General features: G+C 46.4%; 2 protein-coding genes across 2 annotated transcripts; one reads left to right on the top strand and one right to left on the bottom strand.

Annotated features, from left to right (window-relative positions):
* Window positions 1-33112: 33112 nt before the first annotated feature.
* On the top strand, window positions 33113-42698 carry LOC119311291 (lon protease homolog 2, peroxisomal). The gene is made up of 17 exons (XM_037586933.1): window positions 33113-33327; window positions 34043-34152; window positions 34251-34362; window positions 35184-35353; window positions 35675-35766; window positions 36084-36263; window positions 36400-36483; window positions 36707-36834; window positions 36917-37118; window positions 37203-37409; window positions 37834-37964; window positions 38516-38729; window positions 40638-40931; window positions 41027-41221; window positions 41465-41710; window positions 41834-41935; window positions 42202-42698. The coding sequence occupies exons 1-17, from the start codon at window positions 33218-33220 to the stop codon at window positions 42283-42285; spliced, it is 2661 nt and encodes an 886-aa protein (XP_037442830.1). The 5' UTR covers window positions 33113-33217; the 3' UTR covers window positions 42286-42698.
* A 421-nt stretch (window positions 42699-43119) lies between these two features.
* LOC119311289 (probable serine/threonine-protein kinase WNK9) lies at window positions 43120-45850 on the bottom strand. Its single transcript, XM_037586932.1, has 7 exons — window positions 45689-45850; window positions 45539-45576; window positions 44872-45102; window positions 44468-44688; window positions 44139-44296; window positions 43753-44050; window positions 43120-43676 (listed from the first exon to the last, which is right to left on the bottom strand). The coding sequence occupies exons 1-7, from the start codon at window positions 45776-45778 to the stop codon at window positions 43402-43404; spliced, it is 1311 nt and encodes a 436-aa protein (XP_037442829.1). The 5' UTR covers window positions 45779-45850; the 3' UTR covers window positions 43120-43401.
* Between the last annotated feature and the right edge of the window lie 26239 nt (window positions 45851-72089).

Here is a 72089-nt window from a genome sequence, read left to right as displayed (position 1 = left end):
CATAAGGTGGCTGGCGGGTGTCTGTCTCTCCCACCTTAGTTGGAGCGAAATCGATGAACAGGGCCCTTATGAAGGGTAAATAGAAGTTGACAAAATCACGTTGTGGTGATTCGTAGGTAAGAAAACGTTCTTGCTAGAACCCAATTGCAGCCACGTAAAAGATGCAACAACAATTAGAGGAAGTCTAACTTGTTTTTGCAGCGATTGATCATGTGATGTGATATGGCCAGAAGTTGTGATGAATGATGAATTGTGATGTATGAGATCATGTTCTTTGTAATAGGGTTCACGACTTGCATGTCGATGAGTATGACAACCGGCAGGAGCCATAGGAGTTGTCATTATTTTTTGTATGACCTGCGTGTCATTGAATAACGCCATGTAAACTACTTTACTTTATTGCTAAACGTTAGTCATAGAAGTAGAAGTAGTCGTTGGCGTGACAACTTCATGAAGACACGATGATGGAGATCATGATGATGGAGATCATGGTGTCAAGCCAGTGACAAGATGATCATGGAGCCCCGAAGATGAAGATCAATGGAGCTATATGATATTGGCCATATCATGTCACAACTATATAATTGCATGTGATGTTTATTATGTATTATGCATCTTGTTTACTTAGGACGACGGTAGTAAATAAGATGATCCCTTATAAAAATTTCAAGAAGTGTTCCCCCCTAACTGTGCACCGTTGCTACAGTTCGTCGTTTCTAAGCACCACGTGATGATCGGGTGTGATGGATTCTTATGTTCACATACAACGGGTGTAAGACAGTTTTACACAGCGAAAACACTTAGGGTTAACTTGACGAGCCTAGCATGTGCAGACATGGCCTCGGAACACGGAGACCGAAAGGTCGAACACGAGTCGTATGGAAGATACGATCAACATGAAAATGTTCACCGACGATGACTAGTCCATCTCACGTGATGATCGGACACGGACTAGTCGACTCGGATCGTGTAACACTTAGATGACTAAAGGGATGTCTAATCTAAGTGGGAGTTCATAATTTGATTAGAACTTTATTATCATGAACTTAGTCTAAAACCTTTGCAAATATGTCTTGTAGATCAATGGCCAACGCTAATGTCAACATGAACTTCAACGCGTTCCTAGAGAAAACCAAGCTGAAAGATGATGGCAGCAACTATACGGACTGGGTCCGGAACCTGAGGATCATCCTCATAGCTGCCAGGAAACAATATGTCCTAGAAGGACCACTAGGTGACGCTCCCGTCCCAGAGAACCAAGACATTATGAATGCTTGGCAGTCTCGCGCTGATGATTACTCCCTCGTTCAGTGCGGCATGCTTTACAGCTTAGAACCGGGGCTCCAAAAGTGTTTTGAGCATCACGGAGCATATGAGATGTTCGAAGAGCTGAAACTAGTTTTTCAAGCTCATGCCCGGGTCGAGAGATATGATGTCTCCGACAAGTTCTACAGTTGTAAGATGGAGGAGAACAGTTCTGTCAGTGAGCACATCCTGAAGATGTCTGGGTTGCACAACCGTATGACCCAGCTGAACATTAACCTCCCAGATGAGGCGGTCATTGACAGAATCCTCCAGTCGCTCCCACCAAGCTACAAGAGCTTTGTGATGAACTACAACATGCAGGGGATGGAAAAGACCATTCCTGAAGTGTTCTCGATGCTGAAGTCAGCAGAGGCTGAAATCAAGAAAGAACATCAAGTGTTGATGGTCAATAAGACCACTAAGTTCAAGAAGGGCAAGGGTAAGAAGAACTTCAAGAAGGACGGCAAAGATGTTGCCGCGCCTGGTAAGCCAGTTACCGGGAAGAAGTCAAAGAATGGACCCAAGCCTGAGACTGAGTGCTTTTATTGCAAGGGGAAGGGTCACTGGAAGCGGAACTGCCCCAAATACTTAGCGGATAAGAAGGCCGGCAACACCAAAGCAGGAGCTGCGGAATAAACGGAGACTGGCAAAGGACGAGGTGACGATGCGCGTCGGGAATGGTTCCAGAGTCGATGTGATCGCCGTCGGCACGCTGCCTCTACATTTACCTACGGGATTAGTTTTGAACCTCAATAATTGTTATTTAGTGCCAAGTTTGAGCATGAACATTGTATCTGGATCTCGTTTAATACGAGATGGCTACTCATTTAAGTCTGAGAATAATGGTTGTTCGATTTATATGAGAGATATGTTTTATGGTCATGCTCCGATGGTCAATGGTTTATTCTTAATGAATCTCGAGCGTAATATTACACATGTTCATAGTGTAGATGCCAAAAGATTTAAAGTTGATAACGATAGTCCCACATACTTGTGGCACTGCCGCCTTGGTCACATTGGTGTCAAGCGCATGAAGAAGCTCCATGCCGATGGACTTTTAGAGTCTCTTGATTATGAATCGTTTGACACGTGCGAACCATGCCTCTTAGGTAAAATGACCAAGACTCCGTTCTCCGGAACAATGGAGCGAGCAACCAACTTGTTGGAAATCATACATATCGATGTGTGCGGTCCAATGAGCGTTGAGGCTCGCGGAGGATATCGTTATGTTCTCACTCTCACAGATGACTTGAGTAGATATGGGTATGTCTACTTAATGAAACACAAATTTGAGACCTTTGAAAAGTTCAAGGAATTTCAGAATGAGGTGGAGAATCAACATGACCGAAAGATAAAATTCTTACGATCAGATCGTGGAGGAGAATACTTAAGTCACGAATTTGGTACACACTTAAAGAAATGTGGAATCGTTTCACAGCTCACGCCGCCTGGAACATCTCAGCGAAACGGTGTGTCCGAACGTCGTAATCGCACTCTATTGGATATGGTGCGGTCTATGATGTCTCTTACCGATTTACCGCTATCATTTTGGGGATACGCTCTAGAGACAGCTACATTCACTTTAAATAGGGCACCGTCTAAATCCGTTGAGACGACACCGTATGAATTATGGTTTGGAAAGAAACCTAAGCTGTCGTTTCTAAAAGTTTGGGGATGCGATGCTTATGTCAAGAAACTTCAACCTGAAAAGCTCGAACCCAAGTCGGAAAAATGCGTATTCATAGGATACCCTAAGGAAACTATAGGGTATACCTTCTACTTAAGATCCGAAGGCAAGATCTTTGTTGCCAAGAACGGATGCTTTCTGGAAAAAGAGTTTCTCTCGAAAGAAGTAAGTGGGAGGAAAGTAGAACTCGATGAAGTACTACCTCTTGAGCGGGATAGTGACGCAGCACAGGAAACCGTTCCTGTGATGCCCACACCAACTGAAGAGGAAAACCATGATAATGATCAAAGTACTTCGGATCAAGTTACTGCTGAAATTCGTAGGTCCACAAGGACACGTTCCGCACCAGAATGGTACGGCAACCCTGTCCTGGAAATCATGTTGTTAGACAACAATGAACCTTCGAACTATGAAGAAGTAATGGCGGGCCCGGATTCCAACAAATGGCTTGAAGCCATGAAATCCGAGATAGAATCCATGTATGAAAACAAAGTATGGACTTTGACAGACTTGCCCGATGATCGGCGAGCGATAGAAAACAAATGGATCTTTAAGAAGAAGACGGACGCGGATGGTAATGTTACCATCTATAAAGCTCGACTTGTCGCTAAGGGTTATCGACAGGTTCAAGGGATTGACTACGACGAGACATTCTCTCCCGTAGCAAAGCTAAAGTCCGTCCGAATCATGTTAGCAATTGCCGCATACTATGATTATGAGATATGGCAGATGGACGTCAAAACAGCATTCCTTAACGGGAATCTTAAGGAAGAACTGTATATGATGCAGCCGGAAGGTTTTGTCGATCCTCGGAACGCTAACAAAGTATGCAAGCTCCAGCGATCCATTTATGGACTGGTGCAAGCATCTCGGAGTTGGAACATTCGCTTTGATGAGATGATCAAAGCGTTTGGGTTTATGCAGACTTATGGAGAAGCCTGCGTTTACAAGAAAGTGAGTGGGAGCTCTGTAGCATTTCTCATATTATATGTAGATGACATACTCCTGATGGGAAATGATATAGAATTTCTGGACAGCATTAAGGCCTACTTGAATAAGTGTTTTTCAATGAAGGACCTTGGAGAAGCTGCTTATATATTAGGCATCAAGATCTATAGAGATAGATCGAGACGCCTCATAGGTCTTTCACAAAGCACATACCTTGATAAGATTTTGAAGAGATTCAGAATGGATCAGTCCAAGAAGGGGTTCTTGCATGTATTACAAGGTATGAGACTGAGCTCAGCTCAGTCACCGACCACGGCAAAAGATAAAGAAGAGATGAGTGTCATCCCCTATGCTTCAGCCATAGGATCTATTATGTATGCCATGTTGTGCACCAGACCCGATGTAAACCTTGCCGTAAGTTTGGTAGCAAGATACCAAAGTAATCCCGGCAAGGAACACTGGACAGCGGTCAAGAATATCCTGAAGTACCTGAAAAGGACAAAGGACATGTTTCTCGTTTATGGAGGAGACGAAGAGATCGTCGTAAAGGGTTACGTCGACGCTAGCTTCGACTCAGATCTGGATGACTCTAAGTCACAAACCGGATACGTGTATATGTTGAATGGTGGAGCAGTAAGCTGGTGCAGCTGCAAGCAGAGCGTTGTGGCGGGATCTACGTGTGAAGCGGAGTACATGGCAGCCTCGGAGGCAGCACATGAAGCGATTTGGGTGAAGGAGTTCATCACCGACCTAGGAGTCATACCCAATGCGTCGGGGCCGATCAAACTCTTCTGTGACAACACTGGAGCTATTGCCCTCGCAAAGGAGCCCAGGTTTCACAAGAAGACCAGGCACATCAAGCATCGTTTCAACTCCATCCGTGAAAATGTTCAAGATGGAGACATAGAGATTTGCAAAGTACACACGGATCTGAATGTCGCAGATCCGCTGACTAAACCTCTCTCGCGTGCAAAACATGATCAACACCAGAACTCTATGGGTGTTCGATTCATCACAATGTAACTAGATTAATGACTCTAGTGCAAGTGGGAGACTGTTGGAAATATGCCCTAGAGGCAATAATAAAAGTATTATTATATTTCATTGTTCATGATAATTGTCTTGTATTCATGCTATAACTGTATTATCCGGAAATCGTAATACACGTGTGAATACTTAGACCACACTATGTCCCTGGTAAGCCTCTAGTTGACCAGCTCGTTGTGATCAACAGATAGTCATGGTTTCCTGACTATGGACATTGGATGTCGTTGATAACGGGATCACATCATTAGGAGAATGATGTGATGGACAAGACCCAATCCTAAGTATAGCATAAAAGATCGTGTAGTTCGTTTTGCTAGAGCTTTGCAAGTGTCAAGTATCTCTTCCTTCGACCATGAGATCGTGTAACTCCCGGATACCGTAAGAGTGCCTTGGGTGTACCAAACGTCACAACGTAACTGGGTGACTATAAAGGTGCATTACAGGTATCTCCGAAAGTAGCTGTTGGGTTGACACGGATCGAGACTGGGATTTGTCACTCCGTATGACGGAGAGGTATCTCTGGGCCCACTCGGTAATGCATCATCATAATGAGCTCAAAGTGACCAAGGTGTTGGACACGGGATCATGCATTACGGTACGAGTAAAGTGACTTGCCGGTAACGAGACTGAACAAGGTATTGGGATACCGACGATCGAGTCTCGGGCAAGTAACGTACCGATTGACAAAGGGAATTGCATACAGGGTTTGATCGAATCCTCGACATAGTGGTTCATCCGATGACAACATCGAGGAGCATGTGGGAGCCATCATGGGTATCCAGATCCCGCTGATGGTTATTGACTAAGAGAGTCTCGGTCATGTCTGCATGTCTCCCGAACCCGTAGGGTCTACACACTTAAGGTTCAGTTACGCTAGGGTTATAGGGATATGTATATGCAGTAACCCGAATGTTGTTCGGAGTCCCGGATGAGATCCCGGACGTCACGAGGAGTTCCGGAATGGTCCGGAGGTAAAGATTTATATATGGGAAGTCCTGTTTCGGGCATCGGGACAAGTTTCGGGGTTATCGGTATTGTACCGGGACCACCGGAAGGGTCCCGGGGGTCCACCGGGTGGGTCCACCTGTCTCGGGGGGCCACATGGGCTGTGTGGGGGTGCGCCTTGGCCTAATGGGCCAAGGGCACCAGCCCCACATAGGCCCATGCGCCTAGGGTTCAAGGGGGCAAGAGTCCTAGGAGGGTAAGGCACCCCCTAGGAGATTGGATCTCCTAGGGCCGGCCACCCCCCCTTGGCACCCCTATATATAGTGGGGGAGAGGAGGGACTTCATACCTGAACGCCCTGGCCTTTGGTTGCCTCCTTCTCCCTCCCCAACACCTCCTCCACCTCCATGGTGCTTAGCGAAGCTCTGCCGGAGTACTGCAGCTCCATCAACACCACGCCGCCGTGCTGCTGCTGGTGCCATCTCCCTCAACCTCTCCTCCCTTCCTTGCTGGATCAAGAAGGAGGAGATGTGGTTGTTCCGTACGTGTGTTGAACGCGGAGGTGTCGTCCGTTTGGCGCTGGTCATCGGTGATTTGGATCACGTCGAGTACGACTACATCATCACCTTGCAAGCTTCCGCACGCGATCTACAAGTGGTATGTAGATGCAAACTCTCTCCCTAGACTCGTTGCTTAGATGAACTCATAGATGGATCTTGGTGAAACCGTAGGAAAAATTTTAATTTTCTGCAACGTTCCCCAACAGAAGGAGCATCAAGTGTTGATGGTTAACAAGACCACTAGTTTCAAGAAAAAGGGTGTCGGTGTCAAAACCGGCGGATCTCGGGTAGGGGGTCCCGAACTGTGCGTCTAGGCGGATGGTAACAGGAGACAAGGGACACGATGTTTTTACCCAGGTTCGGGCCCTCTCGATGCAGGTAAAACCCTACTCCTGCTTGCTTAATATTGATGATATGGGTAGTACAAGAGTAGATCTACCACGAGATCGGAGTGGCTAAACCCTAGAAGCTAGCCTATGGTATGATTGTTGTTTGTCCTATGGACTAAAAACTCTCCGGTTTATATAGACAACTGAGAGGGCTAAGGTAACACAGAGTCGGTTACAATGGGAGGAGATCTTCATATCGTATCGCCAAGCTTGCCTTCCACGCCAAGGAAAGTCCCACCCAGACACGGGACGGAGTCTTCAATCTTGTATCTTCATAGTCCGGGAGTCCGGCCAAAGGTCTTAGTCCGGCCATCCGGACACCCCCTAATCCAGGACTCCCTCAGTAGCCCCTGAACCAGGCTTCAATGACGACGAGTCCGGCGCGCAAGTTGTCTTCGGCATTGCAAGGTGGGTTCCTCCTCCGAATATCCCATAGAAGATGTTGAACACTAGGGTAGTGTCTGACTCTGCAAAATAAGTTCCACATCCCACCGTAGAGAGAATAATATTTGCATCAATCAGATCTGCTGACGTATTCCACGACGTGACATCATGCCACGGCCAGGCTTTTATTCATTCTACTGTTCCACCTCAGCGCGTTTAGCGAGGCAGTTTCCTTGGCACGTCTTGTCAAAGCAGAGATCGTGTCCCCTTATTCCGGGATTCTCATCAATACGGGTGTGGGTAACCCAACCGTGACTTAGGTATGACTCCCTAATTGAAAATGAGTCTCAAACGGTCATGGGGAGGGCTCTTGGTATTCGCCTCCTTTATAAAGGAACCAAGGCTCGGCTCCCTTCTTCTCAAACCAATCAAATCCGCCCCTCGCTTCAAGTTCCAACACCCAAAGCTCTAGTTTTAGGCACTTCAGACCTTCGAAGATGTCCGGCTCCGACCTTCAAGGCCGGTGGATGCCTTCCTCCATTACAGAAGAAGATGTGTGAAAGCTAAGAGATGCCAGGTATCTAACCGGCGAAATCTCGCATAGACTGCCTACTCAAGGGCAAGCTGTTCCCGCTCCCCAGCCCGGTGAAAGCATGGTGTTCGCATCTCACTTCCTTCGGGGGCTAGGCTTCCCGATCAACCCCTTTGTGAGGGGGCTTATGTTTTACTACGGGCTAGAGTTCCACGACCTGGCTCCGGAGTCCATCCTCCAGATCTCATCATTCATTGTCGTGTGCGAGGCCTTCCTCCATATCACCCCTCACTTCAGATTGTGGCTAAAAACTTTCAAAGTGGAACCGAAAATGATCGAGGGGCAGCATGCTGAGTGCGGAGGGGCTATAATAAGCAAGATGGACGACGCTCCATGGCCCGAAGGCTCTTTTCAAGAGGAGCTCGGCTTATGGCAACGAGACTGGTTTTACATCACAGCCCCTAGGGGCACCACATGGGTGGCACCACCTACTTTTTGCTCGGGTCCCCCACCACGGCTGGCATCATGGGTTAATGAAGGACTTATCTGGGGGCCGCCCAAAGACGTGCCCTTGCTGCAGGGCCGTATTCGAGATCTTCTATAAAGAGATATCAATTTGACCGTAGTGGCGCAAGTCATGGTGATTCGCCGCACACTGCCCTGCAAACGTCGACCTCTCCGCCTGTGGGAGTTCAATCCGGAGGGACCACGAGTCCTACAACATTTCATGGGAATGACACCCATGGAGATGTACAAATTGTTCTTCAGATCACAAGCAAGGTGTCCGGATTTGTCCGAGGACGCAGGTCTGAGCTGCAATCGCCCGGATGCTAAAGTAAGTAGCCCCGTATTTGGATACACCATCCATATTTTTATCAAATATACCCTTTAGCAGAGTTGTCCCTTGAACAGGAGTGGATGGCGAAGGCAAAGCTTATCAGGTGTCCAGCCCCTCTGCTTGAGACCGTGTCGAATCCCATGCTGACCAGGATGCTGGAGGTCACGCCGTTGGCGGAAGGCGAAGGGGGGACCCAAGGAGCTACCGCCTCCACGAAGGAGGCCGTTAGGAAGGGAAGAATCGAAAATTCTCCCGACCAGGGAAAGAAAAGGACTGCCTCTGAAGACCCAGAGGTGATAACCTCAAAACGGGGAAAGAAATCTTTGTCAGAGGGTTCGGCACCGGAGAACGCCCCAGCCGAATCGCCCCCTAAAGGGGACCCGCTCTCCCCCGAGACGTAAGTGAAGGGAGGGGTCCATAATGAATCACACTCATGTTTTATTCCTGAGGGAAATAACCGAAACATTATCTTGCAGTTCGGATCTCAACCCTTCTCAGCAGAGCTCATCTTCAGGGGATCTTCGTCCAGAGATGATAGAGAGCGAAACGCCTCCCCTTGTTCCACCGTCTCACGAGGCTGGCGACCCCGAGGTATCGTCCCGGAGGGTTTTTTCAAGTCCGGACCCTGGAAAAGGTCGTCAGACTAGTCCGGCACCCTCTTGCGCACCGGCGGAGGGGCTGAAGGATCTGCTTGGTAGGGCGTCCATCTCAGAAGAACACCGTATGTTGATAGATACGGTGATTGGAAGGATTTCATCCGCGGAAAGCGGATTGTACGAAGCTGCCGGGAGTTTACTAACAGGCTTTGAGGTACGTAAAAAGGTGTACCTTTTGGTAGAGCCGCATATTAAATGTGCCATGTATGAATAGTAGCCCCTGAGACTCTGTGTGTCGTCACGAGTGACGGCGCACAGAGGATCATAACCCCAGGTATAATATGTCGCCTATTCCATGAAGGTGGCGAGGCGTTCGGTGGCTAGCCGGACTGATGAATCTGCCGAACTAAAGCGGCAACTTGACGTAGCAGATGCTGACATCACGCTTGTAAATAAGCGGCTAGACAAGGCTCAAGGTATGTTCAAAAGACACCCAGTAATAGGAGCTTGATGCTCGGGCCTTATATATATATATATATATATATATATATATATATATACTCTATGTAGATGGTGCTGCTGCCATGGAGAACCTTCGGGCGGAACTTGCCCGAGCCAAGGAGCAAGCAAGGAAAAGTGATGCGGTTGTCGTTAAAGCGGCTGAAGAGCTAAAAGCCGAACAGGCTGCTCACTGCCAGAGCAGGAAGGAAATAGCCGAGATGGCCATAAAATTGAAGGATGCTACCGACCGCTGTAAATTTCTTGAACAAGAAGATAGGGCGGCTCAGAAGGACCTTGAAAAGATCACTGCCGAAGCCAAGGATACTCGCTCTGCCATGAGAGCGATGAAGGAGGAGCTGCATCAGGCCGGAGATATCACGGCTAGAAAGCCTTATATGCTGCGGATGAAGTTTGGAGACCCCAAGTATGTTCCATTAGACTGGCAGTGGAGTGCGGAAAACGCTTATCTGGATTTGGTAGCAAGTACGGCGGACGCGACCGAACACTTCCGCAGCCGAGGTGACCATGAATTGGAAGAGCTTTTTTGGTCGCGGTACCACAATCCAGAACGCCCACTGTCAGTATCCGACCGTTTAGCCGCCTGGGCGGAGCTGAACAGGTTATCCGGACTCGCCATGAGGTATGTTGCGAGTCGTCTGTGGCCGGAGAAGCCGGAGCCGAAGAGTTATTTTGGCTTGGTGCAGCAGTTCCTTGGTTCGGTGCCGCATGCAGATGCAATGAAGAGGTCGGCGTGTATAGAGGGCGCACAGATGGCTCTTGCCCGTGTCAAAACATATTGGGCAGATATGAAGGCCAGTATTGTTGCATCCCAGGATTCGGACGAAAGCCGAGTACCTGCCAAGCACTATTTTGAGGAGGTTCTTCCTGGCGCTCGTATAATAGAGTCGAAGTGCTCGAAGGATGTTGTGTTCGAATAGCTTATACTATTTGTAAAACGAATGTTTATGAAAAAAGCTTTTTATACTTGTGCTTGCAAGAATCATGATGCCTCCTGTGCGGCCGTTTAATGTATATATTTGTATATAACCTGAAAGATGGCAGTCGTTGGCTTCAGCCCCCACACATAGAATGTGGGGGTGTTCGCAAAAAGGCACCTTTTCACACTTAATCCAACGTCTTGGTCCTACAAAGGAGGTGGTGGCGCGGTGAACTAGGCAACCGGACTATGATGCTTTATTACTTTCACTTAGCCATAGGAGTTTGACAGTGGGGCTACTGAATAGCCCCTAGGGGCACCGCGCTCGCCCGAATTCGGGGCGCGAGTGTGCCTGACCGGGAAGCGGCCCTTTGTTGATGCGGAGGAATCCTAAAGATTCCGAAAGTCATCGAGTGGTTGACCAGTCTCTCGCTATATCATGATAGTCAGTTTTCGGCTTTCTCTACTAAGGTGCTCACCTGGCCAAACCGGGGCACAATCGCAGTAGATCTCCGGGTGCCGCGTTAGCCGATATAACGGAACGTAAGGCAGCAAAACGCAGGAGCCGGGCAAACCCAACATTTGACCAAAGACATGATTCGGAGCTGATGCATACAGGGCCAAACTCGCGATGCCGAACACTCCCTAAGGTATTCGGTCTTTATGAAGACGGGCTGAAATAGGGCCCTTGGTAAAAAAGCCCCTAGTGTCCAGGTACGTGCAAAAATTCTGGCGTGGCCACATGCCAAGACGCCAGCCTCCTCCTCGGCTATAGAGAAAACCGGAGGATGTTATCAACAAGAGACAGTAAAAAAGGTTTACCCAGGGTCTTAGTCTGAAAAGAATCCTTGAAACGGGTCCCTGCTGCACGTCTGCGCCTGTGTCTCTGTTGTGCCGTATCCTAGACGGGCGTAGCACGATGTTCGTCTGCGAAAGAGAGGAACTTAGTAAAAGATAAGCGTGCGAGAAATCTATATCGAAATAAATAAAATATAGTTGGAGCAAGAGTTGGGCCGTATTGTCTCCGGGCGTGAGCACACGGAGCCCCTTACATGGGGGTATGCGGCTATTAAGCATGTTGACGCCGGACTCGTCGAGCCGTGTCCGGGATAGTAGGGCTGGATTTGTGGGTGGCTGTCTAGGCAGCCGCACCCTTGCCCGTACTTTGGGGGTCAATTTATGTTCCCCTGTAATGAAATGATGCCCTTTGGCCGGGCATTTTGAGTGTAAGGGATGCGTAATGCGGTATTGCGTTAAAGCGGGCGAAAGCTTCACATCCCAGTAGCGCTTGATAGCGACTTACGAATGGGGCGATGTGGAATGTTAGCTTTTCGCTTCGGAAGTTGTCGGGTGATCCGAACGTGACTTCTAACGTAAGGGAACCCATACTTGGGGTATCCGAGCCTGGCGTCACTCCTTGAAAGGAAGTGTTGCCGAGGTGGATTATAACTGGGTTTACCCCGAGTTTGCGGACTGTGTCCTATAACAGGTTCAAGTCGCTGCCGCCGTCCATAAGGGCGTTTGTAAATTGGAGTCCGTTAATAATTGGATTTACGACCAAGGCAGTCCAGCCTGCGTTCTGGTCTCCTCTGGAGTAATCCTGATGATCGAAGGTGATTGGTTGTAACAACCAGTGGGGTTGCTCCTCCAGGGCTGGTTGTACGGCGCGTGTCTTCGTAGGTGCCATTCTGCTCTTCCCTTTTGTCACATGAAGTAGATTTACTGTCTTAACTTCTTGTGGGAACTTCTTTTGTTCTCCGGTGTTCTGCTTGTGGGGTGTATCGTCGTCTTCGCTTGGTGTGTTGAGCCCCTTGTGTTCGGCGTTGAGCTTGCCGGATTGCTTAAAGACCCAACAATCTCTGTGCGTATGGTTTGCAGGTCTCCCCGGAGTGCTGTGGATTTGACATATTTTGTCCAAAATTTTGTTGAGGTTGGATAGCTCGTCCCTACCGTCTTTGGGGGACGGCTTTTTCTGATTTTGCCGAGAGCTTTGGAATCTGGCGTTTACTGCCGTGCTCATCGGGCTGTTGTCCTTTATCCGGCGCGGTTCTTTGTTACGACGCGGCTTCCCGTTCCCATCTCTGGGTTCGGACGTATTCGGGTCGCTGGTGCTGCTTCTTGCCAACCAGCTATCCTCCCCTGCACAAAAGCGGGTCATGAGGCTTATTAACGCGGCCATTGTTCGCGGCTTTTCTTGGCCGAGGTGTCTGGCGAGCCATTCGTCTCGGACGCTATGTTTGAAAGCTGCTAGGGCCTCTGCGTCCGGACAGTCGACTATCTGATTCTTTTTGATAAGGAATCTGTTCCAGAGCTTCCGGCCTGACTCTCCAGGCTGCTGAGTTATATGACTCAGATCATCTGCATCTGGGGATCGGACATAGGTCCCTTGAAAATTTTCCCAGAAAGCATCCTCAAGCACTTCCCAAATTCCCATGGTGTTTTTGGGAAGGCTTTTAAGCCAATGCCGGGCTGGCCCTTTGAGCTTAAGGGGTAAGTATTTTATGGCGTGGAGGTCGTCTCCTCTGGCCATGTGTATGTGGAGGATGTAGTCCTCGATCTAGACTCCAGGGTCTGTTGTTCCGTCGTATGCTTCTATGTTCACTGGCTTGAATCCGGCTGGGAATTCATGGTCCAGCACCTCATCGGTAAAACATAGGGGGTGTGGCGCCCCTGTATTTAGGCGTGCCGCGATGTTCGGGTATTTTTTTCATTGCATCACTCACTGGAGCTTGCTTTTTTGGCCTATAGATGGATCTGGTTGGGCCAGTTTTCTGATGCAAATTCTTGGACGGATCGCGCGCCATATTGAGTCCAGCGTCCTTTGATGCGTGAGATTGATCATAGGGTCGTCTATCCGACCTTGTGGCTTCCTTATTTTTTGACTGTGGGGGCTTTATGGCCTCTTCATCAAATTCCGGTAGTAGTTTCCGCTTCGGATAGCTCTTTGTGTGGCGGCTACTGCCGTACTTGTGTGCGGTATTGAGTACTTTGCCCCATCTGATCCTGAGTGCATCTTCCGCTGTTTGAGCCTCCGCTTCTGCTTTCTCAGGCTACGTGCAGTGGCGACGAGCCTTTGGTGGAGGTTCTAATGTTCCAGCAATTTGTCTGGTGTGAGGTCGTCTGGGATATTATCTTTCCCGGGGATTGGTTGTTCGGATTGTCCGCCCTGTTTGGACGGATGCTCAACGGCATGTTCGTCGTCCGTTGATTCACCCTGCTCTATGGCTGGGTCTTTGTCGAGGTGGGGCTTGGCCTTGCGATTACGCCGCCGCTTTGATTGTTTTTCGGGGGAGCGATCCCTGGCCGCATCCTTTTGGTCCTCGTTGTTGTTTCTGTTATATGTGTCCACCATGCATACATCGTATGATGAGGTGGCTTTCCGGCGCCCTATAGGTGCTGGTTCCTGATCGTCCCCCTGCTCTGCGTCCATATCGTCGATATCTTCGGAGTCGAAATCGAGCATGTCGGTTAGATCGTCGACAGTGGCTATCAAGTGGGTGGTGGGTTGGGTTCGAACTTCGTCGTCCGCATCCCAACCACCCCGACCGTAGTCCGGCCGGGGTTCTTTCGACAAAGAGAGAGACTTCAGCGAATTTAGGATATCACCAAAGGGCGAGTGCTGAAAGACGTCCGCGGCGGTGAACTCCATGATCGGAGCCCAATCGGGTTCGATCGGACGGGGTACGGAATATTCAGAGTCCGGAATGGAGTCCAGCACCTTGGAGTCACGGGCCTTGTAAAGGACTAGGCTGGTATTCGGCTCTATCGCCGCAGAGATTGCGGCTCCTGGGGCGGCGTCCAACCGTCCGTCCCTGGCTAGCGCAGTCGGCTCCGAGCTAATGGTCGGAGTGAACACCTGAGCGGCACTCTGGGCACTGTCCGGCGGCAGAGCTAGATCATGCCCGTCGAGACAGTGCGGCGCGCCCGGTCGTGGCTCGAGTCCGTCGAAGATCAAGTCCCCGTGGATGTCGACCGTGTAGTTTAAGCTTCCAAATCTGACCTGATGGTCAGGGGCGTAGCTTTCGATCTGCTCCAGACGGCCAAACGAGTTGGCCCGCAGCGCGAAGCCGCTGAATACGAAGATCTGTCCGGGGAGAAAAGTCTCGTCCCGGACCGCATCGCCATTGACGAGCGAAGAAGCCATCGGGTCTAAAGGTGACGACACATAGGAACTCTCAATGAAAGCACCAATGTCGGTGTCAAAACCGGCGGATCTCGGGTAGGGGGTCCCGAACTGTGCGTCTAGGCAGATGGTAACAGGAGACAAGGGACACGATGTTTTTATCCAGGTTCGGGCCCTCTCGATGGAGGTAAACCCTACTCCTGCTTGATTAATATTGATGATATGGGTAGTACAAGAGTAGATCTACCACGAGATCGGAGTGGCTAAACCCTAGAAGCTAGCCTATGGTATGATTGTTGTTCGTCCTATGGACTAAAAACTCTCCGGTTTATATAGACACCGGAGAGGGCTAGGGTTACACAGAGTCGGTTACAATGGGAGGAGATCTTCATATCGTATCGCCAAGCTTGCCTTCCACGCCAAGGGAAGTCCCACACAGACACGGGACGGAGTCTTCAATCTTGTATCTTCATAGTCCGAGAGTCTGGCCAAAGGTCTTAGTCCGGCCATCCGGACACCCCCTAATCCAGGACTCCCTCAAAGGGCAAAGGGAAGAAGAAGGGAAACTTCAAGAAGAACAGCAAACAAGTTGCTGCTCAGGAGAAGAAACCCAAGTCTGGACCTAAGCCTGAAACTGAGTGCTTCTACTGCAAACAGACAGGTCACTGGAAGAGGAACTGCCCCAAGTATTTGGCGGATAAGAAGGATGGCAAGGTGAACAAAGGTATATGTGATATACATGTTATTGATGTGTACCTTACTAATGCTCGCAGTAGCACGTGGGTATTTGATACTGGTTCTGTTGCTAATATTTGCAACTCAAAACAGGGACTACGGATTAAGCGAAGATTAGCTAAGGACGAGGTGACGATGCGCGTGGGAAATGGTTCCAAAGTCGATGTGATCGCGGTCGGCACGATACCTCTACATCTACCTTCGGGATTAGTTTTAGACCTAAATAATTGTTATTTGGTGCCAGCGTTGAGCATGAACATTATATCTGGATCTTGTTTGATGCGAGACGGTTATTCATTTAAATCAGAGAATAATGGTTGTTATATTTATATGAGTAATATCTTTTATGGTCATGCACCCTTGAAGAGTGGTCTATTTTTATTGAATCTCGATAGTAGTGATACACATATTCATAATGTTGAAGCCAAAAGATGCAGAGTTGATAATGATAGTGCAACTTATTTGTGGCACTACCATTTAGGTCATATCGGTGTAAAACGCATGAAGAAACTCCATACTGATGGACTTGTGGAACCACTTGATTATGAATCACTTGGTACTTGCGAACCGTGCCTCATGGGCAAGATGACTAAAACACCGTTCTCCGGTACTATGGAGAGACCAACTGATTTATTGGAGATCATACATACAGATGTATGTGGTCCGATGAATGTTGAGGCTTGTGGCGGATATCGTTATTTTCTCACCTTCACAGATGATTTGAGCAGATATGGTTATATCTACTTAATGAAGCATAAGTCTGAAACATTTGAAAAGTTCAAGGAATTTTAGAGTGAAGTTGAAAATCATCGTAACAAGAAAATAAAGTTTCTACGATCAGATCGTGGAGGAGAATATTTGAGTTACGAGTTTGGTCTACATTTGAAACAATGCGGAATAGTTTCGCAACTAATGCCACCCGGAACACATAGCGTAATGGTGTGTCCGAACGTCGTAATCGTACTTTACTAGATATGGTGCGATCTATGATGTCTCTTACAGATTTACCGCTATCATTTTGGGGTTATGCTTTAGAGACGGCCGCATTCACGTTAAATAGGGCACCATAAAAATCCGTTGAGACGACGCCTTATGAACTGTGGTTTAGCAAGAAACCAAAGTTGTCGTTTCTGAAAGTTTGGGGCTGCGATGCTTATGTGAAAAAGCTTCAACCTGATAAGCTCAAACCCAAATCAGAGAAATGTGTCTTCATAGGATACCCAAAGGAGACCGTTGGGTACACCTTCTATCACAGATCCGAAGGCAAAACATTTGTAGCTAAGTTCGGAAACTTTCTGGAGAAGGAGTTTCTCTCGAAAGAAGTGAGTGGGAGGAAAGTAGAACTTGATGAGGTAACTGTACCTGCTCCCTTATTGGAAAGTAGCTCATCACAGAAATCTGTTCCTGTGACACCTACACCAATTAGTGAGGAAGTTAATGATGATGATCATGGAACTTCAGATCAAGTTGTTACTGAACCTCGTAGATCAACCAGAATAAAATCCGCACCAGAGTGGTACGGTAATCATGTTCTGGAAGTCATGTTACTAGACCATGATGAACCTACGAACTATGAAGAAGCGATGGTGAGCCCAGATTCCGAAAAATGGCTTGAGGCCATGAAATCTGAGATGGGATCCATGTATGAGAACAAAGTGTGGACTTTGGTTGACTTGCCCAATGATCGGCAAGCAATTGAAAATAAATGGATCTTCAAGAAGAAGACTGACGCTGACGATAATGTTACTGTCTACAAAGCTCGACTTGTAGCGAAAGGTTTTCGACAAGTTCAAGGGGTTGACTATGATGAGACCTTCTCACCCGTAGCGATGCTTAAGTCTATCCGAATCATGTTAGCAGTTGCCGCATTTTATGATTATGAAATATGGCAGATGGATGTCAAAACTGCATTCCTGAATGGTTTTCTGGAAGAAGAGTTGTATATGATGCTGCCGGAAGGTTTTGTCGATCCAAAGGGAGCTAACAAAATATGCAAGCTCCAGCGATCCATTTATGGACTGGTGCAAGCCTCTCGGAGTTGGAAAAAACGCTTTGATAGTGTGATCAAAGCATTTGGTTTTATACAGACTTTTGGAGAAGCCTGTATTTACAAGAAAGTGAGTGGGAGCTCTGTAGCATTTCTGATACTATATGTATATGACATATTGCTGATCGGAAATGATATAGAATTTCTGGATAGCATAAAAGGATACTTGAATAAGAGTTTTTCAATGAAAGACCTAGGTGAAGCTGCTTACATATTGGGCATTAAGATCTATAGAGATAGATCAAGACGCTTAATTGGACTTTCACAAAGCACATACCTTGACAAAGTTTTGAAGAAGTTCAAAATGGATCAAGCAAAGAAAGGGTTCTTGCCTGTGTTACAAGGTGTGAAGTTGAGTAAGAATCAAAGCCCGACCACTGCAGAAGATAGAGAGAAGATGAAAGATGTTCCCTATGCTTCAGCCATAGGCTCTATCATGTATGCAATGCTGTGTACCAGACCTGATGTGTGCCTTGCTATAAGTCTAGCAGGGAGGTACCAAAGTAGTCCAGGAGTGGATCACTGGACAGCGGTCAAGAACATCCTGAAATACCTGAAAAGGACTAAGGATATGTTTCTCGTATATGGAGGTGACAAAGAGCTCATCGTAAATGGTTACGTTGATGCAAGCTTTGACACTGATCCGGACGATTCTAAATCACAAACCGGATACGTGTTTACATTGAACGGTGGAGCTGTCAGTTGGTGCAGTTCTAAACAAAGCGTCGTGGCGGGATCTATGTGTGAAGCGGAGTACATAGCTGCTTCGGAAGCAGCAAATGAAGGAGTCTGGATGAAGGAGTTCATATCCGATCTGGTGTCATACCTAGTGCATCAGGTCCAATGAAAATCTTTTGTGACAATACTGGAGCTATTGCCTTCGCGAAGGAATCCAGATTTCACAAGAGAACCAAGCACATCAAGAGACGCTTAAATTCCATCCGGGATCTAGTCCAGGTGGGAGACATAGAAATTTGCAAGATACATACGGATCTAAATGTTGCAGACCCGTTGACTAAGTCTCTTCCACGAGCAAAGCATGATCAACACCAAGACTCCATGGGTGTTAGAATCATTACCGTGTAATCTAGATTATTGACTCTAGTGCAAGTGGGAGACTGAAGGAAATATGCCTAGAGGCAATAATAAAGTTATTATTTATTTCCTTATCTCATGATAAATGTTTATTATTCATGCTAGAATTGTATTAACCGGAAACATAATACTTGTATGAATACATAGACAAACAGAGTGTCACTAGTATGCCTCTACTTGACTAGCTCGTTGATCAAATATGGTTATGTTTCCTGACCATAGACATGTGTTGTCATTTGATTAACGGGATCACATCATTAGGAGAATGATGTGATTGACTTGACCCATTCCGTTAGCTTAGCACTTGATCGTTTAGTATGTTGCTATTGCTTTCTTCATGACTTATACATGTTCCTATGACTATGAGATTATGCAACTCCCGTTTACCGGAGGAACACTTTGTGTGCTACCAAACTTCACAACATAACTGGCTGATTATAAAGGTGCTCTACAGGTGTCTCCGAAGGTACTTGTTGGGTTGGCGTATTTCGAGATTAGGATTTGTCACTTCGATTGTCAGAGAGGTATCTCTGGGCCCTCCCGGTAATGCACATCACTTAAGCCTTGCAAGCGTTGCAACTAATGAGTTAGTTGTGAGATGATGTATTACGGAACGAGTAAAGAGACTTGCCGGTAACGAGATTGAACTAGGTATTGAGATACCGACGATCGAATCTCGGGCAAGTAACATACCGATGACAAAGGGAACAACGTATGTTGTTATGCGGTCTGACCGATAAAGATCTTCGTAGAATATGTGGGAGCCAATATGAGCATCCAGGTTCCGCTATTGGTTATTGACCGGAAACAGTTCTAGGTCATGTCTACATAGTTCTCGAACCCGTAGGGTCCGCACGCTTAAAGTTACGATGACAGTTTCATTATGAGTTTATATGTTTTGATGTACCGAAAGTTGTTCGGAGTCCCAGATGTGATCACGGACATGACGAGGAGTCTCGAAATGGTCGAGACATAAAGATTGATATATTGGAAGCCTATATTTAGATATCGGAATCGTTCCGGGTAAAATCGGGATTTTACCGGAGTACCGGGGGGTTACCAGAACCCCCCGGGGGGTTAATGGGCCTACATGGGCCCTAAGCGAGAAGAGGAGGGCCGGCTAGGACAGGCCGCGCGCCCCTCCCCCCTAGTCCGAATAGGACAAGGAAGGGGAGGGGGCGGTCCCCCCTTTCCTCTTTCCCCTTCCTCCTTTCCTTCTCCTACAAGGCAAGACGGTGGGAGTAGGACTCCTCCAGGCGCACCCCTAGGGGCCGGCCGCACCTCCCCCCTCCCTCCTTTATATACGGGGCAAGGGGGCACCCCATAACACACAAGTTGATCTTCGTGATCGTTTCTTAGCCGTGTGCGGTGCCCCCCTCCACCATATTCCACCTCGGTCATATCGTTGCGGTGCTTAGGCGAAGCCCTGCATCGGTAGAACATCATCATCGTCACCACGCCATCGTGATGACGGAACTCATCCCCGACACCCTGCTGGATCGGAGTCCGGGGATCGTCATCGAGCTGAACGTGTGCTGAACTCGGAGGTGCCGTACGTTCGGTACTTGGATCGGTCGGATCGTGAAGACGTACGACTACATCAACCGCGTTGTCATAACGCTTCCGCTTTCGGTCTACGAGGGTACGTGGACAATACTCTCCCCTCTCGTTGCTATGCATCACCATAATCTTGCGTGTGCGTATGAATTTTTTTGAAATTACTACGTTCCCCAACAATTCTGTGCTAGGATCCGAGCAGTGTCTTCCGCATTGGGTGTTCGCAAGTACTGCGGTCCAAACACTGCCACCACTGCCCTGCAGAACTTGTAGAAACACTCAATGGTGGTGGACTTGGCCATGCGCCCATAGTCGTCGAGTGAATCACCGGGAGCTCCGTATGCAAGCATCCTCATAGCTGTCGTGCACTTATGGATCGAGGTGAATCCAAGTGTGCTAGTGCAATCGTTCTTGCACTTGAAGTAGCTGTCGAACTCCTGGATGGAATTCACAATCCGGAGGAAAAGCTTTCGGCTCATCCGATAACGGTGCCGAAATGTTTTCTCATCGTGCAATGGAGCGTCGGCGAAGTAGTCCGAGTAGAGCATGCAGTAGCCTTCCAGACGACGTCGGTTCTTTGCTTTCACCCGCCCAAGCGCTGAGCCACCACGCCGCGGCTTTTCACTACTCGCGAGCAGGCCGACGAGGGTGGCGACCACCATGAGATGCTCCTGCTCTTGGACGTCGGCTTCGGCTTCCTCCTCCAGCAACGTCGCGAGCGCCTCCTCATCTTCGAAGTCCATCGCCGGGCTGGGCAATTCACCGAACACCTTGTGGGCGAGGTGGGCGCAAGCCCACCGGTGTATAGGCCCTACACTGCCGGGACGCCGGAAAAGGTGCCCGGACAGCGGCGAAGAGGCTGCCTCGGCGAAACCCCTTCTTTTTCCCGGCGGGAGATGGTCTACCTAGCTGCGGTGGGCGATGGACGGCACCGGGATCGGCAAGGTGGCGGCCGAGCGCGGGGGGTAGGAGGCGAATCTGGGCGGGTGGCTTGACTTTTCGCCTGCCAATGTGGCCCCAGGAACGCTTTTCCCTTGCGCCGGTGCCCCCGAGCGCCCCCAGTGCGCTGGGTTCGGCATGTGAACGCCGGGCGCAAAAACGGGCCGAGCCGGCGAAATTCGGCGTCCTGAGGGCGTGACTGGACCGTTTTTTCGGCGCCGGCGCAAAAAAATCGCCTGGGAAGGCCGTTATGAGGGTGTGGCTGGAATTGCTCTTAGAGATGGGCGAGATGTGAATGGGAGCATCGAAGAGAGTATTGAAGCAAAAGAGCGTTGTGGGCGCCAATAAGGAGTGCTTCATCCGGACTGCTAATACGCAAGTCAGTAGATGATGCCGCGTGACGGTCATCCGACGGGCCGCCACTAGAATCCAAGGACGCAGGTGTGGCATTCATGTTCGGATGTCTGTTGCCGTTGGTGCGCGAGAGGTCGCGCAGCTTCAAGGTCCGACCGTGACCCGATGAGGAAGAAGCCGAAACTTTCCTCCCACGCTGGCGACTGAACTCCATACTAAACGTTCCGGCCTTCACATATGAGGTCGCTTATGAAGTGGGTTCCATAATTCATGGCACAGGCATCCATACGATGACTCGAATATGATTTTGATCTAGAATCAGCTTAACAGTTCTTTTGTGGGGACCATATCAACAGTTATTATGGGACTTGATCTAAAAATACCCATTATTATGGGGCGATTGAGCCATACAACGGCTCCTCCAAACTCTTATAGAAAAAAAATACATGTACTCTCTCAGTAAAGAAATATAAAAGCGTTTAGATAACTAATGTAGTGATCTAAACACTCTTATATTTCTTTATATATATATAGGGAATACCAATATTTCCAAACGAGCCCCGGCATTTGGGCCACGAGATACACAGCGAGTACGCTTAGTTGCGATCATTGCCGTGAACAGGCCGTGCTTGCTTTGCGGCCGTGGATAAGCAAGCAAGCGGGAAAGTGGTTAGTTACTTGATCGGGGCAACGTTCCCACTGAGACTGAGCCCGTAGACTTGCCCAGGTCTTCGCCGTGCCCGTGCGGCCATGGGCATCGCCGACGTGCCGGGGTCGACGGTTACCTAATCCATATATCGTGGATTCTAAAAGGCTTCCCACGTCTGAATCGGCCGATTTGGCGCCAAATAAAACTTAATCCTCGTGCCGATTTGCTTAATTAGGTAGGGGGTGTGCGTACGTATGAACACTGTGCACGCGGCAGCCACGAGTATATCCACGAGGGGCCGGGGTGATGGAGCAACGACTTTGGGATTTGTCTGTGCGATTAGTCGGTGTCAGAGAGATTGTGCGATGAGCCTGGCGTTCGTAGGAGATGCATGTATGTACGTGACGCCACTGGTTTTGGTCCCCGATGAGGTAAGGGTGCTATCATTCTCTACTACGTAGCTACCAAACTGATCTCTCACACTAGGCACATGTATGTACAATAGTCTACACTCTACAGACTACAGACACATGTATCTTTGTACTACTACACTACTGAAACCTATTCATAAAACACTATGTAGATGACCCACAAATTAGATAGTACCTATGAAAAGTTTTATAAGACGTTTTAGGTCACTATCTTTTGGAATTGTTTGGATTGCTTACCACATGTGTCACGTGGTGTTTTAGGTCACTACCTACTGAAACCAATTCATAAACACTATATAGATGACCTACAAAATAGATAGTACTGCCTCTGTAAAGTTTAATAAGACGTTTTATGTCACTAACAAAGGGAGTATATGGAGCTGTTTGAATTGGATCCCCACACACCCAGCCAATATTGAGCGGAGCATTGCAGCTTGTTTGGATGGGATCCAAAGTTTTGGCTCGCCAACCCACTCTCTCTTTTCCTTTGTACTTCTGCACCAATTCATTGGCGAAACTTGGAGCAGCCAAATCGGCCGTCACCTTTTTGGTGCGTCGGCGACGCCCACGATTTTGGCGTGGCCCTCCTAGGCAACAACCAAACAACCCATACGTAACTAGCCACTTTTAGCAACCACGGTTTTCTAAGCATAAATTACAGACAATAACTATTACAACAACAACAAAAACACTAGGTCAATTTACGAAGCGTTCGTTTTGCCTAGTGATGGCTAGGGTTTACAACTCCCCTCCAAGCACTACCAGAGAGCCCCGTGGATTCGCCCCCTCCCCCCGCTCTGGCTGCCGCTTCGGTGGCCAGTGGCGGCGAGGAGAGTCCTTATGCCTAGTAGATTAGGTTTAGGGTTTTTAGTCCTCGCAGGGCGGCGTTTGGGCCAATGTCGGCGGTTCTTCATCGAGTAGGTGTTCTAGGCTCCGATCCTCCTCGAATTCGTTCATTTGGACAAAAACGATAGAGCTCCGGTGTAGATTCCTGTTGTCTCCATGGGGCGACGAGGTTAGCGTTTCTTGTTGTGCATGCGCATCGTGCGTGTGCGGCGAAGAGTTATGGTGTCAAGTACCTTGGATCAATTTAAGGGTTCGACATCGATGACTGCTGCTCCAGGGTGCCGGTCCTTAAGGGCACGTGCACGAAGACTTCCTAACTGTCATTGACAAGGTCAGGCCGACTCCGATAAGGAAGCAGCGACGCATCGACAACTCGTTCTGGTGGTAGTATTAGTTGTTTGGTGGTCTAAGTATCTCGATGTAATTCTCTATAACGCTAAGCTCCCTAATTTTAAAGAGCCCACATTCAATTAAGGTTTCCAATTGAAATTAGGTCACCCGATTTTGATTGGGTCAACAATTTCTCAAAGCTTTTTTATTTAATTCTTTTATACTATACACTATGCTTCCTAATTTGTAAGGCCTCATAATTAATTGAGATCTTCAATTTAGACTTGTGTCACCAGATTTTACCCGGGTCAACTAATTTCTCAAGGAACTCTCCTATTCAATTTCTTTAATTCCCTGTCTTCCCTAATTTTAAAACTCTTTTATTCAATTTTGTATTTAATTTATGATTTTGACAGGCCAACGATTTTTCAAACCAATCACCAACAACCGTCATATAAAAACAGATAAATACAACACACCCTCATACCACCTAGAAAAAGAAGTGCCACCATACTGTAGCACAAATATAATACATGTTGTCATTGACGTAGAAATTTCCCCATATAAATATATGTTGGTTAGCGAATAACACAAATATAACCACACCACGAAAGGCCCATCAAATCAGCGCATTATAAATAAAAATAAACACAGTCCATCGTCTGCCCCACCCACCAAGCTAAATATTCCACCAAGTCCAAAATATAAGGGGTATTAGTTTTTTGAAAAGTCAAAAATCTTTAACTTTGACCAAGTTCACACAAAAAACATCAAATTCTTTAATTTTTACAAAGTTCACAACAAAAGATATTGACATCCACGGTATTAAAGAAAAGAGTATGAAAGCTGATTTCATGATGAATCTAATCATACAGATTTGATATTATGGATTTTGGTATTTTTCTCTATGAATTTGATCAAACTTAACAGGTTTAACTTTTCAGAAAAAGTAATACACCTTATATTTTAAAACAGTGCGAGTGATATTTTTTTAAGAAACTCACCAATGGCGCAGCAAAGCGCGTCCAACCCTTCTAGTTTCTATTATGTTTGGGATGCTTTGTACTTCTGATGAACTTTTATAAGAAATCCGGTGATTTGTTTGAGAAAAAAACAACACTAATTGTTCGGTTCATTTCAGGAAAATGCCAACCGTAAGTTATCTGTAACCACTGTAAAACAGTATACAAGAACAAATAAACTAAATAAGGCAAATGTGAAAAATCCGACGTCATATTTTAGCATTAATTCCCGAAGATTATTTTTCCAGAAAAACTTAGAACTCCTAAAGATTTAGGGACTATTTAGTTTTAGGCCCAGCAATGCCACATTTTGTCATGTAATATTGCCAAACTTATCTAAGGTTAATTCTTTAAAATGAAAGCCATAAGTTGGTAAACCTAAAAAAAAAATCTTGACACAGTTTTTGAATGTATATGATGTGGAACCGGCTTGCCTAAGGTGTGCCTTGAATAAAACGTCCACCTAAGTTAGTCAGACTTACCTAACCTTAAGTGTGGCAACTTTAGATAAACTTATTAGTCTCAAACCAAACAGCCCCAGCTACACACTACTCCAACCTGAGTATATATTGTTTTGATCAAGAAGCCTCGGCACCGTTGGAGAAGTCGGTCCCTCTGCGTCACACGCAACGCAAACCGGCCGAATTTCGTGTTTTGACCCTTTTTGGAAAGAATTTCGGGATCTGACCCCAGTTCGAATTTTTTTTGGGATCTGACCCTTTTGCCTACCGCCGGAGGGCCTGGCGGTAGGATTGCGTGCCCTACCGCCATAGCCTATGGCGGTAGGCCCTTTGACGGCGACTGACGACCGTTGGCAGCCGCTGACGTGGAAAAGGGCCTACCGTCATCCCCTACGATGGTAGGTTACTGGAGCCTACCGCCATACCCTCTGGCGGTAGGGTCCTGTGTTCTGGATAAGGTGAGGAGGGGCTGGATATTCCCCCCCTCCTCAACCACTCATTCAGCCCACATCACCTCTCCACCGAGCTCAACTCTCCCCCCCCCTCTTTCTTTGAAGCACAAGAGCCTCCCAAATCTCTCTCATTTGTTTGAGATTTCTCCGGTGGATTCTTACCATTTTCATCACTCAAGGTGGCTCTCTCATTTCCCCTCATTTTGATTGGTTGATATCTTTGTTTACTTTGCATTTGCTCATTTGATTGCAAACCCTAGCTCATCATTTTGGTGTGGTCAAATCAATTACTATGATCCATTTAGGTTTATGTTTGTGATTTCCTTACGTATGATGTGCTTAGAATTGCCTGTAGAAAAGTTTGTGTGCCTAGATCTAGTGTTAATCTTAATGTACATAATGGGGATTAGGTTATGCTTAAGAAAGCAATTAAAGCTAAGTTACTTTAATAGCAACTTTTCGAAATGTAGGATGGCACCGTTCGTTTTCTTTGAAACTTCAGCTGAGGCGGCGGCGAATCGTGAATGCGAATTGATTGAGGAAAAGATGAACTTGTGGATCGAAGCCATTGATGCGTTGAATGCGGAGTGTAGGGCCTTTTCATATAATTATTTCAATAAAGACCGTTCCGAAAATTTTATAACAAAGAAGGAGAGGCTAATGAAGAAGCTCAAGACGGGGGAAAAATTGTAGGCGTAATCTTGCAATGCAAATTACATTGTGTGCGACAACGGCAGAATATGCTGAGATAGACATGGGTAATCATGGTCAGGTCATTGATTGGTTAGTTCGCCAACCATTCTCGTCGGATGAGAACCGTGCATCTCGTTGGGCATGGGTCAAAGAAAGAAATGATGTTATTTGTTGCAACCCGGGACCGTACGCCGCATAGTATTGCATGAGGCTATGTAATCTTTGTCATTTGGACTGTAATGACATGTACCCTATGCTTGGTCGTCGTTTGAACTACTATGACTTGTACCCTTAACATTTGAACTCATTAAGAACTTGGTGTTGTATGTCATATCAAGTAACCGAGTGTTGTACTCTACTTAATTTATTTTATGTTTTTGTTTATGTCATCTTAAACCCGTATATTCATGTAGGATGGACAGTCGATCCATGACTATGAACATAGCGAGTGAGAAGATCATGGCGGAGCGACACCGTTGCTTGAAGAAGGAATGTGAAGCATGGTTGAAGAGTTGTGATGAGGCAAATGCGGCCATGAAGGATTTCAGCAAGTATCACTTTATTGAGGAACCTTCTAATGCTAAGGAGAAAAAAAGCATTCTGAAAGCTTTTGAAGGAGAAAGAGAGGATGCTTGATCAGCTGCAAGACCGGGAATATGCTTGCAGACACGCTTTGGCAGTTGAGATTGCGTTCACTGCAAGCAAAGAAGAATTCCGTGAGATGGGCTTGAGGAAACCCGGGCAGGTCATAGGATGGGCAATCAAACAGGGCGTGTCAGAGAATCCCGCTCGCCGTGCTGCATGGGCTTGGTTCCGTGAAACGAATGGTGTGTTGGGTCATTGGGCAGGATCCACAGACTTTCAACTGAAGCGTAATCAAGGACGTGACGATCAAATTGAACGTCTGGTAAGTATGAGAGATATGTTACCTGTTTAGAAAATGTGCCGTTGAGCATGAGTTATTAGTTTCAAACGATGTCATCCGAACCGGGTCATGTTTTAATAAGTTTGAACATTTGTTATTTGTGAATGTAATGAACTATGTTGAGTTGAGTTATGTATGTGCTTGTGAGATGATCATTCTAATATTTGATACAATTGGGTATATTATGCAAACATTCGACACATATGGGGCAAAACAGGGGAGAGGAGGGACCAGACCCTACCGCCACAGGCCATGGCGGTAGGTTGCTGGACCCTACCGCCAGATGCCATGGCGGTACCCTACCGCCAGGGCGCTGGCGTTTCTCGTCACAGAAGGTTTGCCCCCCTACCGCCATGCAACCTGGCGGTAGGGTCCAGCACCCTACCTCCATGGCCTGTGACGGTAGGGTCTGGTCCTACCGCCAACGGTTTTGGTTTCTTCGTCACAGAAACTTTGCCCCCCTACCGCCATGCAACCTGGCGGTAGGGTCCAGCACCCTACCGCCATGGCCTGTGGCGGTAGGGTTCTAACTCCGAAAACAGAGCATTTTGTTCTGTTATATCCCACTTCTCTTCGCAGCACAACAATTTTTCAATAAGAATCATGACAAATCCCAGAATACACTAACAAACTAAATTCATTCACAACACATTGCAAACATCTTCACACCAAATTCAATACAAATGGCAAATTCATTCACGACAAGTTGACGACACATGGCTTTTTGCCTTAGTACTACATAGTTCATGATAAATTTGGCATGGCTTCATCCGTTTACATGACGAGTCCACCGAAGGTGAAGGCTTTACTGAGTCATATGGGGCCATTTCCCCTTCCCGTCACGTGCCTCATCCTCCTCTTGTGCCTTGCGAGCTCTTGCAAGCTTTCTTGCCCTCTCCTCCTCACGAGCAAGCTTCGCTTGGCGTGCCCTCTCCTCCTCGTGTTGCTTCCGCTCCATCCTCTCTTTTTGACGACGCTCTTCCTCCAAGCCTCTTTGAAACCTTTCTTCGAACAGCCGTTGGCGCCTAAAAACAATCTTCTAATTGTTCCTTTTGGATATCTTTTGGCACTTCATGATCTATCCAGCTGAAGTACTTGCATAGAGGAGGCGGTGACTGCATATAAACCGGATGTCAGTGATGACACACATTTGAGAGTAACATGTTACTTCTCTAGCATACCGGTGGAAGGTCATAGGCGTTAGTTGGAAGCGCACGATCGCAAGCATAATTGGGGCAAACAAAATATCTCCTTCCTTCGGTCCATGACTTCTTTCGGTCGGTGGACTCCTTCACCTTGCAAACATCTCCACACCAACATGGCGGAATCTTCACATCCTTCTCCTTCACCTTGTCCAAAGATGCGTCCTTCCACTTGTGTGGCATGTCTTCATGGTGAGCACACGGTGGCCTTGTCATGGAACCGGATGAAGCCATGCCCTACAACAAATAAAGATGTTAAGTCTAAATATGAACACATTGACATGTAAAGGGGCAAATATATCAACTCATGCATGAACATATTAAAAGTAGTACCATTCACATTATTTAACCATCCGGATTGAGCAACACGTCGATAGGCCTTCCCCTATCAACCCGACGTGTCCTAGAACCACCGGATACACGGCCACGGGCCCCTACAAGGCTAGTCCTTCCTCCACGGCCACGGCTCCCTCCAAGGCTAGTCCTTCCTCCACGGCCGCGGCCCCCTCCAATGTTAGCCCTTCCTCCACGGCCATGGCCCCCTCCAAGGCTACTGCTCCGTCCACGTGTTTGACTAGTGCCCGTGTTGGTTCTTCGTTTCTTGCATGTCATAACGTTGTGTCCTGTGTCATTGCATTCTCCACAATTGTTGTTTTCCGGTGGCTCCATGAAATGACCACTACCAAATTGCTTCATTCCGGTGTATCCAGCTAGATCATCCATGTCACTCCGGAATCTCTTCTTTCTTCTTCTTCCCCTCATAGGCACCATGAGTGCGGGATCTGGCACAATGTCTGGCCCAACATACTCAGGCCACTGTGAGGCATCAAGGAAAGGATTGAACCGAGGCGCCCACGTCAACCTTGTTCTTTCCAATGTAAACTCGTGCAACCGCACCGTTGTGCCATCGGATACATTCATGTTTCTCACCCGTGCTGCGGTCATCAAATGCGAGCAAGGCCAATGATACTTGTGTGGCCTCTCACACTGGCACCAACGGTTTTTAAGGCGCACCTCATAAGCAACTCCACCGTAAGACCTACCGTTCCTTGTTGTCCCACCCGGCTCATCGATTTGATAGATCATTTCTTTTTCATTATATGTGATCACTTGTTGTTTGCCAGACTTGCGCGCTTGATGCAACAACCAATCATGAACCTTTAATGGATAGTCCATCTTTTCCCCAATCCACTTGGCCGTGCTTGCAGAATGCTTTAGGAAGTACTCATTGAGCTTGATGAAAGTGTACTTGAGTATTGCGGTCACCGGCAAGGAACGGACACCCTTCAACACATTGTTGAAGCATTTCACCATGTTGCTTGTCATATCCCCATATCGCATACCTCCTTCACCGTAAGCGCGTGACCACTTTTCCTTCTCTGGAAAGTGCCTAACCAAGAACTCTTTCCCCCTTTGTTCTTCTCCAAAGCCTCGAGGAGTTTATCATATCGGGTCTTGAATGTGGCGGTGTTGAAAGCAACGCAAACAAGGGTAAGGTCTTTGCAAAACTCCTTGCTCTTGCATGCCCGGTAAAAGTTTGCAACAAAGTGTCTCATGTACCAACGGTGTTGAAGCTTTGGAAGACCGGGAATATCAACGTCTATTGCTTTGAGAATCCCATGATGGCGATCCGATATAATACATACCTCTCGCTTGCCTATCACCTTGGTTCTCACATGCCCCATGAACCACTCCCAATTATCATCGTGCTCCGAAGGCACCAAGGCAAATGCCACCGGCAACACATTATCATTTGAAGAGTGGGCCATCGCCACCATCAATGTGCCCTTGTATTTGCCGGTCAAGAATGTACCATCTATAGACAACACCGGGCGACAATACGTGAATGCCTCAATGCATTGTCCAAAGCTCCAGAAGGCACGACGAAACACTCCGTCAATTGACTCCACCCGATGGCGCATTCCCGGGTTTCAATGAGCAATTGCTGCCAACATCTTGGGGAGAATGTTATATGCGGCCTCATAATCACCATGCAACATCCTAATAGCGTTTGCCTTCGCCATCCATGCCTTCCCGTACTTGACCGGGTGTCCGAATTGTTCCTCAATCGAAGACATGAGAAACTTGACCTTCATGGTTGGATCATGTGCTATTTGATGCAACAATTTATATCCTAGATACTCCGACATGAGTTGACAGTGTCCTTTGCTTTGGTCGGCCTTGTCCGGGGGTACGCACGTGTGAGTGCCAACATGACTCTTCAAGACCCATTGCCCGGTTTCTTTGATTTTTCTACCGCGGACCATCCATTTGCAACCTTCTTTGTCACATTTGACCGTGTACCGAAGTTTTTGATTTGAATGACCAACAACAAACGGCCTATGGTTCCTAATGGCATAGTCAGACAACCATATCTTGAACTCTACCAAAGAACCAAACTTGATGCCTTTCTTCAAATGAGCATTCTCATCCTCATTTTCTGGTCGAGGATCACTGAATTTGGGGCACGACGTTGGCTCGGACAACCATAATCTCATCCCACCATCAACGACTGCATTGTCCGCAAGACACATCTCTAAACAAAGGCGGCCCTCTCTCCTTGCCGGTCACCTTCTTGTAGATTTCGTTTTCTTGCACAGTCAACCCATCCTCATCCAACTCTTCCTCCGGACCCTCGTCATCCGAGTTATACCCACATATACGGTTATAAGGGAGGGTACGGTCCATGTCTTGTTGCCGCACAATGACATCCAAGTTACCAATTGGATTGTAATGGATCTCTTCATTCTCCGAGTAAACATCCTCCTCTAGAGCAACAATAGCATCATCATCAACATGAGGAATAACATCTTCTTCAACATGAGGAATAACATCATGACGGAGTACTATGGCGCTAGCGTTGATATGATCTTCATTGGGTTGGCTACTTGGTGGTTGGCTAGAAGAATTGGGGACATACACCTCGGCACTGTCATCATGCATGGGGGAGGATGCATTGCGGTTGAGATCAATTTGCAAAGGAGGAGGAGGATCAACCTTTGTGGCAAAGATTTCAAGAGACTTGTCTTGTGATGCGTCTACTTTTTCCTTGTACACATTCCAATACAATTGGGAGGTGATGGGCATACTCTTTAATCGGGACTTTACTCCCAATCCAACGTCATACCTCCCAATAAGCTTAACCTCGGCATTTGGGTCATTCCAATGTAAGACGCTTCTCACTTGAACTACAAGATCATCAAAGCTTGGACTTGTGTCAAAAACCATAGCCTCTTCCCCTTCATCGTCATTTCCAAGCATAAATGTCGACTTGTCCAAATAATGAACGTTTACGAGCTTATGCATCTAAGAAAATGGGAACAATATAATCAATCCATATATGTCATCCAACCAACACAAATGGACAAATGAACGAAATTTTGCATAACTACTATTCATACTAAAGTTAACCTAACAATTAACCACTAACCCTAACCATAACCCCTAACATAACCACTATAACCCTAACCCCCAACATAACCACCCAACATCCCTAACCCTAACCCTAACACCAACCCCTAACATAACCACAACCCTAGCCATAAATGCATCATAAATGCACACAACAACATCAACACCTAGGGTTTGCAATAAATTGACCAAATCAACACAAAACAAAGATCTCAACCAATCAAAAGAAGGAGGAATGGGAGAGGTACCTTGGGTGATGAAAATGCTCCGAATCCACCGATGAAATCCCAAGCAAATGGAGTGGATCTCGGGGGGGGGGGGTTTGTGAGGGGTAAAGAGGGGGAAGAGGAGCTGAGCACGGGGAAGAAGATGAGTGGGGAAGAAGAGTGGTGGTGGGGTCCACAAACCAGCCCCTCCCCACCTTATCCAGAACACAGGACCCTACCGCCAGAGGGTATGGCGGTAGGCTCCAGTAACCTACCGCCGTAGGGGATGGCGGTATGCCCTTTTGCACGTCAGCGGCTGCCAACGGCCGTCAGTCGCCGTCAAAGGGCCTACCGCCGTAGGCTATGGCGGTAGGGCACGCAATCCTACCGCCAGGTCCACTGGCGGTAGGCAAAAGGGTCAGATGCCGAAATTTTTCCGAACTGGGGTCAGATTCCGATTTTGTTTGCAAAAAGGGTCAAAACAAGAAATTTGGCCACGCAAACCACACACACGCCAACACGCGCTGTTCCATCTCTCACGTGGCAGCAAAGGGGCCGCAAAGGCGATGAACCAACACCCATCATGTGCTCCAAGCACACCGAAAGAAGTTTTTTTTTATTAAAAAAAACACACGCCCCGAAAGCCTGTATCCGCACCGTCCATCGCCAAACCCGGGCGGCCGTGTCCCGGCCGCCACGGCGGTCCGAACCGCAGCGCACGCCGCCACGCCGGCCGGCCGAGCCCCGAGCCCACGTGTCCGGCCCGGCAACGCAGCGGGTCCGGCGGCGCCAACCAGCCTTATCTCCACGGGGCCGCCACGTCCACACGCCGCGCCCGCCCGTCGCCGACGCCCGGGCCCCACGGGGCAGGCGGGCCCGCGCCCCCGCAGGAGCAGCCCATCATTGACTCGTGCGCCCCTCGCCTCTCCTACACACACATAAATATCCCCGTCGTCTCCCACCTCTCTCAATTTGTTCTCTTGTATCTATTCCTCCACCCGAATTCCTGTTCCGCCAGCCGTACACAGCACACCACTGCCCGCCTGCGTGGTCCTCTCTCGCGCGGCGGCCATGGCGGACGCGCCGGTGGAGCTGCCGGGCCGGCTCGCCATACTGCCGTTCCGCAACAAGGTGCTCCTCCCGGGCGCCATCGTGCGGATCCGGTGCACCAACCCCAGCAGGTCAGTCAGTGGTGGGTGGGCCGCGCGGGGCGGGGCGGGGAGCGATTCCGGCGTGCGCCGATTGGTTTCCGCTGGCCTCCTTCTGGAGCTCGCGCCTGGGGGTTTCGGGGCCTAATTTTGGTGCGTGCGCTGTAAAGGTAGGAGGGCTGGGGCGAGGGGATTGATTGGCCGTGCTTAGGTTTTCTCCGCCGGAGCGATCAGCCGGATTTGATGCTGCATCACCGAGCTACCCACCTCCGGATTCTAGAGGCCTTCTTCTTCTGTTCCTGAGCAATTTTTGTTGTCTAATAACTGTAACCTGTGTGGTTCAAGTAGAATTTCTGCCCCCTTTTCTTCTGCCCTGGAGTATTGCTGTGTGGTACTAATCCGCGTGTCTCCACCAGTATCAATGATTAATCAGCTTTTACCGTAGTGACCATCACCTTTGATGTGGAAATTTAAAAGTTCTCGGTGCATTTTGATGCTCTCGTCGGTCTCGAGGTGGATTTTTCAGCGTGTTGCCTACTTTTATGGCTGACCAATTCAGCCTCCAATTACCCACCAGTCGTTCAGTGTTCGAATCTTCTAGGTGCGGTTTTGTCACGGGGGGTTACCGGATTTGTTTTCCCTTGTTGTTGGTGTGTCATGTTGGCGTGTGTTGACTTGCTGGGAGGGGAATATTATCCCCTTTTGGTTTGGGTTTTGACTTCATCAATGTGGTTGTTTTGGCCTGCAGTGTCAAGCTGGTGGAGCAGGAGCTCTGGCAAAGGGAGGACAAGGGTCTGATCGGAGTTCTTCCCGTGCGGGACTCCGAGGCTGCAGCTGTTGGTTCGATCCTGTCGCCTGGTGAGATAGAGATTGCAGCTCCTTGTTCAGTTAGAGGAGCCACTTTGTAGACATTGTGGACCTGCATTTTCTTACTGGAACTGCTCTTGCTCTTGTAGGCGTGGGCAGTGATTCAGGTGAAGGCGGCCGCAGGTCGCCTGGTGGTTCTGGGGGAGAGTCAACCAAACAGGATGCAAAGAGTGGGAAGGAGCCCATTCACTGGCACAGCCGGTAGGTATCAGCGTTTGCTAATCACATATGTATTTTACCCGTGAACCAAGTTCTGAAGATAAAAAGCCTTCAAATATGACAAGTAGTGCCTGCTTCAAACATGATAGGAGCTTTGACATGGAGTGAGCTGTTCGCAAATATAACCATGCCATGCAATATTTCATTCCATGAACATTTGAAAAATAATGTAAGCATTGCTTTATTCTTTACTGCCTATGCCTTGTTTGGCTACTGGTAGTGCGACAATGCATTATCCTGCGGTGAGATTGGATAAAGTAACGATGCCGAGATAGGTTGATAGCAACCAAATCTTCTTCGGCAGGAGGGTGCACTTTAAATACAGATATTCGTACTTATAAGTTAACCTTTTGTTGCTTCGAGCTCCCGGATAACTTTCTTTAGCTGTTTGTTATCCTGTTGCCGCTTCACATATCTTCCATTTGAGCTTCACATATCTTCCATGTGATCTACTTGTTCTCTAAATATTAACCATCTGAAATAAGATACTTCAGTTTTTTGTGGTACAACTTTCCACCCTCCATTCAGTTTTCCAGTCGTTGCACACATTGCATGTGCCAGTTATGCTTTCAGTTTATTTTATTTCTGAACTCACTATGTTCTAGAAATGGTTTGGCTATAACCCTAGGATGTGTTGGATCTCTATAATTTCACAAACTGATGAAATATGAAATGTAGCACATAAATCATATTTTCATATGTTAGAAGTATAGTAGATACATCTTAGATTTGTGGTGTTCCTGTTTCCCTTATGCATTCTTTTAATCCAAATTTGTCTTCACGTTCACTCCTTCCATGTACAGGGGAGTTGCTGCTAGAGCTCTGCACCTTTCAAGAGGGGTGGAGAAACCAAGTGGAAGGGTTACATACATTGTTGTTCTCGAAGGCTTATGTAGGTTCAGTGTTGAAGAACTCAATGCAAGAGGGTCGTATCATGTTGCCCGTGTTTCACGACTTGACATGACAAAGACTGGTAAGGCCTTTTTTTAAAGAAAAGATGTGTGTACATTTTCTCACCATTTCATACACAATCATCATCAAAGGCTGGTAGCCGCTGTCTGTATCACCTTTTTTCTGAATCTGTCAATCTGCTGTCTCTGGCCTGATGATGTTGATTGTTTGTTAGCATAGTATAATTTTCTTCTCGTGACATTCTTTATTAACTCATGAAGAATCTAAAAGATGTTGTGTAGTGCAAAACCTATGTGGTTATGTAGCTGCTTTGTGTTTTAAAACTTTGTTAGATATATTACATTTTGGGGTTTACATTACTATTGTGTCTTTGGTTTCCTAGAGTTGGAGCAGGCAGAGCAAGACCCAGATCTAATTGCTCTTTCGAGGCAATTTAAAGCAACTGCCATGGAACTAATTTCCGTCTTAGAGCAGGTAAGAAATTCAAGGAGAACTTGATGACCCTTTTACCGCTAAATTTCAAGGTTTGGTTTCTTATGATTGCACCGAGTAATAGGGAGATCTAATGGGGAGAACTGAAGATTGCTAAATTTTGAAGATCACGAATCTAGTAGTAATGATGCAAGCAAAGATTTCCTGACTTCCTATCAAAACCGTAAAAGGCACCTTTTCATGATCATTAATGGTTATCTTTTGTTTGCTGAAATTATCACTTGGTCTGGGTACCCTAAAAGGCCAAAACCCTACTTATCAGTGAGTTTTGGCTTAATATTTTTCTGTTGTTTTTGCAGAAGCAGAAGACGGTTGGTAGGACTAAGGTACTACTCGAGACAGTTCCTGTATACAGGCTAGCTGATATTTTTGTTGCTAGCTTTGAAATAAGCTTTGAGGAGCAGCTTGCTATGCTGGATTCAGTTGACTTGAAAGTGAGACTTTCCAAGGCAACAGAACTTGTAGACAGGCACCTGCAGGTGATGATCAAGAAACTCTTATGATTTGCGAATTAGTTATAACTTGTGTTAAGGTTCCTTGTGCTTTAGTAAGTTTGCTTTCTGTGTGATCTATTCATTCGATAGTTCTCTTAAGTTTATTCTTTGCAATGGACAGTCAATTCTTGTAGCGGAGAAAATAACACAGAAGGTGGAGGGGCAGCTATCAAAATCCCAAAAAGAATTTCTGCTGCGCCAGCAGGTTTGTTTTTCTCTCCATATTTTCAATGTTTGATCAACTGAAACTGAAATCACATTCCAGCATGTGTATTTCTAGATATCTATAAAGATATATAAGATGGAAATGATCCTTTTCTTATAGAGGATATTGTCCTGGTTGAGTTGGGCAAGTTTGGTACCCATGGTCTTTTTGTGCAGCATAAAGTTCTATTTTCAATGTGATGATGACCCTCCCAGTTTTGCAGATGAGGGCTATCAAAGACGAACTTGGTGATAATGATGATGATGAAGATGACATTGCTGCATTGGAAAGGAAGATGCAGAATGCAGGAATGCCAGCTAATATTTGGAAGCATGCCCAAAGGGAGTTGAGGTAACTATCATATTCATATCCTTTTTAACGTGCTTACATGTGGTACAAGAGGTCTTTTTATCCAGCTAGTCTTTGATTGCAGGCGCTTGAGGAAGATGCAACCACAGCAACCTGGATATAGTAGCTCTCGAGCTTATTTGGAACTTATTGCGGACCTTCCTTGGCAAAAAGTAAGTGAAGAAAGGGAACTTGACCTTAGAGCTGCAAAGGAGAGTCTTGATCGTGATCATTACGGGCTGACCAAAGTTAAGCAAAGGATTATTGAGTATTTGGCTGTCCGTAAGGTTGGTAACTTGACTTCTACATGATCTTTTTATGTGCCTATCCTAATTATTCTATCTCATGAAGATGCATTAATCTGCTTGCAGCTCAAACCGGATGCCAGAGGTCCAGTGCTGTGCTTTGTGGGGCCACCTGGTGTTGGAAAGACATCTTTGGCTACATCCATAGCAAAGGCCCTAAATAGGAAGTTCATAAGAATCTCTCTTGGTGGTGTAAAGGATGAGGCTGATATTAGGGGCCATCGAAGAACATACATTGGAAGCATGCCAGGGCGCCTCATTGATGGACTAAAGGTTAATCCCATTCTATTTCTCATTTTAGAATTATCTAACATTGGAGGACAAAATTGGCTATATGTGTTAATGTATCCTTTATTATAAAGTATAAACTACCCTATTTGCTCTTATAATCTAGTTAGTCTTGGATTAAAGCGTAACAGCCATTACAAGATAATTTTTGGGTGTCCAGTCAGTACAGCAAATTTCTGCTGTTAACTCCAAGTTGCTTTCCATTGAATGAATCTACTCATCGTATACCTCACTGATATGATTTTGAATTCCCCAATAAGCTGACAACCCCATCGTACTGCTTATTTTAGCTTTCTATAAAGCTGGGCCTAATGACCTTTTTGTGTTTTTTTATTTGAATGCTGCAAGAAAAGAGTTGTGCTACTACCAGATTAAATCATGCTGATATATTGTTGAAATAAAAATGCAGAGGGTATCTGTCAACAACCCAGTGATGCTCCTTGACGAAATTGACAAGACTGGTTCTGATGTACGTGGGGATCCAGCATCAGCACTGCTAGAAGTACTTGACCCTGAGCAGAACAAAACATTCAATGACCAGTATCCTTTCATTTTATTTGTGTAACAAGTGCATCTTATGAGAAGGGGAGCCTTGGCGCAGTGGTAAAGCTGCTGCCTTGTGACCATGAGGTCATGGGTTCAAGTCCTGGAAACAGCCTCTTACAGAAATGTAGGGAAAGGCTGCGTACTATAGACCCAAAGTGGTCGGACCCTTCCCTGGACCCTGCGCAAGCGGGAGCTACATGCACTAGGTTGCCCTTTTTAACAAGTGCATCTTATGATTAGCTGGTTAGTTTCTTAGTGAAATTGAGAATTAGTCCTTCTCTAAAAGATGTTTATTGGGATTAGGCACATATTGGCTATTCAGTGTTATCACTTCTGAGTTCCTTCTACTGCCATCACTATGAGTATTGGGATTAGGCACATATTGGCAACCTCTTTTATTCCCCTGCTCTTTCTAAGAGGCTATGTTTTTGGGTTACTTTACAACTCTGACGCACATCACAGAATATGTTGGAAAATAGACTATGCTATCTGATCTACTATCTTTATTTTATATGTTTAAAATTCCTTAACACATTTTTTACCAGCTATTTGAATGTTCCATTTGACCTGTCAAAGGTTGTATTTGTTGCAACTGCCAACAGGATGCAACCTATCCCCCCTGCCCTGTTAGATAGGATGGAAGTCATTGAGTTACCAGGCTACACGCCTGAAGAAAAGCTAAAAATAGCCATGAAACATCTCCTACCAAGGGTATTGGAACAGCATGGCTTGAGCTCCGCATATCTTCAGATTCCTGAGGTATGGCACAAGGACTGTCTTCTGCTGCATTCCTTTTCTGTTAACTATTTTGTTTGTATAGCCCATGACAAGAAAGGTGCAAATTGCTCACTAATATCTGTTAGAAGAGTAAAAAGAAATGATCCTGTTGAATGCTTTTGCTATGTTACTTTCAGTTCTCTCTGAAGCAAGAAGATATTTAGGCTAGTGAATGGTGATTTCCCTCCTTGGCACACAAAATGAAGTTTTTAATGGAAAAAATAAACACATTAAATTCAGTTATATAATGGCAAGTGCAGTGTACTTATGCTATTCTATTGTGGTAATAAATGCACCAACGAAACTACAGTGTGTGTAACTGATCTGTGCTGTCTTTTTTCTAGCAACGAGAAGATGTGATACCAGTAGGATTTTGGGCTCCATAGATAAAAAAAATGGAAACTTAAAACTACTTCCTGATGCTTGTCACCATAGCACATGCACAGCTTATGAGGGTGCCACTGGGGCAGAGTTTATTGACAAGTGAAGATATGAATAACTAGCTTCCTTGTTAGTTGGGTTTACTCATATGAATAACTCATAGGTATAAGCGAAAAGGTCTAACCACCCTTTAATGCAGTGGTGAATCTAGGAAAAAAGTGGAGGGTAGGCTCAAAGTTAATGTGATTAAACTAAATGCTTTACTAAAACAAAATTTGGATCTATTTACCGAGAAGCCATTATCTCCTAATCATGTAGTGCAAATCAGCTTGAACTTTCCCAGATTAGTACTGGGCACAATTGTATTTCTTGGATTTTAAAAATATCAAAATCTTGAGGAGTGCTTGAACTACCTGCATAAAAATTGTGTATAATCATGTTATTTCTCTTCACTTCTGCAAATCTACAAAGTTGCACTGGACACTAAATCAATTAATAACCCATAACTAGTAATTACAATGGACAAGTAGATATTAGTGTTATCGGCTTAGCAAATTAGTTTGAGGATTTGAAAAAAATACTTTGCCAATGCGCCCACTTCAACTATTCAGTCGCTCAAATCGTGGCTCCTCCTTTTGGTGCGCCCCTGCCCCCTATTGCTAGCAGGCAGCGGGCTCCTGCAGACCCCACCCAACTCGGCTGCTCGCCTGCTCCCTAATCCCCAATCCAACCAACGACCGCCACCACTAGCTGTCGCTTGCTGCTAGGTTAGCGGCGGCATGTGGTTGCTGGCACAGCTGTGGTTTGTGGGTGTAATTGCCATATGTCGCTTTTCCATAAACACTTTTTCTTAAAAAAAATCGCGCGTTTATAAAAAATTTGTTCTCCTAACTTGAAAATTACATTGACATTTTTATATGCACGTGAACATTTAGGTTGTGACAAGTGAACTGTTTACTCTCCCTTTTTAGTTAGATTCACAAAGCTAAAATAAATATTAAAGAAAATACCCGCAGGTGTATATGCTAGTCGTGTAGTAGTAGCAGCCGGCTGTCTGGTTTTATTTTTACAAACTCACAAGTATTTCTTAGCAAATGAATCGCTTTGGCGACTCAGCGTGCTTATGGCCAGGCGCAAGTGAGCCAGCATCGTATAGCATCGCCTGGCTGTTCGTGCAGAACATTGTGTGTGGGCTTGTGGACATCGTTCAGCCTGTTGAAGCCAGATTAGTAGACTTGCCTGTGCTTTAATGCACTAGTCTGATTCAAGCCGGGTCTGGTCTTTCCTAATACTTATTGCGCTGTGAACAGAGGTTCACCCCGATGTTTTGCAGTCTTCAACTGTTTGTGTTGCACTGAATAGCATTGGATTCATTGGCTTACAACAGTTCTTACAAGTTACAATGGACTGCTTTTAATCCTCATCATTTATTTGTCATCTTTTCTTTTATTTGAGTATTTATTGGAGCTCGTGATTAATCCATGCTTACTTCGTTCCATTCCTGTCCAGGCTGTAGTCAAACTTATCATCGAGAGATACACACGGGAAGCTGGTGTGCGTAATCTTGAAAGAAACCTAGCTGCATTGGCTCGTGCAGCTGCTGTCAAGGTTGCAGAGCTAGATAGTACGCTTAGACTTGGCAAGGAAATGCAGCCAATAACTACAACTCTACTGGACTCGAGGCTCGCCGATGGTGGTGAAGTTGAAATGGAAGTTATTCCTATGGGTCAGGACATATCAAATACATATGAAAACCCATCGCCCATGATTGTTGATGAGGCTATGCTAGAAAAAGTGCTTGGGGTATGCATCAAAGTTTCAGTTTAACTTATGATAAGCTACACTCTCTTATGTTTATGTTGTTGTATCTTATGATGGTACATTGCGTCGTGCTGCAGCCTCCTAGATTTGATGACAGAGAGGCTGCGGATCGGGTGTCATCACCGGGAGTGTCAGTTGGGCTTGTCTGGACTTCTTTTGGTGGGGAAGTTCAGTTTGTAGAGGCTACAGCCATGGTGGGTAAGGGTGACTTGCATCTGACAGGACAACTTGGCGATGTAATTAAGGAATCAGCACAGTTAGCTCTGACATGGGTACGCATCTTTTGCTCACCTATCTCCCTTACATGGTGTCATATTTTACTTGTTTATATTCAGTTGGCAGGACCTCCCATTGCCATTTGAATGCCTTCTAAATTATTGTTATTATTAGTTCCAGCAGAATTGCTTAGTTAAAATTATGCATCATCAACTCCACTGTCCTTAGCTGTGCGTTGCTGCATATCGAGTTGAGTGACGATCTGTTGATTTTAACTTAGATATCATTGATTTTTGCAGGTGAGAGCAAGATCTGCTGACCTTAATCTGTCACCCACTTCTGATATTAACATATTGGAGAGCCGTGATATCCACATACATTTTCCTGCTGGTGCTGTGCCGAAGGATGGTCCTTCTGCAGGAGTGACACTGGTAACATCACTGGTGTCATTGTTTAGTAACCGAAAAGTCAGAGCAGACACTGCAATGACCGGAGAGATGACTCTTAGGGGCCTAGTGTTGCCAGTTGGTGGAGTTAAGGATAAGGTACTATATTATGCTCCTGATATCTTCTGTGTTTCTTGGTTGCTCTGGAAAGATGGAAGGTTGAACCATTTACCATGTTGTGCTCTTGTACTATACTTAACTTCAAAGTTTCTCTGGATTCAGGTGCTTGCTGCACATCGATATGGCATCAAGAGAGTAATATTACCAGAAAGAAACTTGAAGGACCTGGCTGAGATTCCAGCGCCGATCCTCGCTGGCATTGAGGTATGTCGTCGCTTACTGTTAGTTGCTTAGATTTGCTGGTCCTGCTACTTTATGCAGCTTGATTGTTGAGGGTGTATGCTCTCAGCTACTATGCTACACAAATTATTCAGCATAACAGACTCATAAATAAGTTTTGGATCATGTTGAGCTAAAGTATCCCGAATAGCAAGCCGCCTGATATTATGTTGTGATTGTTTCTCTCCTCTGGATGTAATTTCCAAGTCAAAATGTTTGCCACTGACTTGTATTTACTTTGCTGCTGGTAGATTCTGCTCGTGAAGCGCATTGAGGAAGTACTTGGCCATGCTTTTGAGAATGGATTCCCTTTGAGGCTACACTCCAGTCTATAGCACGGGCAAATCCCAATTGGCGCCTGATGTGGCATTTCCTCGGTGGCCATGTACCTGTTTTGAAGATTCGTCGCCATTCACCGCCCAGATATCTACAAATGAGCGTTGAGCGTAGGCGAGCAATTGCTCCATCGGAGTGAAATCTCATGACGCCAGCATCCCTCGTCCAACTCAGTTAAGCTAATATGCGGAATGTGTATATGGATACTTGCTATCCACAAAAGCGGCAGGGAGATCTGCTCTGGTCTTTGTAATTGTATTTATAGAGGGATGCTCATCTATCTATGCTCGGTTTGCTATGGTAGCAAGGAGGTCCACCTGTTGTTGTCGGTTTGGGTGTATATGTAACCTATTTCAGCCAGGGAGAATTGAATGTTGCAGAATCATAAAAAAAAAGTATTGATAGCAAGTAATCGTCGTATATAAAGAGTGAACAAACACACTAAAACTTGCCTATCAGCAAAAAGTTGCTCCCTCGGATCCAAATTAGTTGACACGGTCTCTAGAATGTAAAACATTGTCGGCTGTGTCAATTGGTGTAGATCGGATGGAACATCTTATATTTGTGAACGGAGGAGCTTGAGTCACTTTTGACTTTCCACTTTCCAGCGATCACTTTTGACCCGTAAACTCACACTTTACGGTTAGGTTTTCTGGGTGGAGAATGTTTTATCTCCTTAGGTATAGATAGTTTTATTTGATTCTTTGTTGATGGAGATAAACTTGGTTTTCGGTTCTCTATATTTGAAGACTTCTGAGAGACATCGTGACAAAATGAGTGACAAGAATACCACCAGGCGCGCAATGCACGCTTAACAGATTCAAGTTCATGAATTTCACCAGGGAACCAGGAAAATTTTAGCATTCAAAATTGGATTGAACACAACAATTTAAAGAAAAAAAAGGGACACATTCGAACTACTGCCAACCAATTACTCTCAATCAATGAATCTAGTAGATGTGCACTAACTTTCACCATCATCAACGAAAAATGCCATGCCTAGCAGCACATCGAGTGGGCGCTGTAATATGAGCCGCACCAGAGGCTGAAGCAAGGCCAAATTCATCTGACTAAACAAAACAAACTGAAGATACACTAGCTTGGGGAAAGCAGAACTATCCTAGGACGGCCAATCTGAGCTGCCTGCAGTTCATGATAATTTTGGAGATGTAGCTGTGGCTGTGTGCACTCTCAGGAACCACAACCACCCGTCCGACAGCAACGCAGGGCACCCATTCAGGGATCAGGATGAGCAAGAACACCTCAATCAGCTGCGCTATGATCTGCATGTTCCCTTGCGGCAATCCAAAAGTGTCGACCATTTCCAGAGCCACAGAAAGGCTGGTATCTTGGTCCACATCGAACGGGAATTCGGCATTCTTAAAACAACCTGAAACAATTTGATGTGTCAGCATAGGATGAAGTACTAAGTTTGTTGAAAGAGGTTTCTTGGGTGCTCTACTTACCACTGGGATCAGGAAATCTTAGCGATAAATTAACATGGTCGGTGACATGCATATCGCCTTTCAGTGAGAATTCACCCTTCCATAGCATGAAACTGGCAGACTGCCGCCCATCTTTAGTCACACTCGAGACCAGAGAGACTGAAATAGGAGGCGCTGGGATAGGCTTGTCTTTCTGGAGGAAACAGTTCTTCAAGAGCTCACTTGCACAAAGTCTTTCAGCTGCCGGAGCCAAACAGATTTCTATGAAACCTCTTACTTCTGCATCTTCAACCTTGGAAAGCACAGCTGGTTTTATACCCTATATAAAACATTGGACGAAAATCAGTTGCTGTTTGATAGATAATCTTCAAAGGAGATGGGTACTTTGTGGACCACAAAGCACTTACTTCAGAAATTTTCTTGTATATCCATGGCTTGCCTTCGCATTCACTGTATGGATATTCACACGTCACCATTTCAAGCATGCACATCCCAAATGAATATATATCCACCAACTCATTGTAATTCCCGGTGAAGAGTTCTGGTGCCATAAACTCTAATGTGCCTGCATTTTGATGACACAACTCTTGTTAGTACAAGCCTACCTAAAACCGTTATGTCTAAAACAAAGTACACTGTGAGTGTGTCGTATCCTTGAGAGTAAATCTACAGTAAACAGAGTATATGTATATGTTTCACACATCTGTAGCTGTTAGAAAAACACAATGTCACATACCTTTGATACTTCTCGTTTTCCGTTGATGCAAAAATGTCGCCAGACCAAAGTCACCAATCTTCACTTGTCCATCATGACCGTTTATGAATATGTTGTCACACTTTAAATCCCTATGGATAATCGCTGGCTTCTGACTGTGAAGATATTCCAGCCCTGTCAATATCTGTATTGCCCATCCTCTCATAGCCTTCATACCGACTTTATTGTGCTTCTTACGAAACCTGGTTATCATTCCAAATTTCAATGATCAGAATGTACTGAATGAAAGGGTGATAAGAGTGAACTCTATGTGTGGTTAAATTTCAATCAAACTTTCTCCACACAACAGCAGACTCATGCATACCAGAATCAAGCAAAGTATAAAGAACGAGGTGGACTGGTGGAGCTAAAGAAAAGGTACATACTGCCTCAAACTGCCGGATGTGCAGAGCTCTGTGATGATGTTAACTGTCTTCTTGTCCTCATCAATCCATGAGGCAAACAACTTCTGAATGTTCTTGTGCCTCAGCGTCTTCAACAGACGGATCTCCGTATTCAGTTGTGCCATCTTGTCTGAGGAACCCATGACAGAATCATCAATCCGTGTTTGGCACCATGCGACCTCATCGCCCTCCAGCTTATCGAAGGCCTTGTAGCTATTGGCAAAATAACCATCAAGGAACACGTGATGAACTGTGATCAGTCTTACACGCCAGGGATAAATTCCGGCCAGAAAACAGTACCGAAATATGTAAACTTATAGAAAAAAATAACTGGAGCTGCTTATAGGTTATATATAGGCTGGAATTTGGAGCAGGTAGACACACTAGTAAATAGTAATGCAGCGACGCCGACGCGAACAGATTTGCGAGATTAAAGCGTACTACTACTATGTTTGCGATGAATTTGCGAGGTTTACCAAAACAAAAAGCAAGAATTTGGTCAGTTGATATCATGGTGTTGAAACATTGTTAAATATATCGTGCTAAATTCATTAGAGGACCGAATCTGGCCACCAAAATCGAACGCGGAATCGCGATCTAGACGAGCAAGAAAAACAGCAGATGATACGAGCGATCGAAGGATGCATACACTGTTTTGACGGCACCCGATCCCAAGATCTCATCGTACTGCACGCGCAGCAATCGATCAAACAAGAAACAAAACAAGAATTAGACATCCAAGGAACAGAATTACCAAGCAAGTAAAAACGGCAGCACTCGACGAGGACAAGGCTAGTACCCGGATGAAGCGGCCGGTGGGATCGGCCTCGGCGTAGGCCTCGTCGTCCGGCGGCTCCGTCTGCTGCTCCTCCGCCTCCACGGGATCCATCCCCCCTCCTGTCTGCCGAGCCGAATCGCTGGAGTTTCGAGCCTCAACAACTGCTTCCCAGCTTTGCTTGCCTCCGGGCGGCGGAATTTATGGGAGGGGTTCGCTGCGGAAGCCAGGGCGCCGTGGCCGTCGGATCTGGACTTGGATGGGGATCGAGGGAGTGCGTGCGCTTTGGGCGGCAGGGTCCGGACGGATCGAGGGGCGTGGAGGTCGTTGGGGAAGCTCGTTGAATCAGGATCTGAAACGGCCGGGAACTCGGGATTCTAGGGGTAATGTTTCTGATCGGCAGGCCGATCTCACGCGGGATCGGTCCATCTGTGCGCGCCCCGCGTGTGCCTCACGGGCCCACCCAACCGATTCCTTCCTTCCTTATCCGGAGGGACAGAACCTTGAACTAGGGGTCCGCCGGGCTATCTTCGGGCAATAATGATTCAGTTGGGCTTCTCACAACAGTGGGTGGACATTCACAACAGTGGGTGGACATTATTATGGGTATGATCAGCTCCGTCTCTTTCTCTGTTTTATTTAATGGAGAGAAGCTTGAGAGGTTTAAACCATCCAGGGGCACCTATCTTTTCTTGATTGCAGCAGAGGGCCTTTCGTGCCTACTTAAAACCAGTTCTCAGTCATCAGTGCTTGGAGGGATCAAGGTGGCACCAGCTCCGGTTGTAAACCATCTCCTTTTTGCTGATGATAGCCTGTTGTTATTCAAGTCTAGTAATGAGGGGGCAGTAGCAGTTTCAAACCTGTTGGAGTTATATTGCAGTGCATCGGGACAGCGAGTAAATCATGATAAATCCTCGATATTTTTCAGTAAAGGTTCTCCACAGCATCTGCGGGACAGCATTAAGAATATCTTGAATGTGCAAAACGAGTCACTGAGTGACCGGTATTTGGGTATGCCCACCGATGTGGGACAAAATAAGATGGGCACATTCAGGTACCTCATAGACCGAGTGTGGGAAAAGGTGCGAGGGTGGATGGAGAAACTTCTGTCAGCTGCGGGAAAGGAGGTACTTATAAAAGCAGTCGCACAGGCTCTGCCGGTTTATTCTATGGCATGTTTTAGGCTTCCGAGGGGACTTTGCGAGAATATAACTTCAATCATCAGGCAGTTTTGGTGGGGTAGCAAGGAAGGAAAACGAAAACCGAGTTGGGTGGCGTGGGATATAATGAAAAGGCCAAAACATCTTGGAGGTCTCGGCTTTAGAGATATGGAGATTTTTAATCTAGCGCTTCTAGCTAGACAGGCTTGAAGGATTTTGTGTGATCCTGCTTCTCTCAGTGCACGTATTTTAAAAGTTGCATATTTCCCAAATTCATCGCTATTGGAAGCTGAACTTGGAGGCCGACCATCACAGATTTGGAGGGCGATTATTGATGGGAGAGATATGCTCCGATAAGGGATTATACGGAGGATTGGAATGGAGTTAGCACGGATATATGGGCTCATAACTGGTTGCCAAGGCCGGGGCTGATGAGACCTATCACATCTCTAATCAACAACCCCCCGAGGTATGTGTCTGAACTAATCAATACGGCACTAGCATCATGGAATGAGCAACTGGTGCGATCGGTGTTTGTTCCCATTGATGCAGAAGCAATTTTGTCCATCCCGCTATGCACAAGGAATATTGATGATTTTTGGGCGTGGAGTGGAGAGAAACGAGGCTTGTTTACAGTCAAGTCTGCATATAACATGATTCTGCAAACCAAGCTTTCAAGGGAGAACTGGATCGATGAAAATGATGGACCCTCAAGAGCTGATCAGGAGGGCAACGCATGGTCTGGAATGTGGAGAACAGAGATACCATCTAAAGTGAAATTTTCTGTGGCGTCTAGCTCGGTGTTTGATCCCAACGGCAGACCTACTTCAGCACAGAAACATGGCAACATCGGGGGCGTGCAGGTTGTGTGGAGCAAGGGACTATTGGAGACATGCTTTACTCAATTGCTCCATGGCCAGAAGCACGTGGGCTCTTGCTGACGAGTCAATGGTAGAACAGATGACCCAGTATGACATGGACAATGCGAAGGAGTGGATTTTCAAGATGCAAGAGGTGCTAACAGATGATCTTTTTGTACGGCTGGCCATCACACTTTGGGCTATATGGAGCGCGCGAAGGAAAGCTATCTATGAGGATATTTTCCAAAGCCCTATGTCCACTCATATGTTTATCCAGTCATATATGAATGATCTACAGTTTTTGAAGAAACCGACACATGGAAGCTCTTGTCCAAAAGCTCAGAGGCCTACCCACTGGCTCCCACCGGCGGGTGATTGTGCCAAGAACGTAGATGTGGCAACAAGAGCAACTGCAAGGGCTGGCACTGCCGTCGCAATTTGCAGGAACAAAGATGGCTTGTTTCTGGGGGCTTCAGCTCTGGTAGTCAAGGGCATCAATGATCCTACTACACTAGAGGCACTGGCGGTTCGAGAAGCGATGGCACTGGCAGAGGATCTGGGTCTACACTCCATCCATGTGGCGTCGGACTGCAAGGTAGTGGTGGATGATATCAAGCAGAGGAGCGGGGCTGCTTATAGTGCAATAATACATGAGATCATAGACTATTCCAGTAGTTTTACTATGTGTAATTTTTTCCATGAGTTTAGGAGCTTGAATTTCGAGGCTCACAATCTCGCGAAGCATGCTTTACAACTAGGTACTGGCCACCATGTCTGGTTAGGCCATCCTAGCGAACTTATCTCCGTCCCTGTAAACATTGTGACGGATCAATAAAAAGCTTCGTGGGAGTGTCTCAAAAAAAAACTAGGGGGTCGCCAGTTTTGCTGTGAGGGGGTCGTCGCTGCGAGTGGTGCTCGTGTTGCCCGTGCTCCGGCCATGGCCACTGTGTTGCGGCCGTCATGCTACGACGACGGCAACGAGGAGGCAAGGAGGGGTACCGCACGCTGCGACCCCATGCTGGAACGGACGTGGGGGAATGTTGCGACCGCAGTATGTGCATGCTGGAAACTAGCAATGCGAATGCTGCGACCGTCGTTGGTGGAGCTGCAACCGATGGCGGAAGCTGGAACCGGTGGCAGCCCGTGCTATGACCGTCGTGTACGATCGCCGTTAGGGTAGCTGCAACCGGCGGTGACCCTTGCTACAACCATCATTTTGGCGGAGCTGCAACCAGCGGCGATCCATGCTACTTCCCTCGTCACTAGGGGAGCTGCAATTGGTGGCGGCCCCTGCTACAACCATCATTTTGGCAGAGCTGCAACCAGCGGCGATCTATGCTACAACCGTTGTCATTAGGGGAGCTGCAACCGGCGCGACTCGTGCTATGAACCATCGTTTTGACGGAGCTGCAACAGGCTGCAACGTGTGCTACGACTGTTGGTTGGCGGAGCTGCAACCAGCGGGCGACAAAGCAGCTTGATACTCTTTCTGATGTTGATACATCTTCCGTTGTGCTACAACAGTCATACAGTCATTCACGCGGAAGCTAGCCCTCCCGACAATGTAGAGTCAGCACGGAGGCTAGCATGCCCGACGGCCAAACATCATGTGGCCCGAAGGCCAGCCCACCCGGCGCCCAACCATCCCGGCTACACGGCGGCCAGCCCGCCTGACAGCGACCAGAGTGAGGATCCAGCTTGCTTCTGCGGCCATTCTGGCCAGCGCGTCGCCAACGCGGCCAGCGTCGACCAACAGTACGGGGATCGATCGAAGGGCTCGATCTTGATCCAGACTTCAATTTTGGGGGAAGTTAGATTTGTTTGATTGACATGTGGGTCTCACATGTCATAACTTCAACATAATGAGTTGCCACGTCAACACTTACTGGTGGGCCCAACATGTCATAATCGAGCTTAAGCGGCCAAAATCGATCACTTTTCTAACTTGATAGTTTTTAGGAAAAAATTAAGAGAAAAGTGGTAGCTTTGGGTAATTGTTCTCAAAGTGGCAGTGTTTTGTTATGTCAGATCAAATTGTGGTTATTTTTGTTTAAATACTCCTCTTTCATCATTCTATCTCCATCGAGCCGAACCCTATCCATACCAACGGCATTGAGGGATTTCTCCAACATTGTTGGTCCACCATCCAAGAGATCAACAAGTTTGTTGGTTACTATACGCAAGTGGTTAGCCGGAACCAAAGTTGCATTGGAGTCCAAAGCCATGCAGCTTTGGCGATGAGTTTGCACCAACAAACCGAGGGCAAGCCATTCACGTTGTCCCATTTGTTGGTTGAAATTGAATGGGAAACAAAAATGGCAAACTGCCATTGAGGAGCTCAGAGGCGGCACCAAGAAGATGAAGGAAAATTATGGCTCTAGCTCCCATCAATCTATTAAACTGGATGACGAGAGGACCAAAGTGGAGGGATGGACGTACAAACCATCATGTCAAAGAGGAACTGACATGTGATGGAAAAAAGTGGGAGAAGGAAAGGACTGTGTGTGATAGCATGACAAGCAAAATGTGACGGAACCTAAACTGGCAGATCTTGTTTGGACTGTCGATGGTAACAAAGACATAAAGTTTTACCTAGGTTCGGGCTATTTGAGGATATAATACCCTAGGTCTTGCTTGTGTTTATTGCCTTGGGTGCGTACAAAGTACGAGTATCTACCAAGAAGATTGTGAGTATGAGAATATGCTTATCACAAGCCCGGCCCCTCGGTTTATATAGGTAGGGGGCCTAGGGTACACGATCCTAGTTGGCTACGTACGGGGGAGACATAATCATCCATGAATCCAACATTTCCATGCACACCAAGTCTTCTATAACCTTCTGATTATATGCCATGGGATGCCCGATGTGGCCCAAGTTAGAACCGACAAAGGGGTCATAAGCCCGGACCACGAGGCCGGGAGTTGACATGATGAGATGACCCATAGTCGGGACACCGTCAAAATGTTCGCCACATTGACGTGCATTTTTTCTGCCAAGGAAGTGAAGAAGGAGGATATGTACAAACTCCTCATAGATGTGTAGAGGATGGAGTTCGACAGGGAGAGATGAAAGATAAGTTGAACAAAGAGAGAGTGAAAATAGACTTGGAGAAGTAAGAGAAATATGCAAAATGGGAGCTTGAAAAGGTGGCGATAATGCAAGGAGTTGAGCGAGAGAGAGAGAGGGAGAAAGTGAGGCTTTGAGAGAAATGGAGGAGTTGAGAATATGTTTCAGGACATTAGTAGCCTTAGAGCATCTCTAGCCACGCCCCCAACATGCCCCAAGCTCCTTTTTCGTCGCTGACCCAGAAAATTCGGCCCAGTCGCCCCAGAAGCCCAATTTTCGCCGGTTAGGGACGATTTTGGCGCCGGCGGACCCAGGCCGAACCCGATGCGCTGGGGGGCGCCGGGGGAAACATTTTTGGCGCGAAAAGGAGTGGGTCCGCCGAGTCAGTGACTCGCCGCCTTCGTTGTCCTAATTGCCCCGATTCCAGCAGGAATCAATGCCAAGGCTACCGCACTATCGCGCGGGTTAGCCTTCCATTGATGCCTCATGGGCGGTGCAGTGAAGGCGCGGTGGTGCGTGTCCCGCCCGCTCCCGCCACGCGACGGCAACTCTCCCACCGTCCATCTACGTCTATAAAAGCCACCCTCCCTCGCCGGTGAATGCACAAGCTCTCGCCACTGACGCCCTTCTCTCTACCTCTCGCCGCCAACGCCTCTCTCTGCACTCTCTCCCGCGCCAACGGCAATGGTCGAGCGCATACCAGGTGACGTTGTGGCGGCGAACGGCTTCGGTCACCACCATCTGCACGAGGGTGAGGTGCACCTCCTCTACGAGACCGACTACCCGGCGCCCCCGGACATGCAGGTGCCGGGCACCTGGAGGCTCAGTGCCGGCGGTGTCCCGGTGCCGCCTGCACCCACCGGAGCGGCCTGGTGTGCTGAAATCGCGCGCATCCGGTCTTCACTGCCAGAGCCGCAATGGAACCATCCGAGGTACGCCCCCGACAGCAATGCACTATGGATGGCGTATTTCGAGCGGCGCCACGAGGAGCAGACCGCCGCCACCAATGGCGTCGAGCCCCGCGGCCGCCTCAACTCCAAGGGACGACACCTATGGTGGGGCGTCCCAGGCCGCACCCTTGAGGCCGTCCTCGAGTACATCGAGGCCAGCAACACGCCGCGCCTGGGGTACCCGGCGCCCATTTCCTTCTCTCGCCGCCGTGACAGCTCTTGGACGCCGCGGCAAATGGAGACGACAACATCGTTGTCATCGGGCTCTGGCTCTCTGTCCTCCGGTTCGCCGACGGTTCTCCCCATCAAGACGGAGCCGCAGGAGATGCCACTTGGGCGCCGCACCCGCGGCGGCGCCCTCGTCATCAACAAGGGCGACCGCCCTTCTCCTTCTTCCTACTGCCTCGTCCGGCAAAAGACCGAGTCGGGTTTGCTCCCCATGAAGAAGGAGCACGAGGCCATGGCCGCGCAGACGAGACCGCCTTCAAGTGGGCGAAGGAGGACTACGTCTGCAAGCAGATGGAGCGCCAGCGCCGGGCCTTGGAGGAGATCGCCGCTCGGTGCCATGGACGCGAGGAGGGTGGCATCGTCTGCTACGTCTTGAGCTTGCGTTGGTTTTCCTTGAAGAGGAAAGGGTGATGCAGTAATAGTAGCGTAAGTATTTCTCTCAATTTTTGAGAACCAAGGTATAAATCCAGTAGGAGGCTCCTCAAAAATCCCACACACCTACACAAACAAACAAAGAACTCGCAACCAACACAATAAAGGGGTTGTCAATCCCTTCAGGGCCACTTGCGAAAGTGAGATCTGATAGAGATAGTATGATAAAACAAATATATTTTTGGTATTTTATAATATAGATTGGAAAAGTAAAGATGCAAATAAAAGTAGATTGAAAGCTTATATGATAAAAGATAGACCCGGGGGGCATAGGTTTCACTAATGGCTTGTCTCAAGATAGCATAAGTATTACGGTGGGTGAACAAATTACTATCGAGGAATTGATAGAAAAGCGAATAATTATGAGATTATCTAGGCATGATCATGTATATAGGCATCATGTCCGCAACAAGTAGACCGACTCCTGCCTGCATCTACTACTATTACTCCACATATCAACCGCTATCTAGCATGCATCTAGAGTATTAAGTTCATAAGAACAAAGTAACGCATTAAGAAAGATGACATGATGTAGAGGTATAAACTCATGCAATATGATATAAACCCCATCTTTTTATCCTCGATGGCAACAATACAATACGTGCCTTGCTGCCCCTGCTGTCACTGGGAAACGACACCGTAAGATTAAACCCAAAGCTAAGCACTTCTCCTATTGCAAGAAAGATCAATCTAGTAGGCCAAACCAAACTGATAATTCGAAGAGACTTGCAAAGATAACTCAATCACACATAAAATAATTCAGAGGAGATTCAAATATTTCTCATAGATAAACTTGATCATAAACCCACAATTCATAGGATCTCGACAAACACACCGCAAAAAGAGTTACATCAAATAGATCTCCACAAGAGAGGGGGAGAACATGGTATTGAGATCCAAAAAGAGAGAAGAAGCCATCTAGCTAATAACTATGGCCCCGAAGGTCTGTGATAAACTACTCACAACTCATCGGAGGGGCTATGGTGTTGATGTAGAAGCCCTCTGTGGTCGATTTCCCCTCCGGCGGAGCACCGACGAAGGCTCCAAGATGGGATCTCGCGGATACAGAAGGTTACGGCGGTGGAAATTGTGTTTCGGTGGCTCCCTGGATATTTTTGGGGTACGTGGGTATATATAGGAGGAAGAAGTACGTCGGTGGCCGCCCGAGGGGCCCACAAGACAGGAGGGCGCGCCCTATAGGGGTGGGCGTGCCCTCCACCCTCGTGGCCGCCTCGACTGCTTCTTGGCTTGCATTCCAAGTACTTTGGATCACGTTTGTTCCAAAAATCACGCTCCCGAAGGTTTCATTTCGTTTGGACTCCGTTTGATATTCCTTTTCTTCGAAATACTAAAATAGGCAAAAAAACAGCAATACGGGCTGGGCCTCCGGTTAGTAGGTTAGTCCCAAAAATGATATAAACGTGTAAAATAAAGCCCATAAACATCTAAAATAGGTAATATAATAGCATGGAACAATAAAAAATTATAGATACGTTGGAGACGTATCAAACATCCCAAGCTTAATTCCTGCTCGTCCTCGAGTAGGTAAATGATAAAAACAGAATTTTTGATGTGGAATGCTACCTAGCATAATTCTCAATGTAATTTTATTTATTGTGGCATGATTGTTCGGATCCAAATGATTCAAGATAAAAGCTTATAAAACATAAAAATAATAATACTTCGAAGCATACTAACAAATAATCATGTCCTATCAAAATAGCATAGCCAAAGAAAGCTTATCCCTACAAAATCATATAGTTAGGCCATGCTTCATTTTCATTACACAAAATACTCCCATCATGTACAACCCCGATGACGAGCCGAGCAATTGGTTCATACTTTTTAACGCGCTTCAGCTTTTTTCAACTCTTACGCAATACATGAGCGCAAGCCATGGACATAGCACTATGGTGGTATATGGTGGTGGTTGTTTAGGACAAAAAAGGGAGAAGATAGTCTCACATCAACTAGGCATATCAACGGGCTATGGAGATGCCCATTAATAGATATCAATGTGAGTGAGTAGGGATTGCCATGCAATAGATGAACTAGAGCTATAAATGTATGAAAGCTCAACAAAAGAAACTAAGTGGGTGTGCGTCCAACTTTCTTGCTCACGAAGACCTAGGGCATTTTGAGGAAGCCCATCATTGGAATATATAAGCCAAGTTCTATAATAAAAAATTCTCACTAGTATATGAAAGTGACAACATAGGAGACTCTCTATCATGAAGATCATGATGCTATTTTGAAGCACAAGTGTGGAAAAGAGATAGTAACATTGTCCCTTCTCTCTTTTTCTCTCATTTTTTTTTTCTTTTTTTTCTTTTTTTTTCTTTTTTTTCTTTTTTTCTTTGGCCTTTCCTTTTTTTTATTTTTGGCCTTTCTCTTTTCCCTTTTTTTTGTCAAGTCCGAAGTCTCATCCCGACTTGTGGGGGAATCATAGTCTTCATCATCCTTTCCTCACTGGGACAATGCTCTAATAATGAAGATCATCACACTTTTATTGATTTACAACTCAAGAATTACAACTCAAAGCTAGAACAAGATATGACTCTATGTGAATGCCTCCGGCGGTGTACCGGGATATGCAATGAATCAAGAGCGACATGTATGAAAATTATGAAGGTGGCCTTGCCACAAATACGATGTCAACTACATGATCATGCAAAGAGCAATATGACAATGATGATGCGTGTCATAATAACGGAACAATGGAAAGTTGCATGGCAATATATCTCGGAATGGCTATGGAAATGCCATAATAGGTAGATATGGTGGCTGTTTTGAGGAAGGTAAATAATGGGTGCACGATACCGGCGAAAGTTGTGCGATATAATAGAAGCTAGCTAAGTGGAAGGGTGAGTGTGCTTATATCCATGGACTCACATTAGTCATAAAGAACTCATATACTTATTGCAAAAATCTACTTAGCCCTCAAAGTAAAGTACTACTATGCATACCCCCTAGATGGATAGATTGGTAGGAAAAGACCATCGCTCGTCCCCGATTGCCACTCATAAGGAAGACACTCAAAAGAGCACCTCATGCAACAAATTTGTCACACAACTTTTACCATACGTGCATGCTACGAACTTGCCAACTTCAACCACAAGTATTTCTCAATTTCATAATTACCCACTAGCATGACCCTAACATTACTACCTTTATATCTCAAAACAATTATCAAGCATCAAATTGATCCTAGTGTTTAATGCACTTCCTATGATAGTTTTTATTATACCCAAGTTGGATGCTCATCATTCTAGGACCAAATTCATAACCATAGCAAATACCATGCTGTTCTAAGAGACTCTCAAAATACTATAAATGAAGCATGAGATACTAGCAATTTCTACAAAATTAAGCCACCGCCGTGCTCTAAAAGATATAACTGAAGCACTAGAGCAAAAACTATCTAGCTCAAAAGATATAAGTGAAGCACATAGAGTATTCTAATAAATTTCAATCAAGTGGGCTTATCCCAAAAGGTGTGTACAGCAAGAATGATTGTGGTAAACTAAAAAGCAAATACTAATATCATATACGACGCTCCAAGCAAATCACATATCATGTGGCGAATAAAAATATAGCTCCAAGTAAAGTTACCAATAAACGAAGACGAAAGAGGGGATGCCTTCCGGGGGCATCCCCAAGCTTAGGCTTTTTTCTACTCTTGAATATCTTGGGGTGCCATGGGAATCCCCAAGCTTAGGCTTTTGCCACTCCTTATTCCATAGTCCATCAAATCTTTACCCAAAACTTGAAAACTTCACAACACAAAACTCAACAGGAAATCTCATAAGCTCCGTTAGTGAAAGAAAACAAAACCACCACATAAGGTACTGTAATGAACTAATTATTTATTTATATTGGTGTTAAACCTACTATATTTCAAGTTCTCTATGGTTCATACCACTTAATACTAGCCATAGATGCATCAAAATAAGCAAACAACACACGAAAGGCAGAATCTATCAAAAAACAGAACAGTCTGTAGCAATCTGTAACTAACACAAACTTATGGAACTCTAAAAATCCTACCAAAATAGGAAGTCCTTTAAAATTTGTCTATTGATCTACAGAAAAAAGAATCAATGCAAAATCACGTTTCTATGATTTATTGAATTTTTCCTCGTGAGCACAAAGTTTCTGTTTTTCAGCAGAATCAAATTAACTATCATCATAGGTTATCCTATAGGTTCTACTTGGCACAAACACTAATTAAAACATGAAAACACATCTAAACAGAAGGTAGATGCAAAATTTATTACTAAACAGGAACAAAAACAAAAAACACAAAGAAAATTGGGTTGCCTCCCAACTAGCGCTATCATTTAACGCCCCTAGCTAGGCATAAAAGCGAAGATAGATCTAAGTAGTGCCATAATAATAAGATAAATCTTGAAAACTCATCGCATATTCTCTACGTTCAGCAGCAAGTTTTCTTTGAGGCAAGCAAAAATAATCAAAAGGGCTAAATTTAATGGGACAAAAGTCCCCAAGATCAATCACATGAGGGATAGGTTCCTCCTTTGGCCCTTCATAATGCACAACTAATTCATCGTTATTCTTTTGGCAGAATTTCGTGAGCCTATACTCAAGAGAGTATCCTAGCTCATTATTGCGAAGAGCAAAATCATTATTAAGTTCATAAATTATATCAACTAGGACATTGGTAGGAACCTTTTTTCTAAGGTTTCCATTGAAAGCAACATAGTCCAAAGATTGAAAACGCCTAATTTCGTCTTGATCAAAGAGGATTGCCTCTATGGGAGGACGACCGACGTCCACCCTATAGCGCGCAAAGATTTCTTTGGCCTCTCTTATTATAAATCTAAACTCATGGGCCAAAAAGATAGTAACAACACGTTTAACAGAAGAATGCTCAATATTAGAAAATTCCAAAAAAATTCTTTGTATGCAAGGATGCATATGCATAAATTGTCTTTCAAGTTCAACTACAAGCATAGCGATAGCATCCGCAAGACAACTAGTCTTATGAAGAATAGAACCACCCATAGAAGGTAAAACACCGGCACAAGTAAAGAAATCTTGAATAACACCTTTTCCAATAATGTTACCACTACCGATTCAAAACTTTTTAGTATGCAAGATAGGGGGTTCTTCCGTAGGAGCGTCAGAATTTTCCATGTTATCATTATTGTGCATATCGACGATAATCTCCCCAATTTCAGACATAACAACAAACAAAAGCGAGGAAGAAGAAGAGAGCAAGTGAAAGAGAGAGGAGAAGGTTGGGAAAGAGAGGGCAAATAAAACAGTAAGGGTGAAGTGGGGGTGAGGAAAACGAGAGGCAAATGGCAAATAATGTAAATGCGAGGGAGATGAGTTTGTGATGGGTACTTGGTATGTCTTGACTTGAGCGAAGACCTCCCCGACAACGGTGCCAGAAATCCTTCTTGCTACGTCTTGAGCTTGCGTTGATTTTCCTTGAAGAGGAAAGGGTGATGCAGCAATAGTAGCGTAAGTATTTACCTCAGTTTTTGAGAACCAAGGTATCAATCCAGTAGGAGGCTCCTCAAAAGTCCCACACACCTACACAAACAAACAAAGAACTCACAACCAACGCGATAAAGGGGTTGTCAATCCCTTCAGGGCCACTTGCGAAAGTGAGATCTGATAGAGATAGTATGATAAGATAAATATATTTTTGGTATTTTATAATATAGATTGGAAAAGTAAAGATGCAAATAAAAGTAGATTGAAAGCTTATATGATAAAAGATAGACCCGGGGGCCATAGGTTTCACTAGTGGCTTCTCTCAAGATAGCATAAGTATTACGGTGGGTGAACAAATTACTGTCGAGCAATTGATAGAAAAGCGAATAATTATGAGATTATCTAGTTATGATCATGTATATAGGCATCACGTCCGCAACAAGTGGACCGACTCCTGCCTGCATCTACTACTATTACTCCACACATCGACCGCTATCCAGCATGCATCTAGAGCATTAAGTTCATAAGAACAGAGTAATGCATTAAGCAAGATGACATGATGTAGAGGGATAAACTCATGCAATATGATATAAACCCCATCTTTTTATCCTCGATGGCAACAATACAATACGTGCCTTGTGTTGGGGAGCGTAGTAATTTCAAAAAAAATCCTACACACACGCAAGATCATGGTGATGCATAGCAATGAGAGGGAGAGTGTACCGTTCATACCCTTGAAGATCGCTAAGCGGAAGCGTTTATCAACGCGGTTGATGTAGTCGTACGTCTTCATGATCCGACCGATCCAAGTACCTAATGCACGGCACCTCCTAGTTCTTCACACGTTCAGCTTGATGATGTCCTAGCCTTCTCGATCCAGCAAGACGGGCTAAGTAGTAGATGAGTTCCGGCAGCACGACGGTGTGGTGACGGTGTTGGTGAAGAACAATCTCTGCAGGGCTTCGCCTAAGCACTACGGGAACTATGACGGAGGATAAACTAGAGGGGACGGGGTTGCTGGCACACGGCTTGGTGTTTCTTGATGTGTCTTTGGTGCTAGCCCTGCCCCTCTATTTATATGTTGAGCCTTGGGGTCGAAACTTGGAGTAAAAGCCTCCACAAAGTCGGTTTCACCCGAAAGGCAAGAGTCCTTCTCAAACTCCAGGGCCAGACGCCAGGGTTCCCAGCGTCTGGACCCAGACGCCAGGGACCCTGGCGTCTGGCCCCTGGACTCCGCAAAACTTCCTTTTGCACTTTCCAAAAACCTTGTGGGCTTTCCCCTTTGGCCCAAATAACGTGTTCTCGTACCCAAACATTTCGGGAAACATCCGGAACCCCTTCCGGTGAATTCTGGAACCCTTCTGGAGACCAAACAACATTATCCCATATATTAAACTTCATCTCTGGACCATTCCGGAGTTCCTCGTCATGTCCGTGATCTCATTCGGGACTCCGAACAATATTCGGTTACCAACATACATAACTCATATAATACTATATCGTCAATGAACGTTAAGCGTGTGGACCCTACGGGTTCGAGAACTATGTAGACATGACTGAGACATCTCTCTGGTCAATAACCAATATCGGAACCTGGATGCCCATATTGGCTCCTACATATTCTACGAAGATCTTTATCGGTCAAACCGCATAACAACATACGTTGTTCCCTTTGTCATCAGTATGTTACTTTCCCGAGATTTGATCGTCAGTATCTCAATACCTAGTTCAATCTCGTTACCGGCAAGTCTCTTTACTCGTTACGTAATGCATCATCCTGTAACTATCTCATCAGTTACATTGCTTGCAAGGCTTATAGTGATGTGCATTACCGAGAGGGCCCAGAGATACCTCTCCGACAGTCGGAGTGACAAATCCGAATCTTGAAATACGTCAACTCAACAAGTACCTTTGGAGACACCTGTAGAGCACCTTTATAATCACCCAGTTACGTTGTGATGTTTGGTAGCACACAAGTGTTCCTCCAGTAAGCGGGAGTTACATAATCTCATAGTCATAGGAACATGTATAAGTCATGAAGAAAGCAATAGCAACATACTAAACAATCAAGTGCTAAGCTAATGGAATGGGTCAAGTCAATCACATCATTCTCCTAATGATGTGACCCCGTTAATCAAATGACAACTCATGTCTATGGTTAGGAAACTTAACCATCTTTGATTCACGAGCTAGTCAAGTAGAGGCTTACTAGTGACACTATGTTTGTCTATGTATTCACACATGTATTATGTTTCCGGGTAATACAATTCTAGCATGAATAATAAACATTTATAATGATATGAGGAAATAAGTAATAACTTTATTATTGCCTCTAGGGCATATTTCCTTCACCTTGCTGCCCCTACTGTCACTGGGAAAGGACACCCCAAGATTGAACCCAAAGCTAAGCACTTCTCCTATTGCAAGAAATATCAATCTAGTAGGCCAAACCAAACTGATAATTCAAAGAGACTTGCAAAGATAACTCAATCACACATAAAAGAATTCAGAGGGGATTCAAATATTTCTCATAGATAAACTTGATCATAAACCCACAATTCATCGGTTCTCGAAAAACACACCGCAAAAGAGTTACATCAAATAGATCTCCACAAGAGAGGGGGAGAACATGGTATTGAGATCCAAAAAGAGAGAAGAAGCCATCTAGATAATAACTATGGACCCGAAGGTCTGTGGTAAACTACTCACAACTCATCGGAGGGGCTATGGTGTTGATGTAGAAGCCCTCCATGGTCGATTCCCCCTCCGGCGGAGCGCCGGCGAAGGCTCCAAGATGGGATCTCACGGATACAGAAGGTTACGGCGGTGGAAATTGTGTTTTGGTGGCTCCCTGGATGTTTTCGGGGTACGTGGGTATATATAGGAGGAAGAAGTACGTCAGTGGTCGCCCGAGGGGCCCACGAGACAGGGGGCGCGCCCTATAGGGGTGGGCGCACCCTCCACCCTCGTGGCCGCCTTGTCTGCTTCTTGGCTTGCACTCCAAGTCCTCTGGATCACGTTTGTTCCAAAAATCACGCTCCTGAAGGTTTCATTCCGTTTGGACTCCGTTTGATATTCCTTTTCTTCGAAATACTGAAATAGGCAAAAAAACAGCAATGCGGGCTGGGCCTCCGGTTAGTAGGTTAGTCCCAAAAATGATATAAACGTGTAAAATAAAGCCCATAAACATCCAAAACAGGTAATATAATAGCATGGAACAATAAAAAATTATAGATACGTTGGAGACGTATCATCGTCATCCTCGATAGCGACGACGAGGATGTGTTGGGGCCGTCCAACCCCCACGCACATCGGCGACTCTGGTCAGGGGTGTAGTAGGGACGTTGGTGGCACCCAGCACAGCAGCGACGACGACGACGGGGACTACACCCGGTTCTACAGGCTCCTCGACATGTAGAAGGTGGGAGGCGGCGGTGGCTGGGCGTAGTAGTTTTTAGTTTGTGTTTTTAAGTTTTTATACAAATATCAATGAAATCGCCTAGTTTGGACGAAATTGTGTCGTGTTTGGCCGTTTTTATGTTTCAAAAAAGGTGCCTAAGGGCGGCCTAGGGGTGGTGGCTGGGAACCCGATCGGCCCCATGCCAAATTATCACCGGTTCACCCCCAGGCGGCGCTATCTCAAGCCCCTGGGGGGCTGAACGGCTGGAGATGCTCTTAGCCTCTTGGATGATAAAAACAAGAAGTGATTGATCAATACAAAGAAGAGGCTCAAGAGTGAAACAATAGAGGTGTTTGATTCATGCATGTGTCGTTTATCTATGTATGTTGAATTTTATTTTGGCATGTGTTGAATGTTGGGAATTGTTGCATGGAAAACAATAATTTTCTACGCACACGCAATGATCTATCCATGGAGATGCATAGAAACGAGGGGGAGAGTGTGTCTACATACCCTCTTAGACCGTAAGTGGAAGCGTTTCTCAACGCGGTTGATGTAGTCGAACTTCTTCGCCCTCCAAGTGATCAAGTACCGAATGCACGAAACCTCCGTGTTCTGCACACGTTCGGCTCGATGATGTCCCTCGCCTTCAAGATCCAGCAAGACATTGAGGTAGTAGATGAGTTCCGTCAGCACGACGGCATGGTGACGGTGACGGTGAAGTGATCTCCGCAGGGCTTCGCCTAAGCACTACGAAAATATGACGGAGGGAGTAAACGGTGGACGGGGGCGCCGCACACGGGTAAGACAATGTTGTGTGTCCTTGTGTGGCACCCCCTACCCATGTATATATAGGTGGGAGGGGAGGAGGCAGCCCCTAGGGTGCCCCAAGAGACCTGGCAGCAGCCCTAAGGCTGCTGCCTTGCCCTGCGCCCCCCTTTCCTTATAAGAAGAAGGGGAAGGAAAGAGGGGGGGGAGAGGGAAGGAAGGGGCAGTCCTACTCCACACTTTCCTTTCCCTCCCTCTTTCCTTCTCCTCCTCATAGGGCCATCCTGCATAGGGGCGCACCAGCCCCTTGTGGGCTGGTGTGTTCCCTCTCTTGGCCCATAAGGCCCATATCTTTGCCGGGGATGCCCGAAACTCCTTTCCGATGATCCGATAAGTACCCAGTACCCTCTGAAACACTTTTATTGTCTGAATACCATCATCATATATATCAACCTTTACCTCTTGACCATTTTGAGACTCCTCGTCATGTCCATGATCTCATCCGGGACTCCGAACAACATTCGATCACCAAATCACATAACTCATATAATACTATATCGTCAACGAACGTTAAACGTGCGGACCCTACGGGTTCGAGAACTATGTAGACATGATCGAGACACCTCTCTGGTCAATAACCAATAGCGGAACCTGGATGCCCATATTGGATCCTACATATTCTACAAAGATCTTTATCGGTCGAACCGTTATGACAACATACGTAATTCCCTTTGTCTATCTATATGTTTACTTGCCTGAGATTCGTTCGCCGGTATCTTTATACCTAGTTCAATCTCGTTACCGAAAAGTCTCTTTACTCGTTCCATAATACATCACCTCGTGACTAACTCCTTAGTCATTTGCTTGCAAGCTTATGATGTGTATTATCGAGAGGGCCCAGAGATACCTCTTCGATACTCGAAGTGACAAATACTAATCTCGATCTATGCCAACTCAACAAACACCTTCAAAGATACCTATAGATCATCTTTATAATAACCCAGTTATGTTGTGATGTTTGATAGCACACAAGGTATTCCTCCGGTATCCGGGAGTTGCATAATCTCATAGTTGAAGGAATATGTATTTGACATGAAGAAAGCAATAGCAATAAAACTGAACGATCATTATGCTAAGCTAATGGATGGGTCTTGTCCATCACATCATTCTCCTAATGATGTGCTCCCGTTATCAAATGACAACTCATGTCCATGGTTAGCAAACCTTAACCATCTTTGATCAATGAGCTAGTCTAGTAGAGGCTCACTAGGGACACGGTGTTTGTTTATGTATTCACACATGTATTAAGGTTTCTGATTAATACAATTCTAGCATGAATAATAAACCTTTATCATGAATAAGGAAATATAAAATAAAAACTTTATTATTGCCTCTAGGGCATATTTTCTTTAGTCTCCCACTTGCCCTAGAGTCAGTAATATAGTTCACATAGCCATGTGATTAACACCAATAGTTCACATCGCCAAGTGATTAACACCCATAGTTCACATCGCCATGTGACCAACACCCAAAGGGTTTACTAGAGTCAATAATCTAGTTCACATCGCCATGTGATTAACACCCAAAGAGTACTAAGGTGTGATCATGTTTTGCTTGTGAGAGAGGTTTAGTCAACGGGTCTGCCACATTTAGATCCGTATGTATTTTGCAAATTTCTACGTCTACAATGCTCTGCACGGAGCTACTCTAGCTAATTGCTCCCACTTTCAATATATATCTAGATTGAGACTCAGAGTCATCTGAATCGGTGTCAAAGCTTGCATCGACGTAACTCTTGATGAAAATATTTATCACCTCCATAACCGAGAAATATTCCTTAGTCCTCTTAGGAAAGTAAGGATAATTTTGACCGTTGTCCAGTGATCCACTCCTGGATCAATGTTGTACCCCCTTTCCAAACTCATGTCAAGGCACACAATAGGTCTGGTACACATCATGTCATACTTTATAGAACCTATGGCTGAGGCATTGGGAATGACTTTCATTCTATTTCTATCTTCTGCTGTGGTCGGGTTTTGAGTCTTACTCAACTTCACACCTTGTTACACAGGCAAGAACCCTTTCTTTGACTGATCTATTTTGAACTTCTTCAAAATTTTGCCAAGGTATGTACTTTGTGAAAGTCCTATTAAGCGTCTCGATCTATCCCTATAGATCTTGATGCCCGATATATAAGCAGCTTCACCGAGGTCTTTCATTGAAAAACTCTTACTCAAGTATCCTTCTATGCTATACAAAAATTCTATATCATTTCCAATCAACAATATATCATCCACATATAATATTAGAAATGCTATAGAGCTCCCACTCACTTTCTTGTAAATACATGCTTCACTTCAAGTCTGTATAAACCATATGCTTTGATCACCTTATCAAAGCATATAGTACAACTCCGAGATGCTTGCACCAATCCATAGATGGATCGCTGGAGCTTGCACACTTTGTCAGCACCTTTACTATCGACAAAACCTTCTGATTGCATCATATACAAATCTTCTTTAAGATATCCATTAAGGAATGCAGTTTTGACATCCATTTGCCAGATTTCATAATCATAAAATGGGGGAATTGCTAACATGATTCAGACGGACTTAAGCATCGCTACAGGTGAGAAAGTCTCATCGTAGTCAACCCCTTGAACTTGTCGAAAATCTTTTGCGACAAGTCGAGCTTTGTAGATAGTAACATTACCATCAGCATCAGTCTTCTTCTTGAAGATCCAATTATTCTATATGGCTTGCCGATCATCAGGCAAGTCCACCAAAGTCCATACTTTGTTCTCATACATGGATCCTATCTCAGATTTCATGGCCTCAAGCCATCTCTCGGAATCTGGGCTCATCATTGCTTCTTCATAGTTCGTAGGTTCATCATGGTCTATTAACATGACTTTTAGGACAGGATTACCGTACCACTCTGGTGCGGAACATGCTCTGTTCTACCTATGAGGTCCAGTAGTAACTTGATCCGAAGTTTCATGATCATCATCATTAGCTTCCTCTCTTGTTGGTGTAGGCATCACGGGAACGGATTTCTCTAATGCGCTACTTTCCAAATTGAGAGAAGGTACATTTACCTCAGCAAGTTCTACTTTCCTCCCACTCACTTCTTTCGGGAGAATCTCCTTCTCTAGAAATGTTCCATTCTTGGCAAGATCTTGCCTTCGGATCTGTGGTATAAGGTGTACCCAATTATTTCCTTAGGGTATCCTATGAAGACACAATTCTCTGATTTGGATTAGAGCTTATCAGGCTGAAGCCTTTTGACATAAGTGTCGCAACCCCAAACTTTAAGAAACAACATCTTAGATTTCTTGCCAAACCACAGTTCATAAGGTGTCGTCTCAACAAATTTAGACGGTGCCCTATTTAACGTGAATGCAGCTATCTCTAATGCATAACCCCAAAACGACAGTGGTAAATCGGTAAGAGACATCATAGAACGCACCATACCTAATAAAGTACGGTTACGATGTTCGGACACACCATTACGCTGTGGTGTTCTAGGTGGCGTGAGTTGTGAAACTATTCCATATTGTTTTAAATGAAGACCAAACTCATAACTCAAATATTTTCCTCCGCGATCAGATCGTAGAAACTTTATTTCCTTGTTATGATGATTCTTCGCTTCACTCTGAAATTCTTTGAACTTTTCAAATGTTCCAGACTTGTGTTTCATTAAGTAGACCAATGAGCTCACAATGTCATCAATTTCTTCTTCCATAGACCCTGCAAAATATTAGTCTCTTCTTGGACTGCGAAGGAGTCCTCAATATATGGTTTAACATAGGCATTAGAAGCATAATTATCATAGCAATATTTAAGTAGGCAAAATTTTCAGATTTGTAAAGAGTAGCATCAAACTTTTCAATCAAAGAAGCAATTTCATAAGCACCCTTGAAAGCAACAAATTCTTCAATTTGTTGAACATCATAGTAATTATAAACACCCTTAGCATACGAAGATATGATTCCATTATCACTAAACTCACATTGGTAAGGAAGGTGTTTCTTAGGGTCTTCAGAACAAGAAGTAAAATCATATAATTCACATAAGTCCAAGCATAGCATTGCATAGTATTAATTTGATGCCATAAAAGTTTCCCTTTTTGATATAAGCGGTGTCGGTGTCAAAACCGGCGGATCTCAGGTAGGGGGTCCCGAATTGTGTGTCTAGGCGGATGGTAACAGGAGACGAGGGACACGATGTTTTTACCCAGGTTCGGGCCCTCTTGATGGAGGTAAAACCCTACGTCCTGCTTGATTAATATTGATGATGTGGGTTACAAGAGTAGATCTACCACGAGATCAAGGAGGCTAAACCCTAGAAGCTAGCCTATGGTATGATTGTTGTTCGTCCTATGGACTAAGGCCATCCGGTTTATATAGACACCGGAGAGGTCTAGGGTTACACAGAGTCGGTTACAAAGGTAGGAGATCTACATATCCGTATCGCCAAGCTTGCCTTCCACGCCAAGGAAAGTCCCATCCGGACAACAGACAAAGTCTTCAATCTTGTATCTTCATAGTCTTGGAGTCCGGCCGATGATGATAGTTCGGCTATCCGGACACCCCCTAGTCCGGGACTCCCTCAGTAGCCCCCGAACCAGGCTTCAATAACGACGAATCCGGCGCGTATGTTGTCTTCGGTGTTTGCAAGGCGGGTTCTTCTTCATGCTCCATGTGTTTGCCGGATAGTGTTCGGTTGCTTCATAAATGCTGCGCTCCTTGGCTTCCGCGTCCAATAATGGTCTTCTTCCACGCGTCGCACGAATGCGAAAAGCTAGGGTATTTTTATGTTTTACCCCCTAGCTGCGCAAATAAGCTGCCTATAAGAGAGGTGAGGATCCAGATCCAAATCACATCATCCTCCTTCCGCAAGCACTCATCGAGGCGCATCTGACACCAAACCCATTCCAACATGGACAGTCGACGCGGCTCCTCTTCTCGCGCTCCCAGCCCTAAGCCAGGAGATTGGAGGAGATGCTCAGTCCTGCACAACGAGTTAGTGACGCTCCAAGCAGAGGGATATCTTCCCCTGGCCTTCATGGTTCCGGTTCGAGCTGGACTGGCCACCTACAAAGGTGGGAAGTAGGCGGAGAGCGCCCCCAATCCCTCCAAAGGAGAGCGGGTGTGCTTCGTCTCCTACTTAATAAGGGGACTCGGATTTCCTATACATCCGTTTCTCCGGGGGCTCCTGGAGTTCTACGGACTCCAGCTTCATCACCTTACACCTGCCTCCATTTTGCACATCGCGGGCTTCGTAGCTCTGTGTGAGATGTTCTTGGGCATTGAGCCCCATTTTGCGCTGTGGAAGAGGCTGTTTTGCCTCGTACCCCGCTCTCACGAGGGGTCGATATATCAAGTGGGTGGAGCCGAAATATGGCACATCGCCGGGACCGGATACCTGTCTGGGACCCCGAAGAAGGCGTCCGAAGATTGGCCTTCGGAGTGGTTTTATATGGAGGACGCTCCGCTGCCGGATCCAGTCCGGATCGGCCTTCCGGAGTTCAGCAACGCTCCCCTGAAGAAACGCCTAAGTTGGCACCCACGGATCCCTCGACGAGAAGATGATAGTAGCGTCCATTACTTGATGGGCCGGATACGGCTGCTAGCCCATTCCGGTTTAACCATGATCGGAGTCATGGCCACATGCATTATGCGTGGGGTGCAACCGCTCCAATATAGGGGCCACCCCATGTGGGACTTCAACGGAGACGACGACGCCACCCATCACGGCCGCAAGGGACCTGGCTCGGCCGACGATCTGGTGAAGATCCTGTCCGTCTTGTACAAGGGGGAGAAGGAGGACTTCCTCCACACGAATACTCTGAACGGATTTTCCATGAACAACCCTCGGAGCTGGGTAAGCGGTCGCATGCATATCTGAACCGTGCCTTTAAAGGCAATTGTCTTATTGTATGATGTTGACACAAGAACTGCGTCGGGATGTGGAGGGCATAAAAAGCCCAGCCCCACAACCCGAAGACCCAGAAAGGTCCCTCGATCCGGCCTCCGAAGAGGATCCGGACTTAGCGGTGGAACTGATCGACGGGGTGTACCACCAGCTCAGCATAGATAATGCTTTAGTCGCCATTATGGCTGACTACCCCGGTTTGTGTCCGGCTTCCCCGGTGAGTACGAACGAAGTCCTGGCGCCATTAATGCTTAGTTCTGACCACTGTGCACCAATGGTGTTCGGCAGGAAGCGCCTTTACGGCGGGAAGTCGAGCCCGCGGCGACCGGCCAACAAGGGTCAGTCCGGCCCAGCAGGCGGAAGAGGAGTGCGACGCGAACTGAAACGTCGCCGCAACGGTACGGAGCACCGCCATTTTTTAAGGGAAGGATTCCCAGGAGGTATATTAATGCTCATAACTTTTCCAGAAAGAGCACTCGCCGGACAGTGTCCGGAGAGGTTGCCAATCAAGCCTCCGCCAGCCATGCTCCAACGCATGGCCCGGAAGGGGAGGCGAATACAAGGCATGAGTCGGACGCTCCTCCGACGGAGGATGCCGACAGGCTGTCCGCCACCCGGTCTGAGGTGGAGAGCGCCATGAATCACAGGCGTCGCCGGATAGTTCTTCATGACGCGTGTTTCTCCCTGGAGGCGTTAAATGCCTTTGATGCGGGAAACGCGCACCTCCGTGCCGCTCAAGATGGATTAACCAGAGCCACGGAGCAGTATGTGAAAGACATACGTGTAAGTAATTTTAATAGTTATATATGCCAGTAGCCCCCGAGACTTAAAATGGTTAAAATAACTGATTTAAGGTTCAATTTTTATGCAGGATCTTATGGAGAAGAATACCCATCTGTCCCAGGAGCTCCAAGAGTGCAAGGCCCAACTTGAGGCCGCACTGGCCGCCACAGGGGGAGCTACAGAGACCCCCGCTGGTAAGACGTACTTTGAAAAGATAATTAATCAACAAAGTGCGGCGTGAATCTGAAAATAATATTGCAGAGGGCGCCGGACTAGATCCGGACAAGCAACAGCTACTGCGTCAGCTAAAGGCTGGCAAGAGGGTGCTTATGAAGGTGCAGCAGGAGAGAAACAAGCTCCAAGATGCCCACACCCAGCTAGGAGAAGAGCTGAAAGGTGTTTGGGCCCAGCTATCTAGCTCCTTGAAGGAGAATCAGTGACTTCGTCGCGGCATTTATAGTAAGTGCTTGAGCAAATTCCTTTGAAAAGAAGAATTCGGCGAGGAAGTCGTTTGACAGAAATATGTCTTTAGGTGTGCTCACAGGTCGCCCTGCGGAGGAAATGCCTGGGTCAACAGGTGACCAACTTCCCGAGCTGGTGCAATTGTTCGAACGTGTTCGGCGGGCAATGAGTGGCGTCGTTCAGGCTTTATGGCCATCCGTCTCCCTACCCGAGGGCCTTGGTGAGCTTGCTGAGAAGCTCCAGGGAGCACGGCGACGCCTCCATTTGTGGAAGATATCGGCCTGCCGTCAGGGCGCCAGGGAGGCCTGGGCCATGGTGAAGACGCGCTACCCGAAGGCTGACCCAAACCACATGGCCGAGGTCGGACCTGCGGGGCCTGATGGGAAGGAGATCCCTGTGAGCTTGATGTATGGCCAAGTAGAACTGGCCGCGAAATATTCCCAACAGGACTGTAAATTAGACAGCCTGTTAGATGGGATTGAGGAGGAGTACAATCAGTCGGTTTGGATGTAATTTGAAATGACATGTAAGATGCCTTCTAGTCGGATTGTAGATCGTTTGTCTTTGCGGACCGTTTCGCTTCAACCTCGGGACCCAACAGTCCGGAGTGTGTCCGAATACCCCTACGGTTATAAAAGAACCGGGGCATGCATGGAGACAAGGCATCGGGGTCATAATTGCTTTATCAGACAAGTGCCCAACTAGTTATGTTATATTACATGGTTAGTAAGAAACATCTTCCAGGGAGAATAGTTCCGTTAAGGGTTCCTTTCTCTGGGAGGCATGCCCTAAGGTGCAATGCCGGACTGCGAAAATAGCAGAAAAAGCATCTGGGGCCTTATAAATAAGTAAGTAATAAATCATCTTTCAAGTCACCAACCGAATATTCTCTTAAGAACGCTAGCTTTCGGCTTCACCCAGTCTAAGGTACACATCTGGCTGACCCGGCAGTAACAATCGCAGAGGTGCTCCCTTTACCTCCTAGCCGAACAATCGGGAATGTAGGGGTAAGCACAGGAGCCAGGCAACCTAGCTTGGCCAAAACTTAAGTCATATCGATGCATATAATGGTGAATAAAAGGTACATGCGGAAGTATGACACATGTATTGGGCGTGAAGCCCATATTAATAAGCTTCTGGTAAAGAAGCCCCCAGGTATAATGAGTGCTAGGAGCACATCAAGTGTGTGCGAACAAAGCGCAAATCAGCCTATAAAAGGTATTGAAAAAAAAGTGGGAAGAAGGAGGGGGACAAGAGACAGTAAAAAATATAAAAAGGTGGAAGGGGGAGTGAGACGAACTCTGAGTCCGGTGTTTAGGCGTAGAATCTTCGGAGACGGGCTGCGTTCCATGGGTTCGGCTCGAGTCGGTTGTCAGATGCTTTACGTAGACGGTATGCTCCGCCGGTCAGGACTTGGTCGATGATGAAGGGACCTTCCCACTTGGGCTTAAGTTTGTCCTTTTTCTTGTCCGGCAGGCGTAGAACGAGTTCGCCGACATTGTAAGTTTTGGCCCATACTTCTCTGCTTTGATATCTTCGAGCCTGCTGCTGATAGAATGCGGAACGAGCCTTTGCCACGTCCCGCTCCTCCTCTAAGGCGTCCGAACTGTCCTGCCGATCCAACTCGGCTTCTCTTTCTTCGTACATGCGCACACGAGGTGAGTCATGAATTATATCGCAAGGCAGAACTGCCTCTGCGCCATACACCATGAAAAATGGTGTGAATCCAGTAGTTCGGTTTGGCGTGGTCCGCAGCCCCCAGAGTACGGAGTCGAGCTCTTCTACCCAGTGTGTGTTAGATTCCTTGAGGGACCGCACTAGTCTGGGTTTGATGCCGGTCATGATTAGATCATTTGCTCGCTCGACTTGACCGTTAGTTTGGGGGTGATAGACTGAAGCGTAATCGAGCTTGATGCCCATATTTTTGCACCAGAGTTTAACCTTGTCGGCAGTGAAGTTCGTGCCGTTATCAGTGATGATGCTGTGGGGGACGCCAAAACGGTGTACTACCCCGGATAGGAAGTCTATCACCGGTCCAGATTCTGCCGTTTTAACCGGCTTGGCCTCAATCCATTTGGTGAATTTGTCCACCATGACCAATAAGTATTTGTGCTTGTGGGTTCCCCCTTTAAGGGGTACAACCATCTCAAGCCCCCAGACCGCGAACGGCCAGGTAACGGGTATAGTTTTGCAGGCGGTGGGTGGCATGTGGCTCTGATTAGCAAAGAGCTGGCAACCGACGCATCGTTGGACTAAGTCCTGAGCATCTGCCCGGGCTGTCGGCCAATAAAATCCTGTACGAAAGGCCTTGCCTACGAGTGCCCGGGCTGCAGCGTGGTGCCCGCCGAGTCCGGCGTGAATTTCAGCCAGGAGATTCCGCCCCTCCTCTTCGGAGATACACCTTTGAAGGACTCCGTTTGTGCTTTTCTTATAAAGTTCTCCCTCATGGACCTTGTAGGCTTTAGATCGCCGAACAATGCAGCGGGCCTCATTTTGGTCTTCGGGAAGTTCCTGCCGAATTAAGTAGGCTAGGAATGGTTCTGTCCACGGGGCAATTACTACCATTATTTCATGAGCTGAAGGTGTTATTTCGTTGGCTGAGCCGCCGATTGTGTCAGAATGGTCTGAGTTAGGTGATGCAGCTGGCTCCGGATTGTTATTTCCGGACTCCTCTTCCCATAACACGGATGGCTTGAAGAGCCATTACAGGAAGATGTTTGGAGGGATGGCGTCTCTTTTCGCGCCGATGCGTGCTAACACGTCTGCTGCCTGGTTATTATCCCGGGCTACATGGTGGAATTCGAGTCCTTCGAACCGAGCTGACATTTTTAGGACGGCGTTGCGGTAAGCTGCCATTTTTGGATCTTTGGCATCAAAGTCTCCATTTACTTGGGATATTGCGAGGTTTGAATC

This window comes from Triticum dicoccoides, chromosome 5B (genome assembly GCF_002162155.2).
Source record: "Triticum dicoccoides isolate Atlit2015 ecotype Zavitan chromosome 5B, WEW_v2.0, whole genome shotgun sequence".
Taxonomy (NCBI): domain Eukaryota; kingdom Viridiplantae; phylum Streptophyta; class Magnoliopsida; order Poales; family Poaceae; genus Triticum; species Triticum dicoccoides.
Note: the sequence above shows the minus strand (reverse complement) of the source record. Positions and strands in the feature narration are given on the sequence as shown.

Coding starts and splice junctions, on each gene's coding strand:
- LOC119311291 (XM_037586933.1), top strand. CDS start 33,218: ATGGCGGACGCGCCGGTGGAGCTGCCGGGCCGGCTCGCCATACTGCCG. Junction 34,153..34,250: donor TGGTTCGATCCTGTCGCCTG/GTGAGATAGAGA, acceptor TTGCTCTTGTAG/GCGTGGGCAGTGATTCAGGT. Junction 36,484..36,706: donor AATTTCTGCTGCGCCAGCAG/GTTTGTTTTTCT, acceptor CCAGTTTTGCAG/ATGAGGGCTATCAAAGACGA.
- LOC119311289 (XM_037586932.1), bottom strand. CDS start 45,778: ATGGATCCCGTGGAGGCGGAGGAGCAGCAGACGGAGCCGCCGGACGAC. Junction 45,103..45,538: donor TCGGGTGCCGTCAAAACAGT/GTATGCATCCTT, acceptor TTTTGCCAATAG/CTACAAGGCCTTCGATAAGC. Junction 44,689..44,871: donor ACATCCGGCAGTTTGAGGCA/GTATGTACCTTT, acceptor AATGATAACCAG/GTTTCGTAAGAAGCACAATA.